At 46.6% G+C, this 71841-nt stretch overlaps 1 long non-coding RNA gene across 1 annotated transcript; it reads left to right on the top strand.

The window, feature by feature from the left end:
- The first annotated feature begins 28829 nt into the window (after positions 1 to 28829).
- Positions 28830 to 65332, top strand: LOC148775554 (uncharacterized). Its single transcript, XR_016039036.1, has 3 exons — positions 28830 to 28935; positions 59559 to 59800; positions 65312 to 65332. It is a non-coding gene; the product is annotated as an uncharacterized LOC148775554 (long non-coding RNA).
- Positions 65333 to 71841: the final 6509 nt, after the last annotated feature.

Here is a 71841-nt window from a genome sequence, read left to right as displayed (position 1 = left end):
ATATTTCAACATGATCGTTACATCTTAATGCATCTATGTTCCTAAACTAATGGTGATATTATAAAGGGCCCTAAAAACAAGACCTTGCATAAATTTGGACCCCTTCATGTTTTCCCCTTGGCTTCAGCATTTCTGGTCTTTCCTCCCATGTGTCTCTGAACCAGCGGTCCCCAAGCTTTTTGGCACCAGGGACTGGTTTTGTGGCAGACAGTTTTCCCGTGGACCGAGGGGTAGGGTGGGGAGGGGGGTGGTTTCAGGATGATTCAAGTGCATTACATTTATTGTGCCCTTTATTTTTATTATTATTACATCAACCCCACCTCAGATCATCAGGCATTAGATGCCAGAGGTTGGGGACCCCTGCTGTAAGCTAGAGCCCTGGGACATGAGGCTGAGATGATGGTGCGAGGCGCTCCTGAACACAGGAGCGAGGAGGAAGCTGCTCGCTCAGCCAGGCCCAGCTGCTCAGACCCCATCTAGTACTGTCAACCAGGCTCAGCCAGATCCGGTGAGGCCCAAGCTAGGCTGCCCTGAGGCTTGGTGAGTCCTTCCTGGTTCCAGAGAGGAGCTCTTTCCAACTTCTGTCCCAGATTCCCAGAATGAGCAAAAACATCCCTAGCCCACCTGTGTGTATGGAGGACAGTCCATGCCATTCTCCAGTTTCCTCCTCCCCCATGAGAACTTGGGAGTACACAGTTACTGTGTGCCAGCTCTAGCCATCCTCCACCTCCTGGGATGCTTCCCATCTTCTCTGTTGATCTCCTGCCATTGCCTTTGTCTCCACCTCCTCCTGGAAGCCTTCCCTGATTAACTCCATTCACTCACTCAAAATGGATGCTGGGAATACCTTAGTGAGCAATGCAGGTTAGGTCCCTGTCCCCACAAAGTTTACATGAGAGAAATAGACAGTAAACAGAAAAATGGGTGCTGTGGGGCTAATAGGGGCTCACACCATGACTGGAGGGCTCAGGCAAGCCACAGTCCACTCTCGAAGAGGAATGAGTCTGTCCTGAGAGAGAAGTTCTGGTTTTGACTCTCCACTGACTGGTGGTGTGACCTTGGGCAAGTCACCATCTCTGAGCTCATTTTTCTTATCTCTGAAATAAAGGGGTTTGGAAAAAGGTTGCTTTTTGCTTCAGAACTGTTGTGTCTTTACTTAAAAGCCAATTTACTTTCAGGATTCTCTTTTGACTCAGATGGTAAAGAATCCACCTGCAATGCAGGAGACCAGAATTCAGTCCCTGGGTTGGGAAGATCCCCTGGAGAATGAAATGGCTAACCATGCCAGTATTCTTGCCTGGGAAATCCATGGACAGAGGAACCTGGCAGTCTGCTGTCCATGGGTTTGCAAAGAGTCGGACACCACTGAGTGACTAACACAAGTTTATAAACATATCACATTATTTCCAGAGGCTTACTTGGGCATTGTAGAAAAAGGTGAAATTCCAGTTAAGCATAAAGAAGAAAAAGAAATTAACACAGCCCAACAAATAAATAGGCAAACAAACTAACAAAAACATACTCATTAATTACCTGCAATCCCTTCTCTACAGGTAAGGGCGCCTGGATCTCTGGGCACCTCACAGATGTTGGGGTAAACCTCCCCGGTTCCAGGTCTCCGGAGGTGATCTCTCTCCCTCTCAGCCTTTTCCAGCACAAGCCCAGGCATCGGGTCGGGCAGGGGCAACCTCAGGGAGCCTTGGGGCCTGGGTACCCAGTCCTTCTCCTAGGGCAGAGGGCCCCGTTGTGGCTTCCTGGGCTGGTTTGGAGTCTCGGGCCATGGCTGAGGCTGAGAAGCCATCCTACCAGGGCTCACAGAGGAGGACCCGCCTCCAGACGCGGATCCTGCAAGACAGGCTGATGGCCTGTGCCCTTGGGGGCTGTGGCTCTGGCTGGGTTGACCCCACTGGGCAATCAGGGCTGCAGTGCAGTGTGTGGCCAAAAGATGGCAGCACTACACTGCCTCGGGCCCACGCTACAGTCGGGCTGCTGGAGGGGCCCGTCCAGCAGGGTGTGTGTGCGTGCCAGGGTCTGGGAAGGGGGCTGGTCCTTTGTCCTCCGGGGCTCCCAGTGGGGACTACTGCTTTGGCTGGGCCTCACGGAAGGTGTGGCTCGTGTGGCCTCGACCCAGAGTGACTGGAGGATCATTGCATTCTGGAGGCCTCTGCCGTGGCCCCTATCCCAGAATTGCTCCCGAAACCTCCAGGGTCGTTTACTGTTTCAGTGCAGAACAGTCTGGGGTTAGGACCTCAGGTCCCCGGGTGACTGTAGCCTGGCCCACCTGCCATCCTTTCCCTCTGCCAACCCCACGTCCCAGCAGGTCTTCCCCGTCGACACCAGGACTGGGAGGGGAGAGGGGAGGAGGGCGGGCGAGGATGGCTAAAACCTCAGTTCCGGCCTCACTGCCTGGCCTCCAAGCCCTGCGACTTGCTTGCTGGATTATCTTAATTAACCTCTCAGAATTCTCTCCTCTCTGAAAGGAGGCAGTGAGAAGAATGTTAGGTTTTATTATTGCTAACTGTTTTAATCGCAGCTCTGAAAGACCTCCTCTCCTCAGTATATTAGAAATTCAGAAGCACACATTTTTTAAAAACATTTCTTAGTGGTCTTATTTCTAATTAATCCTTGTGCTTGTCCTTTTCCCCCTGGTTCAGGACACCCAAACTTTACATCTTTCAGCTCAATCATAGTTTGGCAATAGTAGTGAAAGTTGCTCAATCATATCCGACTCTGTGTGACCCCATGGACTGTGGTCCTCCAGGCTTCTCTGTCTATGGATTTCTCCAGGCAAGAATACTGGAGTGGGTTGCCATTCCCTTCTCCAGGGCATCTTCCCAACCCAGGGATCAAACCTGGGTCTTCTGCATTGGAGGCAGATTCTTTACCATCAAAGCCACCTGCCATTTACTGAGTATGGACATCATCCTGGTCACTATGCATACATTTCAATGATGTCTTATAAGAAAGCTTTGAGGCACCGCCGTATACAAATGGGGCAACGGGAGCTCAGAAAGATGCAGTAACTCACTCAAGGCCACACAGCAGAGTCAGGATCCCACCCCAGGAGTCCCAGTCTTGGACACTCTTCCTCTGGACCCCCGGCCCCGGTGTGCCAAGCCTAGCTCCTTCTTTCTGTTCAGATCCTGGTCAGGGCCCAGAGGCCCCTTCTTTGGGGTTCTGGCCTTGCTCAAAACCCTGGGTGCTGTTGGTATAGCTGTTAAGCTTCTGAGCCCTGTGGGTGGAGGAAGAGGTCAGGATGGAGGCTCAGGCTGCCCTTGGGTGAGTGTCCTCTGTGTGCTTGGGCAAAGGGGGCAGAATAACTCCCAGGGGCTGGTGCCCCGCCCGCCTATGTCCCCCACTAGTGCTGACTTGTGAGGCTGAGGGAGCTGACACCCTAACAGCGCCTCTCAGGCTCCAATGAGTTGATGATGTGAAAACTGGTTATTAAGTGTAATAACAGTGGTTTGGTTTTTCCACGGTTCTGCCTATAAGTGCCTAAGTGACAGCTGGCTTGTGCCACAGGGCTGCATCCTAAGTGGCCTGAGGATGGGGCATTGTGAAGAGGGTGGGGGGCCCTCCCGAGATGTAGCGTGGAAGAAGAGCCGGAGGGGCTGCCTCCAGCCCTTGCCCATCTCCTGTAGACAAGGCCTTCCAGGTCAGGTGGGAGACTGGACCTGACTTCTGGGCCAGGAACTGGGCTAGATGGAAATGTGTGGATTCAGGACATCAAACCACATAGTCATGTGTCTCCAAACCCACTGGATTCTCAGAAGTCTGCTCCCTGAGTCCACAGTTTAAGAACTGGATTAGAAATCTGGAGGCGTTGGGTCTAAGCTTTGCCCCTAATTGCTTGTGATCTCAGGGCCATGGTTTAAGGTTTGGAGTTGTCCCCTCCGTACAATGAAGGGTCTGAACAGGGTTGATTTATCCCTTTCACTGCAAGTGTCAGTGGACGGAACTTGCTGTTAGACGTATTTTGTCTGGCCCACACAGTGCCTTACATTTACATGCCAACATTTAAAATTCTAGACTTTTTTTTTTTAATTTTTGGGCTATGTTGTGTGTAAAATTCTTTCTTGTAAAGATCTTTATTTCTGGCATTTCTTAAAAAAAAAAAAAGAATTGGTAACACCGAGCCTGCATGCCTATATAGCAATGATTGGCTATAGGAATACCCACCTCAGACAGGTTCATATTCTCCACCACAGTCCCCAGCATTCCCTATTGGACCCTAACACTGAGACTGAGGGGAGGCGGCTGTTTGACTTGTTAGCCCTGATCTGCCTCACTCGTCTCCCTTCAGGACTCGACCCTGCATCAGATATTCACCGGCCCACTTTGTGCATGGCATCACGTTTTTCATTTCAGAAATGATAAGTCAAAGAGCTTAGAACAGGGAACCGAGCCCTATATCTGATCTTAGTATAAAGAGATAAGGGACATCTCCATCATCCTTTTCGGCTTAAAACTTCTTGGAATCTGTAAGACCATGATTCTCCGATGCTCTCCCCCTGAACTGGAATAATGAAATATTTCATTTGGGCTAATCTTCATCTCTGCGCTGCAGTTTGAAAGGAGATCGTTCCCTTCCCCCATCCCCATCAGGCCTCACCTGACCCTCCAAGTAGCTTAGCCTCCCTGGGTGTGTGTGAGGGTGGTCGTAATCTCACCAGGTACTCTCTGCCTCAGTTTCCTCATCTGGGAAACAGGCTGTTGGGTTGTAGACAATTTTTGAGTTTTGAGTTTGAGTTTTTCAGGGAACCTATTATTCCCTGGGCGACTTTGGACAAGGTAGTTCGTCTCCCTAAGTCTTCTCCTCTGCAAAATGGGAAACGTACTGAATTCTTTTGTAGGAAAAGATCTTCTGGAAATTGAAAAGTGCTTCCCAGGTGGCACTAGTGGTAAAGAACCCACCTGCCAATGCAGGAGATGGAGGAGACATGGGTTCAATCCCTGGGTCAGGAATATCCCCTGGAGGAGGGCATGGCAACCCACACTAGTATTCTTGCCTGGAAAATCCCACGGACAGGGGAGCCTGGTGGGCTACAGTCCATGGGGTCACAGATAGTTGGACAAGACTGAAGTGACTTAGGACATACAAATTGATAACTAGTGTTTTTAATTTTGTCAGTGTTGTAAGCAACAGAAAATAAGAGGATGGCAGGAGAATAATGTGAAGTGAAATGCGTGGTGGTTGATACCTTGAAGAGAAATGTCCATTCCACAGAGGATTCTTATATTGTGATTATGAATATAGTTTCACCAAATGGTCTTGGCTGGAAGCCCAAAGGGGTAGCAGCTGCTGAGACTCGGCACTCTCCACCATCATGGATTGGGTCTGACTTCTGCTGAAGGCAACACCCGTCTTTTCCTTCCCTCCAGGCCGGCTTTGCTCAGCCCCTTAGGACTTATCCCAACCACCCTTCCCCCACCAGCCTTCCTGGCTAACCCATCTCTATCCGTCCCCAGTCTGCCCTTGCTTCCTGGGCCCAGATGTCAAGGGTCACTGAGTGCCCATCTCGGAGGGCACTGAGTGGTCACCTAATGATTCATTCAATGGAGAAATTATTTTCTGAGCCCCTGCCATGTGCCAGACACATGTGCTGTGTACAGAATAGGTACCGTTCGGGAAACTGGTGTTAGAGTGATAAATAAGACTGATGAAGTCCTTGGTTTGTGGTGCTTATAGTGGGGGGAGACAGACATAATATACAAGCAGACAAATGAGTACAAATGGTGAGACACTTAAAAAAAATTATTTGGCTGCGTCAGATCTTAGCTGCAGCGTGCAGGTTTTCAGTCTTCATTGCGGCATGTGGGATCTTTAGCTGTGGCATGTGAACCCTAATGGCATGTGGGATCTAGTTCCTTTACCAGGGATCTAACCTGGGCCCCCTGCACTGGGAGCAAGGCATCTTAGCCACTGGACCGCCAAGGAAGTCCCCTGAGGTAATTTAGATAGTTATACGTCCTATGGGGCATCCCAGGTGGCGCTAGAGGTAAAGAACCACCCCCAACCCCCCATCAATGCAGGAGAGGCAAGAGATACAGGTTCAATCCCTGGATCAGGAAGATCCCTTGGAGGAGGGCATGGCAACCCACTCCAGTATTCTTGCCTGGAGAATCCCATGGACAGAGGAGCTTGGCGGGCGACAGTCCGTGGGGTCACAAAGGGTTGGACACGACTGAAGTGATTGAGCATGCATGTACAGGTCCCATGAAGAAAATAAAACAGAGAACATGCTACAGATTAGTGGGGTGGCTGGGAACAGGTGGTCGGGAGGCTTCTTGGAGAAGCGGATATGTGAGCTGAGCCCTGGATGGTGGAATGAAGCAGTCAGGGAAAAGCAAGAGATATGTTCCAGGCAAAAGGAATGAGCTTGGCTTGTCCAGTCTTCTGAATTAACTGATGCAGAGCAGAGAGGGACAGGGTCTTGTACAAGGTTGCACAGCCAGTCAGCAGCGTTAAAGCAGGACTGAAACCCCATTCTCCAGACTCCCAGGCCAGTGCTGTGCCAATGCAGCCCTTATTTCTTCTTAATGAGATGTCAGCTTCTCCAGGGCAAGGCTGGGCCTCTAGTGAACTCCCCACCTGTCAGCCATCTTTCTGCACCGCAGCCAGGGTCCTGTGCACCCCTCTCCATCCCAGGGCAGCTGTGACTCTGCTGCAGCCCCGCCCTCTGGAGGTAAAAGGGACAGGCAAACGCAGACCAGACCGAAAGCAGAGTGGCCAAGCGGTTCCTGCCATTAATTGCTAAGCGCAATAAACCCAGCGGAATCCCAGCCTTATAATGGCCTCGTTTAATTAATGCTAAATGACTGTGGGACCCGTATGGATTTATACATTAGATCCACATTAACACCAAATCGTTTGATCACGAATAACTGTTAAAATAATGAACACAGGCGCTTTACAACTAGATGAGAAGGATGGGACTCAGCCTCGCCCAGCCTTGGGGGAGCAAAGCTCTCTTTTCAAGGTTCTGCCTCCTTGCTTCCTTTCCCTCCCTCCCTCTTGCTCTAGAAGTTGTTATTTCTGAAAGGCATATATTGAGCCGTCCGTGTGCCAGGCATTGTGTTGGCACTGTGTGTGTGGGGTGTGTCTGTGTGTGTGTGTGTGTATGTTTGTGTTTTATAAAACTGCCGTCCTGGAGCTTGCAGTTTAGATGAGGAGGTGAGGTGTGTGCTTGAAAATGAAGCATATCACAAGAGAAATACATGTATCAAGTATCAAGCACCTACTGAATTCTGGGGCCTTACGAATATCTTCTGTAATCCTCTCAATATTGAGAGAAAGACGTATCGTGGTCACTTGTTATCTGGCAGATGCGGAGGTCGTCCTGGTTCAGGATGAGTATGCTGCCCAAGGGCACCCATCTAGTTGAGGTGAAACTGAAACCCAGATTGAGCCTCCTGAGCCCTTGTTAATCCACTGCAGGGTCCTGCTTCCTAAGATACGTGTCTGGAGGGAGTGGTCCTCAACCTTGGCTGTGCTTGTGGCACTTCTGGCTGGGGTACTCTGGGAAGGCTCCGTGGAGGAGGAGGGCTTTGTGGGGTGCCTGTAGTTGTGTGCTGGGGGTGGGGACCCAGTAGCTAGAACTCTTGGATGGTGGTAAAGGAGTTTTATGCCTCTCCCCTTCCCTCATCCCTCCCCGCTGTCCCTCTTGCCCTCTCTGCTCAGACATTGCTTCTGCACAGTTTCCAAGTTCTCCTCGTTCTAGCTGACTCCACTGAAGTCTCTTCCTGAGAATCAGGTTGTTCACTTCACTCATTGGGAGGGCCGTGGGCCCCTACCCACCAGTTGCATGGCCTCAGGCGGGGATCACTCTTCCTTCCCACTGTTTCCTCCATCACACGTCCCATCCCCTGGTCTCAACCAAGGAGAAGGGAATGGCCTGTGAATGGATGGACAGTGATGAGCTCAGCAGGAAGCAGACAGGACAGGACCACTTGCTGGGCACGGCCAGGGGAAAGGGATGCAGAGATGCTCATTCTCCTCTGGGACCTCCAACCTCTAGAAATCTTATATCCCTACTGTTTCACCCACCGTGCTGTTCCGCATGGGTCTGCCCTGAACAGGGATGTCAGGAATGTCCCTGAGAGGGTCTGACAGTGGACCCTAGGGAGCTCCTAGAACAGTTGGAAATGCTTCCTGATTGGTTAAGGCAGAGCAAAGATTTCTGCCCTTCATGCCTAAGCAGGTGAAATGAGGTCCTGGACTGGAGATCCCTGTCCTGGGGTTTTGAGCTCCAGTAGGTGCTGGGTAATGTGCTGACTTCATTCCTACTTCCATCTTTGGCACAAGCTTTCCCTTCCCTTTCCGCTCTTCCAGGCCAGGTATTACATATCCTGTAAGACCCACCTCAGTCACCTCCTCTGAGAAGCCATCCAGACTTCACTGTGGAGAATTAACCACTTATGTTTTGCATTTTCCTGGTATATGGCCTAAGCAGAGCACAGATCTCTCTGAATTACATGTCTGTGTGTATATCTGCCTTCTGGGTAGCTGCATGTAGGTGTCCACTCAGGAGAGATGAGGGTTTGGAGGGAACTGGGTTCTCTCTGACCAGAGAGTGCTGGGTGTGCCAGCCCAGGCAGAGCCCAGCCATCTCCATTTTGAGTGGAAAGAGTGGGGGAAAAAGAGAAAATTAGGATTAGGGCGATTTCCCCATTCAGTGAGTCATGCGCTTTGGGCAGAGTGCACATGCACTCTGAATTCAGAAAACTCTGTGAGCAAGTCCTGGGCAGGGGGAGCACCTTCAAGAGGCCCTGGGTTGATGTTTCTCTGGGCTTGTAGGCTGGACTTTGTCTTCTGGGCTAAGCTATCAAATCCAGCTACCAGAAGAGCAGAGAGGACCAGGTTGGCCAGCAGGTGAGAGATGACCCTGTTTAACCATCCATGGCTCAAACAAATGGGCACAATATTTTGGGTTCCTCTTCCCTTAACCAGGGCATAAATCAGCTCTCTGGAGGGAGTTCAGAACAATATTTTGGAATTAGGTTCTGGAAATGGAGATGAGCCCAGCAGGAGCCCAAGGATTGACCAGTGGGAGTTCTGCCCGAGTGGACCTGAGAGTGATGTGACCGTGCTGCAACTCAGCACAGTGCAGCTGCCCCGGGCGCTTCTCTTGACTGTATTTTGAAACTAGGCTGAACATTGTAGACTTGATTCTCCAGGAAATAAGGCCATTGTCTGACGAGACTAGATCATGGAGGGTCTAGAATGCCAGCTTTGTTCTTAGTTACTTACGGCAAGCCCCTGATATGTGTATCACATCTATAATCTTCCTTTTTGTTTTTGGCTCTCTGGGTCTTTGTTGCGACCTGCGGGCTTTTTGTTGCTATGCTTGCGGGCTTCTCTTGTTGCAGAGCATGGGCTCTAGAGTGCAGGTTCAGTAGTTGGGATGCACGGACTCTCTAGTTGTGACGTGTAGGCTTAGTTGTCCTGTGGTGTGTGGGATCAGTTCCCCGACCAGGGATGGAACCCACACCCCCTGCATTGGAAGGGGAATTCTTAACCTCTGGACCACCGGAGAAGTCCCCCTAAGACTGTGCTCTTTCTCACTCATGCTGCATGTCAGGACTTGATCCCAGCACCTTTCTTCAGTGAATCTGTACTTGTCCTCAGAATTTTCTGAATCAAATGCTCCAGATGGCTGTTGCAACAATTTGATGTGGTACTCAATAAGGAAATCTATTTGCTATCTTTAGATCCAGGCTCCTCTCTGTATGTATAAAGAAACTGAGGCTAAGGGAGATGGTATGACCTGCCCAGGATCACCCTTAATTTAGTATGAGGATGCGACAATGGCAAATCTTTGGACAGGGGCGGGACATGAAAATAAGATTAATCCAGCATGACAGAGCAGGGACTAGTGGGAGGTGAGCCAGGTGCCTGTGTGGAGAATTTAAAGAAATATCACTTTCTGCTGTCAACTGTGTGCTTGCAGCACCCTGAGAATGATGCCTCCTTAAATATTGCCCCCTGGGTGCTTTGCTGGCCTCACCTAGTCCCTGCTCTGGCTGGGAGACTAGTTAGAAGCTAACTTCTGCTGAACCTTGGCATCCGATGGAGCAGTGACAGCAGGAACATACAAAAAACCAGGTCAGAGTTGACAGACGTTGTGAAGAAATAAGCAGCAGGACTTGGTGGCAGACTAGCCATCAGGAATAAGAGAAAGGGACACTTTTGAGTCTGGAAGTGACCCTAAGAATGGAGGAGCTCTAACAGGAACAAGGAACAGGGTTAGAGGTTATCAGTAGGCTTGTGATTTTGTCTTTCTGGTGAGTGTTATTCAACACTGGCCCTATCTTCTATGTTTCATTAATATTTTAAAAATGCAGTATAATGTACATAGAGAAAAACACACATAATGTAAGTGGGGAATTAAAAAAAAAAAATGAATCAAACCACTTAACTACTATCCAAGTCAAGAAACAAAACATCCCCAGCACCCCAGAAATCCCTGTTACTCTCCCAGTCTTCACCTCATCCAGCCCCCAAATGTAGGCAGTGTCCAGACTTCTAACACTGTGCATTAGTTTTGCTTGGTTTTGTACTTCATATAAATGGAATCTCATGGTTTGCACTCTTTTGCCTTGGCTTCCTTTGCTCAATCTTCTGTTTGTGAGATCCATCCATGTTGTGAGTAATTGTAGATTATACATTCTCCTTGCTGTATAAGGTCGTATTGTGTGAATATACCATGATTTATTTACCCATCTGACTGTTGATAAGCATTTGGGTAGTTTCTAGTTTTGAGCTATTATGAATAGAGCTGCTGTGAACATTATTGTGCATGTCTTTTGGTGACAATATATGTGCATTTCTTTCTTTTTTTTTTGGACCAGGGATATTTTTCTTTTAAAAAAAAAATTATAAATACTGTATCATTGTTGATCAAAGAACCCCCAAATATTGAATCGTCTTCATTTTTCAGGAATTACTCATTTCCAGAGCAGACCTACATTTCATATCTTTTCTTTAAACAAACATATTTACTTGGCTGTATTGAGTCTCAACTGTGGCACAAGGGATCTTTCATTGCTGTGCACAGGCTCTCTGTTGTGGGCTCTAGGACGTGAGGGCTCTCTAGTTGTGGTTCGCAGGCTTGTCATGTGGCATGTGGGATCTTAGTTCCCTGATGAAGGATTGAACTCATGTCCTCTGCATTGGAAGGCAAATTCTGAACCGCTGGACCACCAAGGAAGTCCCAGCATTTCATATCTTAAATCCTAGGGCTCTCATGCACTCCTTGTGGGCCTCAGTTAATTGTCCACAGTGCTCTTCTTTCTCAGTGATGCTCTCATCGTGTGCTTTCTTGGTTTCTGAGCAGGCGCAGTGGATTCTCTTGTGACTCAGATGGGGCAGGTAGGGCTTGTGGTCGCCAGACCTGGCATTTTTCACACTGAAAGTAGCAACTAACACAGACACTCTAAACTCTCCAGCCTCTGCAAATTTATCTGCAGCTACTTCTGGCAGTTGCTCTGAAAAACCTTATGCATTTCTTTTGTATATATATGTATACACACGGGAAAGGAATTGCTGGGTCATTGGGAGAGGGTGTATGTCCAGCTATGGTAGGCACTGTGCTGGCTGACTCCTGATCATCCCCAAGAGTGTGTTAGGTCAGGATCTCCAAGGAGTGAAAGCCAAGGTGGGATCTGGAGTGCAAGAGATTCACTGGGGGATACTTTGTGAAGGACAGAGAGGAGAGAGCAGGAGTAGGTAGTGACTGTGGGAAGGGAGAGGGGAGAGGAAGGAGGACTGGATAGGAAGAATCTAAGACCCAGGACAGCTCTAAAAAGGTGTTGGCTAGGCTGGTGGAGAGTTCCCAGCCAAAGCTACCAAGAGAAGAGCCCATCAGTTGTGCTTGGCTTTGCCTGGGAGCCGTCTGGGGGAGGCAGGCCCTCGGGATGAATGTGATTTTGGATCTAGAGGAATGGCAACTGTGTTTCCTACAGCAGGAGATCTGAGCCATGGACATTCATGGCCACCGTGTGAGAATTATGAACCCTGTGGGTGATTGACAGAAGTACAGTGAAGTGTTTAAGAGCTTGGGTTTTGGAATCAACCAGGCTGAGCTCAAGTCTCAGCCCAATAATTTGCTAGCTCTTTGACCTCTCATAGATTGCCTGAACCCTCTAAACCTCAGTCTCCAAGTCAGCAAAATGGAAGTAATAATGCCTAACTTATATGGCTGTTGAAAGGATTAAATGAAAGCACTTGATAAACAGTAATCACTCAATGAATATTAATTGTTCATTGTTCCTTCAACTCATTTTTTGAGCACCTGTAATATTCCAGGCGCTGTTCTAGACTTGGGATGCAGCAGTGAGCAAAGCAGAATGAACATTTTAGTAAAGTGAGACGGACAACAAACAGACAAACAAGCAAAACGTAAAAAGTGTCAGAGAGTTGGAACTGTGATGGAGAGAAATACATCAGGCAAAGGAGGAGCCTCTGACCTCTGTACCAGAGTGGTCAAGGAAGCCTCCCCCCTCAAAAGGGACATTTGAGCATAAACTTCAAGGAAAAGAGGAGTCATGCCGTGAATGGTTAAGTATATTCTAAGCATATGAAACAAGTGCCAAGACCCTGGGATTGAAGTGTGCTTGCCACACTTGAAACAGCGTGAGGCTGGTGGGCTGCAGCAGAGGGAGGGAGACAGAAGATGGTTGGAGATGAGGCTGAAGAAGTAGTTGGACCAGGAAATGGAAGGCTGTGTGGGTCTTACTCTGAGCAAGATTGAAAGTCAATATAAATTATGTAGCATCCCATTCCTCCACATTCTTGCCAATACTTCGTATTACCAAGCTTGTTTCTTCTACCCAAAATTATGGACATAAAGTAGAATTTACTTGTTTTAATTTCTCATATTATTAATGAGATCTAATAGCTCTTTATAAAAATTTTATTCATTTGAGTTTCTGCTTCTGTGGATTGCCTACTCATATCATTTGCCTCTTTCTATAGGGTTTTCTATTTTGTTGATTCATGTAAGTCTTCTTATGTGTTAGAGATAGTAATCATTAATGATTTTAGACTTTAAAATATTTTCTATCAGTAGTCACTTGCTTATTAATTTTGTCCATAGCATCTGCAGTAGGTTGAATAGTGTCTTCCAAGAAGTCATGTCACCTGGAACCTCAGAATGTGACCTTATTTGGAAATAGGGTCTTCACGCAGATGTAAAGGTCCATCTAGTCAAGGCGATGGTTTTTCCAGTGGTCATGTATGGATGTGAGAGTTGGACTGTGAAGAAAGCTGAGCGTCGAAGAATTGACGCTTTCGAACTGTGGTACAGGAGAAGACTCTTGAGAGTCCCTTGGACTGCAAGGAGATCCAGCCAGTCCATTCTAAAGATCAATCCTGGGTGTTCATTGGAAGGACTGATGCTAAAGCTGAAACTCCAATACTTTGGCCACCTCATGCGAAGAGTTGACTCACTGGAAAAGACTCTGATGCTGGGAGGGATTGGAGGTGGGAGGAGAAGGGGACGGCAGAGAATGAGGTGGCTGGATGGCATCACCGACTCGATGGACATGAGTTTGAGTGAACTCCGGGAGTTGGTGATGGACAGGGAGGCCTGGCATGCTGTGATTCATGGGGTCGCAAAGAGTCGGACACAACTGAGCGACTGAACTGAACTGAACTGAACTAGTTAAGGATCTTAAGATGAAATCTAAGACTGGTGTCCTTATAAGAAGAGAAGAGGACACAGAAAGACATGTAAAAGAAAACCACGTAAAGACAGAGATAGAGATGGGATTTAATGCTGCCATATCCCGGGAATGTCTGGGGCCCTCAGAAATTGAAAGGGACAAAGAAGGGTCATTTTCTATAACCTTCAGAGATAGCATGATCCTGCTGACCTTTTGACTTCAGACTTCTAGTCTCCAGAACTGTGAGAGGATAAACTTATGTTGTTTTAAGTTGCCTAGTTTATTTAATTATTTTATGACAGCCCTAGGGACCTAGTCCAGATTTTGGGACGGGGTAGTGAGGCATTTGCTATAACAAAAGCCTAAAAATGTGGAAGTGGCTTTTGAATTAGGTAATGGGCAGAGGCTGGAAGAAGTTGGGGTTCATTATAGAAAAATCCTATGTTGAAGAGATTGTTGGCGGAAATATGAATGTTAAAGGCTATTCTAGTGAAGACTCAGATAGAAGAGCGCAGTTGAGAAAGCTTCTATCATTTTAGAGAACACAATCATCATCATGAATAGAATGGTGCAAGAAATAGGAACATTAAAGGTGTTTCTGGTGAGGCCTGAGAGGAAAAAGAGGACCATGTTATTGGAAATTGGAAAAAGAGCAATTCTTATTATAAAGTAGTAAAAAATCTGGCTGATTTATGTTCTGTTGTTGGGTAAAAATCAGGACTCAGGTATTTAGATTTCCAAGGAAAGTGTGGAGGGTGTGGCCTGGTTTCTCTTTTACGGCTGATAGCAAGTTCCAAGAGGAAAGAGATAAACTGAGAAAGAAATTGTTTAGAATAAAGGAACCAGAACTTGATGGTGTGGGAGTTTCTTGCCTCCTCCTGATTGTCAAAATTACAAAATTCAGTGTTGAGTAAGCACACTCTGCAGAGAGAACCAAGGCTCTGCCTTGGACAGCATTTTGCTGAAAAGAGTTAGGTAGATGACGAATGGGTCAAAGCAGAGCTCAGCAGAAGCCAGAAATAGAGGCAGGCTTATGCGGAGAGGATCTGTGGGGAACAGTTGTGTCTAATGGCATAGATGTCTTTGACATGCACAGGAGACACACACGGTTTGTGAAAATTTGTACCATTGGAAATGCTGTCAACTCGCCCTGGAAGGGACGAAGACTAAAGCAAAGAAAGCTGTCAGACTTCTGGGATTCTGTTAACATAGAAAGTGAAGTAGGTGGTAGAGCTACTCAACCACAGATGTGCTACTCCTGAAGAAAAACTGAGTGACTGAGATCACAGATCCACAGATACAAAGGCAGCTATCATTATAGGCCCAGAAGACAGAGCATCAAGCCACAGAGATTAATTTCAGACCTTGAGTTTGTTCTTCTGGGATTCAGACTTGTTTGAGAATGGTGACCTTTTTATTTCTTTGTATGTGTGCACTTAGTTGTATCCAACTCTTTGAGACCCACAAGGACTGTAGCCGACCAGGCTCCTTTGTCCATGGGCTTTTCCAGGCAAGAATACTAGAAGGGTTGTCATTTCCTACTCCATTCTATTCTTGTAAATTCCTCCCTTTTAGAATGGGAATGTTTATTCTATGTCTGTTCCATTATTGTATTTTGGAAGCAGATAACTTGTTTTCTAGTTTCACAGGTCCACAGATGGAGAGGAATTTTGTCCCCAGATGGATCATACCCAGAATCTCATCTATACCTGATTTAGATGATGAGATTTGGAACTTGGTGAGTTGATAATGTTTAGATAAGGTTTTAGACTTAGAAGTGTTGCTGAAATGAGTTGAGACTTGTGAGTGTTCAGATGGGGTGAATGTATTTTGCACGTGGGTAGGATGTAAATTTGGGGTGGAGGGTAGAGGTAGACTGTAGTGGGTTGAATAGTATTCCCCAGAAAGACATGATGAAGTCATAACCCCTAGTATCTGTGAATGTGACCTTATTTGGAAATCAGGTCTTGTGATTATAAATCCTGTATGACTTCTGTCTTATAAGAAGAGGAAAACACCATACAAAAACAGAGACACACAGGGAGAAGATGGCCTTGTGGTGATAAAGGCAGAGATTAGAGTGCTCACCTACAAATCAAAGAATGCCAAGGAATGCTGGCAAAAACCAGAAGCAAGAAGAAGCATGGGGAGATTCTGCCCTAAAGGTTTCAGAGGGAAAAAGCCTGGATGACACCTTGCCTTCAGACTTCTTGCCTCTAGAATGATGAGACAATCATTTTCTGTTTTAAGCTGCTTAGTTGTGGTATTCTGTTATGGCAGCCCTTTGAAATGAATGTAGCATCCTTTCAATTAATATAAATCTTAGTTATAGTCAAGTCAATCAGTTTTTGCCTTATGGTTTTTGCTATTTGGGTTTTGATGATGAAGTTTCATCCCTGACAAAGATCACAAGAAGAGTTTTATTTGTTTTTATTCTATTTTACCTATTATTTTGCCTTTCAGTTTTAGGTCTTTAATCTTCCTGGAATTCACCTTTGTATACGGTATGAGATAGAGGCTTTTTTGGGCAAACTATCAACTAAATAAGTCATCCTTTTCCTACTTATTTGTGATGTTATCTTGATCATATATCAAGTTCCTATATATATGTGGGCATTTTCTCTTCTTCTCCATTGGATTTATGTCTGTTCTTGAGTTATAAGCAAACATTTAAAAAATTATATAGCTCTATATTATATATTAATATCTGATACAGCAAATCACCATGCTTTGCTCTTTCAAAAAATTGATTTAGCTATTTGTGGACTTTGAACCTTCATTTTTCTACATATTAATTTTGGAATCAATTTATCAGCTCTCTAAAATATTGCTAGGCTTTTGATCGAACTTTCAATGAATTTAGAGTGATTGAGCTTTCATGAAATTTCCATCAAATTTGCAGTTAGATCTAGAGAGTCGATCAAATTTGACCTATCTGTCTATACATGTATATCTAAATTTATCTATAGCCACATTTAACCTGCCTATCCATATTGATATCTATATATACACACATTGTTTTACATGACTGCCTTATAAGTGGGTTATGCTTTTCCTTTAAGAGGAACATAATGACAGTGTCTGGTTGACTCTCTTTTATTTGTTTTAGGAGCCATTGATGATAAATTGCTAGATCAATTAATTCATTAGGAGTTGCAATAAGGTGACATTTTGACTTAAGTCATTTTTATTGATTTCTATCCCTTTTTTTCTTTTATAGTTTTCTTCTTTGAGTTTACTCTGTAATCTTTTTTTTCTAAATTCCTGAGTTACTTAGCTCATTATTTCCATCTTTGTTGTTTTCTGGTAAATATAGTTAAAGCCATTAATTTTCCTAAAGTCTTTCTTTAGTCTTACAAATTTTGACATGTAGTGTTTTTACTGTCATTCAGTTCTAAGTATTTTGTAATTTCCCCTATTATTTCCTGTTTAATATAAAGTGTTATTAAGTAGCTTGCTTTTTCAGTTTCTATACCTTTGAGATTAATAAAACCCTGTCTTTTGTATTGATTCCTATTTTTATTATGGTCTTTGGAAATAGTTGATGCATCATTCTTTGTAGCCTAGCTCAAGGTATATTTTTTGGAGTGTCCTATGTGAGCTAAGGGCTTCACTGGTGGCTCAGATGGTAAAGAATCTGCCTGCAATGCAGGAGACCTGGGTTCGATCCCTGGGTTAGGAAGATCCCCTGGAGGAGGGCTTGGCAACCCACTCCAGTATTCTTGCCTGGAGAATCCCATGGACAGAGGAGCCTGGTGGGCTCTAGTCCATGGGTTCACAAAGAGTCGGACACGACTGAGTGACTAAGCACAGCACTGCACATGTGAACTAAAAAATAATACTCATTCCTCATGTCTTGAGTGTAAAGCTCTTCATTATATCTCAGTTCAAAATGATTAGTTCTGTTATTCAAGTCTATCTTTTCATTTCTGTCTTCTTGATCTGTTGGTTTCTGAGAGGACTATGTTAAATTCTTTAACTGCAGTTTCTGATGTGTCTCGTTTTCCCATAGTACTTGTCAGCTCTTGCTTTATAGCCTTTGAGACTGTATTATTAAACACATATATTCATGATCTTTATTGTCCTGATCTATTGATGGAATTCCAGTTGAGCTATAGCTATTTCAAATCCTAAAAGATGATGCTGTTAAAGTGCTGCACTCAATATACCAGCAAATTTGGAAAACTCAGCAGTGACCACAGGACTGAAAAAGGTCAGTGTTCATTCCAGTCCCAAAGAAGGGCAATGCCAGCGAATGTTCAAACTACCACACAATTATACTCATCTCACACGCTAGCAAAGTAATGCTCAAAATTCTCCAAGTGAGACTTCAACAGTACGTGAGCTATGAACTTCCAGATGTTCAAGCTGGATTTAGAAAAAGCAGAGGAACCAGAGATCAAATTGCCTGCATCTGTTGGATCATAGAAAAAGCAAGAGAATTCCAGAAAAACATCTACTTCTGTTTTATTGACTATACAAAGCCTTTCACTGTGTGGATCACAGCAAACTGGGGAAAATTCTGAAAGAGATGGGAATACCAGACCACCTTACCATCAGTGAAATCTGTATGCAGGTCAAGAAGCAACAGTTAGAACTGGACATGGAACAACAGACTGGTTCCAAATCAGGAAAGGAGTACGTCAAGGCTGCATATTGTCACCCTGCTTATTTAACTTATATGCAGAGTACATCATGAGAAACACTGGGGTGGATGAAGCACAAGCTGGAATCAAGATTGCCGGGAGAAATATCAACAACCTCAGATATGCAGATGACACCACCCTTATGGCAGAAAATGAAGAGGAGCTGGAGAGCCTCTTGATGAAAGTGAAAGAGGAGAGTGAAAGAGTAGGTTTAAAACTCAACATTCAGAAAATTAAGATCATGGCATCTGGTCCCATCAGTTCATGGCAAATAGATGGGGAAACAATGGAAACACTGAGAGACTTTATTTTGGGTGGCTCCAAAATCACTGCATATGGTGACTGCAGCCATGAAATTAAAAGATGCTTGCTCCTTGGAAGAAAAACTATGGCCAACCTAGACACCATATTAAAAAGCAGAGACATTACTCTGCCAACAAATATCCATCTTGTCAAAGGTATGATTTTTCTGTTAGTCATGTATGGATGTGAGAGTGGGACCATAAAGAAAGCTGAGCGCTTAAGAATTGATGCTTTTGAACTGTGGTGTTGGAGAAAACTCTTGAGAGTCCCTTGGACTGCAAGGAGATCCAGCCAGTCCATCCTAAAGGAAATCAGTCCTGAATATTCATTGGAAGGACTGAAGCTGAAGCTGAAACTCCAATACTTTGGCCACCTGATGCGAAGAACTGACTCACTAGAAAAGACCCTGATGCTGGGAAAGATTGAAGGTGGGAGGAGAAGGGGACGACAGAGGATGAGATGATTGGATGGAATCACCAACTCGATGGAAATGAGTTTGAGCAAGTTCCGGGAGCTGGTGATGGACAGGGAAGCCTGGTGTGCTGCAGTCCATGAGGTCGCAGAGTCGTTGGACACGACTGGGCGACTGAACTGAACTGATTGTTCTTTTATAGTTTATAACTTCCTTCTTTGTCTCTTGTAGTTTTCTTTTTGGCCTGGAATTCTAGCTGGTCTTAAAATAAACCTGTGATTTATTTCTCCATGGAATATCTTTTATTTTGTATTAATTAGGTTCAGATTCAACTGTAGTCAGAGAAAGCCTAAAATACCAGTGTCCCAAAAAGGTAGAAATTTATTTCATAAAAGCCAGAAGAAGCCTAGGCTGGTACTGCTTAAACATGATAGAAGTTTATTTCTTTTTAATTAAACATAGGCAGATGAGACCAGTTATGGCAACTATGTAAAGTCCTTAGGGACCCAGAGTCTTTCTGCAAGGACATCGTCCTTCCTAGGTTCTGTCCTTTGTTCTCATGATTTAGTAAGAAGGGGAAGGAGAAGGGCATGCTTGCTTTCTTTTTGTTTTTTTCTTTTAATTTCTGTTTTTTTTTTTTTTTTTGGCTGTGCTGGGTCTTACTTATGGCACACAAGATCTTTGATCTTTGTTGCAGTGTGTGGGATCTAGTTCCTGACTAGGGATTGAACCTGGGTCCCCTGCATTGGGAGCATGGAATCTTAGCCACTGGACTACCAGGGAAGTGCCACCCTTTCTTTAAGACTATTTCCTGGAAAAAAGAAGAAGAATACTTTCTGGAAGTTGAATACATTATTGCTGCTTACATCCCAAGATTGGAATTTAGTTACAGGCCACTCTTAGTTTCAAAAGAAGTTGGGAAATGTAGTCTATTCCTGAAAGCCCATGTGTCCAGTTGAAATTGTACTATATAGAAGAGGGGAAGAATGAATATAATTGACAGTCTTCTATTTCTGCCATATCTTTATTTTTCAACTTTTCTATAGATTTTGTTTTTTTAACTAAAATTTTTGAGATAACTGTCGATTCACACACATTATATGAGCTGTGGGGAGATCCATTCAGCGTATACTTTAACTAGTTTCCCCTGATGGTAACGTTGTATAAAACTGTAGGATAATTTCACAAGCGAGATATTGACACTGACACAATCCACCAGTCTTATTCCTTATTCAGATGTTCTCACTTTTCCTCATGCTCACTTGTGTGGGTGTGGGTGGTTAAATCTGTGTGTGTGCACAATTAGTTCTTTACAGTGTCATCACAACTGTTGGTTTGTGTATCCACCACCGCAGTCGAGATGCTGAACAGCTCTGTTACCACAAGGATCCTTATTGTCCTTTCGTAGTCACATCCACCTCTATCTTCCCTCCCCAACTATTCCTAATCCCTGGCAACCACTAATTTGTTGTTGAAAGAGATGTAACTTAAATGGAATCATGTAATATGTAAAATTTTGAGACTGACTTTTCTCACTTGGCATCATTCTCAGGAGATTTATCCAAGTTGTGTGTGTCAATAATTCATTCTTTTTTTTAAATGATATATTGATATTCTAATTTGTTTTTTGGCCAGACCATGTGGCATGTGAGATCTTAGTTCCCCAACCAGGGATCGAACCTGTGTCCCCTGCAGTGGAAGTGAGGAGTCTTAACCACTGGACCCCTAGGGAAGTCCCAACAGTTCATAGTTTTTAATTGCTAAGTATAGTGTTCCATGGTATGTCTGCATTGCAATTTGTCCTTCATCTATTGAAGGACATCTGAAATGTCCATTGTTTGGCTATTACATACTAAGCTGTTATTTGTGCACAATTTTTTTTTTTTGGTAAACATACATTTATTTCCCCCCTCTGAGATCAAGAGTGGAATTGCTGGGCTATATGGTAATTGCTTGTTTAGTTTTACAAGAAACTGTTTTCCAGAGTGGCGGTACCATTTTACATTCTCATCAGCAATGTATGAGTGACCCAGTTTTCCCACATCTTTTCCAGCATTTGGTGTTGTTCCTGTTTTTCACTTTAGTCATGATGAGAGGCATACAGCGAGGCATACAGAGGCATTACTTTGCATTTATTTGATGGGTAATGATGTTAAACATCTTTTCCTGTGCCTAGTTACCATCTGTTTGTCCGCTTTGGTGAAGTGTTTGTTCATGTAGTTTGCTCATTTTCTAATTATATATTTGCTTATGGGCATCCAATTTCTCCAACACTAGTTGTTTCTAATTGTATATGTGTATTTTCTTTATATTGTCTAGATGCTATTCTTTTATTGGGCTGTGGTTTGCAAATGTTCTTTCCATTGTGTAACTTGTCATATAGACTTTCATGGAACAAAAGTTTTTAACATCTATTAAATTTAATATATCAGGGTTTTCCTTTACAAATCTTGCTTTGGTATGAAATCTAAGAACACATTACCCAGCTCTAGAACCAGGAGATTTTTCTCATACTTTTTTTTTTAATAAAAGTTTCATAGTTTTACAACTATACACTTAAATTTGTGATCCATTTTGAGTTAATTTTGTATAAGCTGTCAGATTTAGGTCAGAGTTCATTTTTTTGCTTATGGACATCCAATTGTTCCAGCATCATTTGTTGAGAACATTATTCTTCCACTGAATTGCTTTTGTATTTTTGTCAAAAATCGGTTAAGTGTATTTGTATAGATCTATTTCTGGTTCTCTCTTGTGTTCCATTGATCTATGTGTTTATCTCTCTGTCAATACCACATTGTCCTGATTGCTATGGCTATGAAGTAATTTTTAATATCAGGAAGAGTGATTTCTCTCACTTTATTCTTCTTTGTCAAAATTGTTTTAGCAATTCACGAGCCTGTGCCCTTTCGCATACAGTCATCCCTCATTATCTACAGGACATTGGTTCTGTCCCCCCCACACCCCACCCCTGCAGGAGATACCAAATCCTCAGCTGCTCCTCTCTTATATCGACTGGTGCCGTACAGTCAGCCCCCCATATCTGTGGGTTCCACATCTACGCATACAGAGGGCCAACTACAAATTTTAGAATAAGCTTGTCTACTGTGATGGCTAATTTTTAAATTTTATTTTTGTCTTTTTAAAAAAAGATGTCACCTTGCCCAGATATTTGATTAACCATTATTCTGGATGTGTCTTTGAGGGTGTGTGGATATTCCAGATGAGATTAACATTTGAATCCCTAGAATGAGTAAAGCAGATTGCCCTCCCTTAAAGCGGGTTGGCCTCGTCCAAAACACTGAAGTCTTGAATAGAACTGAGACTGAGTAAGGGAGAATTTGTTCTCTCTCTGCCTGACAGTGTTCAAGCTGAAACATCAATCTTCCCCTGTCTTCAGGCTTGGACTCAGACAGGAAGTGTAGAAGAAACATCATAATTAAACATCTGAAAACCAAAGTTGGGAAAAAACATGGGTGATCTAGGTCCCTGACCAGTGATTGAACCTGGGTCGCCCTGCATTGGGAGCATGGAGTCTTAGCCACTGCACTACCAAGGAAGTCTCCCTTTTAGCTTCCCTCTCAGCTGTGGATCTTGGGACTTATCAGCCTCCATAATCATGTTAGCCAATTCCTTATAATAAATCTCTCTCTCATCTTACTGTTTCTTTGTTTACAAAAAAACATGTTGATAAGAATTGCATTCAACCTATAGTTCAATTTCAGGAGCATTAACATCTTTACTATGTTGAGTCTTCCCAATCTGTGAACCTGGTAGTATGTCTCTTCAGTTATTTAGATCTTCTTTAATGCATTTCATCAGAATTTTGTATATTTCAGGATACAGATTCTGCATATATTTTGTTAAACTTACGCCTGGATATTTCATTCTATGGAATAAATGGTATTGTGCTTTTAAATTTCTGCTTCTGTGTGCTCATTGATGGTGGACTACATTGGTTTTTGAATACTGAGCTAGTTTTGCAAACTTAGAATAAATCCCACTCAGTCATGTGTATAATTCTTTTTATATGTTGTTGGATTCAGTTTGCTGTTTTGTTGACGATTTTTCCTAGTTGTGAGAGATACAGGTCCATAGTTTTCCTTTTTTTTTTTTTTGTACTTTCTTTGTCTAGTTTTGTTACCAAAACTGGCCTTGTAGAATTGGGGAAATTTTCCTCCTTTTCTGCTTTTAGTAGAGCTGTGTAAAACTGGTGTTAATTATATTTGAAGTGTTTGCATGAATTCTCCAAATTTCAGGAGCTTAAGTATCAGGTGATGTTACAATTTTTGTTTCAGTCATCAAGTATGAGGAATAAGATAGTATTTTGTATGCACCGTTATTTTTTGTTCTTCCTTCCTGATGCTCCAAGATTCTTTTTTAAAAATAATTTCCTGTTTGAAAAAAATTTCTTTCGTCAGTATCTAAGTGTAGGTCTCAGCTCTGGTAGCAAAGCATTCTTTTGTTTTTCTTTGTCTGAGAATATCTTTATTTTCTCTTCATTCCTAAAGAAGTATTTTCACTGGACATGGAATTTGTAGTTGGTAGTTCATTTCTTTGAGAACTTGAAAAATGTTGTGCCACATCCTTCTGACCTCCATGATTTCAGATGAAAAATCCACTGTCATTTGGTGGATTTGAATTGGTGTTCTCCTATAGGTCATGTGTCATTTCTCTCTGACTGCTTTCAAAAATTTGATTTGTCTTTGGTTTTCAGAAGTTTAATTATGATGCTTCTTGGCCTGAATTTCTTTGAGCTTATTCTGTTTGATCAACTTCTTGAATCTGTAGATTTGTTTCCTTTGCCATGTTTGAAGAGTTTTCAGCCATATTTCTTTAAATAATCTTTCAGCCACACTCTCTTCTTTTATATCGGGACTCTGATTATTTGAATGTTGGATCTTTTTTTATTATTCCCCACATTCTGCAGGTTCTGCTCATTATTTTGTTTTTTGTTTTGTATTTTCTCTCCATTGTTTCAATTGTGTGAAATCGGTTTATCTGTGCTCAATTCACTGACTTTATCCTCTATCATCTTTACCCTTTCACTGAGCTCATCCACTGAGGTTTTCTTTAAAATATTTCTGTTATTTTAAAACTCTATAATGTCCTTTGGTTCTCTCAAAAAATAACTTTAATCTTTGCTAAGATTTTCTATTGTTTTCATTTGTTTCAGGAGAATTTCTAATTGATTATTGAAGCATTTTATGATAGTTCTTTAGAAATATGTTGTCAGACAATTCCAACATCTGATTCATCTCAGTGTTGGCATAGTTGATTACCTTTTAAAATTCAAACTGTGATTTTTCTTGATTCTTTGTATGACGGTTGACTTTTAACTTGTTTCCTGGACATTTTATATATTATGTTATGAGTCTCAGGGTCCTATGTAAACTCAGCCTTTCAGCACCTTTGCTTCTGGCATGATTTCCAGGTTTTATAGCACTGAGTTGGGGAAGAGCAGGAAAATGGATCAACACTATCTTATCCAGACTGGAGAACTAAATTTTGTTTTTAAACGTATCTCTTATAGAAAATATATTACTGGCTTTGCTTTTTTCAAGAAAATTCATCACATATGTGATTCCATATCTTTGTTATTTTTTTTTTAAAAGTTGAATGTTACCACTTACTTCTTTTTTTAAAAAAGTATTTATTTTTGGCTGCACTGGGTCTTTGTTGCTGCATGTGGGTGGTGAGGAGGGGCAGTGCTACTCTTTGTTGGTGTGCATGGGCATCTCTTTGCAGTGGCTTCTCTTGTTGAGGAGCAGGGGCTCTTGGGTGCATGGGCTTCAGTAGTTGTGTCTCATGGGCTGTAGCTGCTGCTGCTCAGTCACTTCAGTCGTGTCCGACTCTGTGCGACCCCACAGACGGCAGCCCACCAGGCTCCCCTGTCCCTGGGATTCTCCAGGCAAGAACACTGGAGTGGGTTGCCATTTCCTTCTCCAATGCGTGCATGCATGCTCAGTCGCTTCAGTCATGTCCGACTCTGTGCAACCCTATGGACAGCAGCCCACCAGGCTCCTCTGTCCATGGGATTCTCTAGGCAGGAGTACTGGAGTGGGTTGCCATTTCCTTCTCCACATGGGCTGCAGAGGACAGGCTTAACAGTTGTGGCACACTGGCTAAGTTGCTCCACAACATGTGGGATCTTCCCAAACCAGGGATCGTTGAACCTGTGTCTCCTGCACTGGCAGGTAGATTCTTTACCACTGAGCCACCAGGGAAGCCCCTTATCTTTGTTATAATTTTTATTTATGTTAGTACTCCTTTCTGCTGTCTTATGTCATGTCTTATATTATTTTCTAGACCCTCTCCCATTTTATGCCTTGTATGAATTAGAGTGAATTTTCTTTTCCTGGTTTCAAATTTGTGACCATCCTCCCCTCAGGAAGATTATAGATTCCTGCCTTTTGTGCTGTGACTTGCTGCCTTTCTCTGTGAGTTGATTATACTTTCCTATTCTGTGAACATCAAGCATAGCTTGAGATTTACTTGACAAATGGAATATGAGTCAGAAAGATCTGACCATAATTTCTGAGCAGAAGCATTAAGTACCATCGTGTGGTTCCCTTACTGCATGTTTTTCTCTGCCTTGAGGCTGAGATAAGGCTTGTTCCTTCAGCCAGGTTCTGGAATGGGGAGATATATCAAACACACCTGCAGTAGCTGGCCTGCAGCCAACACCTGAATGAGAAATAAACCTTTTTTGTTGCCAGCCACTGAGATGGAGTTGCTTGTTACTGTAGCGTAACCTTGTAAAAGCTGAGTGGTCAAAAGTAATTCATTCTATTTTTAATTTTTCTGTTGGTTGCCCTTTTAAGACTTCTTTATTTATTTTTAAAATTTGCATTGGGTCTTAGTTGCAGCATGAGGGCTTAGTTGCTCCATGGCACGTGAAATCTTCTCAGACCCCATGGAATCTTCCTGGACCAGGGATCAAACCTGCATCCCCTGCACTGAAGGCTGATTCTTTACCACTGTGCTACCTGGGAAATCCCCTTTTAAGACTTCTGATGACCTTTCCCCCCTTAAGTTCTGAAGTGTATTCATATTTTTTTATTCCCCTGAATATAGTCCTTAACAGGTATCTCTCACTTTAGTGATGAGTCTCACCTGGTCTCACAATGTTGCATGCATGCGTGCTAAGTCGCTTCAGTCGTGTTCGATTCTTTGCAGCCCTTTGCACTGTAGCCCACCAGTCTCCTCTGTCCATGGGATTCTCCGAGCAAGAATACTGAAGTGGGTTGCCATGTCCTCCTCCAGGGGATCTTCCCGATCCAGGGATTGAACCTGTGTCTCTTATGTCTCCTGCATTGGCAGGTGGGTTCTTTACCATTAGTGCCATCTGGAAAGCTTGTCTTACCATGTTAGGTTTGCTTAAAACTTTACTTCTAGATTGTGATAGTTGCACTCTGGTTTCCCAGGCAGCACAGTGGTAAAGAATCTACCTGCGAAAAGGCCCTGATACTGGGAAAGATTAAAGGCAGGAGGAGAGGAGAAGGGGATGACAGAGGATGAGATGGTAGGATGGCATCACCAACTCGATGGACATGAGTTTGAGCAAGCTCCAGGAGTTGATGGACAGGGAGGCCTAGCTTGCTGCAGTCCATGGCATCACTAAGAGTTGGATATGACTGAGCGACTGAACCTCTCCAAGAGTTTCTAAAGAGAATAGTCTGAGATCTCACCTGCCTGTTACTATCCTTAATTTTGATCTTATTTTTAAATAGGAGTTACTTGGATATGAAATTATAGGTTTAAAGGTTTTTTTTTCTGCACACTGAAAATATTATTATATTGCTCTTTTTTCTTTTGTATTTAGGATCACTATCGAAAAGTCTGACATTGATTTGATTCTTGTTCATATATAGTTTATCAGCTCTTTTCTCTTGGAAGGTTTAAAACTGTTACCTATTACTTTTGATCTTAAGTTACACAATAGAATGCCTAGAGTTCTCCCCGACCCCAGATTCATCCTGTATGAGGCGCTATATAAGCCTTTTCAATCTGAGGTGTTTCAACTTCCTTTAATTATGAGTTCTCAATCATTATTGCTTGGAAATATTTCTCCCCTCTGTTCATTTTTCTCTCTTTGGAGGATTCCTATTAAATATATATTGACATTTTTACTTCTGTGTTTCATATATCTTTACTTTGCTTTTACACTTTACAACTCTTTATCCCTTTATGGTGCTGTTTAGCATTGATCTAATCTTCTAGTTCTTTAGCTGAATCTGTTCTGCTGTTCAGCTCATCTCCTGACTTCTTTATTTCGACCATGATGTTTATCCTACTGGAATTTTCAGTTGCCTCTTTTTAGAAGCTGCGTGTTCCTGCTTCATTCACCAGTGCCTTCCTGTATCTCTTGGAGAATCATTATTATACAGTTATTTTAAATTCTTGTTCTGTTTATTTTTTTAATTCGATTTTTGTCTGCTGTACTTTCTTATCTTTTTCTATTTTTTTAAATAAAAAAGGATTGCCTTTCTCAGGTACTTTGTCATTTTCCTTTATGAACTGATATTCTTCAGAGGTGTCCGTCATCTTGGCTGTTACACATACTGAGCAGGGAGCAGATGAATCTCGCCCTCATCTGGTGCCACTGCAGGTAACTTTAGGGTATATTGGGGTGGTGGGAGGATGGATAAATGAAGATCAGTGTGCAGAACCCTGGTAGTATAGCCAGTGTCCGATCACTGTTTCTGGAACTACCACCAGCCCCTTCTCTGTTAGGTGACCCTGACCCCCAGGGAACTGCCTTAAGTTTTAATCCTAGTCTTTATGGTGTGTGTGTATGGTGTGTGTGTATGGGTGTGTGTAGGTGTGTGTGTGTATGGTGTGTGTGTGTATGGGTGTGTGTGTATGGGTGTGTGTGTATGGTGTGTGTGGAGGTGTGTGTGTGTATGGTGTGTGTGTATGGTGTGTGTAGGGGTGTGTGTGTATGGGTGTGTGTGTATGGGTGTGTGTGTATGGTGTGTGTGTATGGTGTGTGTGTATGGGTGTGTGTGTATGGTGTGTGTGTATGGGTGTGTGTAGGTGTGTGTGTGTATGGTGTGTGTGTGTATGGGTGTGTGTGTATGGGTGTGTGTGTATGGTGTGTGTGTAGGGGTGTGTGTGTATGGGTGTGTGTGTATGGTGTGTGTAGGGGTGTGTGTGTAGGGGTGTGTGTGTAGGGGTGTGTGTAGGGGTGTGTGTGTATGGTGTGTGTGTATGGGTGTGTGTGTATGGTGTGTGTGTATGGTGTGTGTGTATGGTGTGTGTGTATGGGTGTGTGTGTATGGTGTGTGTGTAGGGGTGTGTGTGTATGGGTGTGTGTGTATGGGTGTGTGTAGGGGTGTGTGTGTATGGGTGTGTGTGTATGGTGTGTGTAGGGGTGTGTATATATGGGTGTATTAGTGTGTGTGTGTGTGTGTGTGTGTGTGTGTGTGGTTGGGGGGGACTCTCAATGTCCACCTGGATGTAACTCCATTGGTGGCCCACCCTGGGCTTGCTCTGAGGTTTTCTGCCCCATGGTGGTGACAGGGTGAGCTGGCATCTCCTTCCCAAGGCACCGTGGGGCACTCTCCATCTGTCTCATGGTCACTATTTCATTCTTGCCTCCGTTTCACCCTCTTGCTTCTCTGATGTCCCCAGGGCTGGGGAAGGACCAGGGAGCCATTGGTCCCTGGTCCTTCCCTGCATTTCTGCAAGTGGGAAGTTGGCACTCTGGCTTTCCTTTCTATTCTGTCTCAGTTGTGACTTTCAAGGGACTCTTTGTCTCAAGTGGTACTTTCTTTCACAGATGTGGGCAAAATGTGGCGGTAGGCACACTGTTTCTGAGCCCAGAGCGTCTGTGCTGAAGAGGGAGCGGAAACAGAGCTGTGCAGTGTCAGCCAGGCCAGGGCGACTCTGGGGACCAGAGCAAACACTGTGAGTAGGGTCATCTTCCTTTCACACTCCTGGTGACTCTACCTTGAGCGAGGGGGACCTGGGGAGCACTGGTGGGTGAGGCATGGGAGAAAGTGGTCCAGGGACAGGCTGGGCTCAGGAGAAGGATGCAGCTTCAGGGCTGGACCCCCAAGATCCAGCCCTTCCCAGCTCAATACTGAGAGGGTTATGGGAGCAGCCTTAGCGAGACCAAGGAGCTGAGAGAGGAGGAAGGAGCCTCTAAGACCCCAGAGGCAGATGGCATGCACAGTGAGGCCGTTCCGGGCCTTCATTTCGTCCATCTATTTGGCCATCTGCTTTTTTTAACTTAGCAGTGGGAGCCTGGTGGGCTGCCATCTATGGGATCGCACAGAGTCGGACATAACTGAAGTGACTTAGCTTGGCTTAGTTTAGTGTAGTTTTGGCTGTTCTGGTCTCATTGCTGTGTGGACTCTTCATTAGTTGTGGCTGTCAGCTCACTCTTAACCACTGAGCCACCAGGGAAGCCCTTCTGCTTCCTCAATAAATATTTTTATTTTTATTGGAGGCTAATTATTTTACAATATTATATTGGTTGGTTTTGCCATACATTGACATGAATCCGCCCCGTGAGGGTGGGATGGTTTGGGAGGATGGCATTGAAACATGTATATTATCATATGTGAAACAAATCGCCAGTTCAGGGTCGATGCGTGTTACAGGATGCTCAATAAATATTTATTTGGGCACCTGGCAGGTACTGTTTGGGATGCTGAGGGTAATGCATGAACAGGACACTTCACGACTCTGCCTGATGGAGCTGGCATCTAGTGGTGGTGATGGTGGTGGTGGTGGGGTACGGCGTGCAGAGCCACGCAGTGTTGGCGGGCCCCAGGAGCAGAATCCTGTTTGTCAGGGAGAGGATGACCAGGGTCCTGGCGGAGAACTCAAGTACTGGATGGGAAGCCCCTTGAACTGCAAGCCCAAAGCCCCTTGAGCTTCGGGCAGACTGTATATCTGTCCTATCTGTCAGTAGCTCGTGGCATGGTAGGTGTTCATACTTGTGCCCACATCCACTGACTGACCAAACTCTAAGGCAGGAGCTTCGTGGCCCAGACCGAGAGGGTGGGGCAGCGATTGACTCCGTGGGTGCATGAGACCCAGGCTTCTTAGACACCTGGGCCAGTAAGGCCAAGACTGCTTCTAGATCCCAATACTTCTCTGTCCTGCTCAGTGAATATCCAGAAACTGGGACAGAGCCTTCAGGAAGAGGGTATTAGAGCTTCTGATATTGAAGGAAAGGGTCCCCAAGAAGGCAGAGTCTGACTCCTACGCCTCACTCCCCATGTGAGAGAAGGTCAGCCCTGGGATCCAACCCTCCCCAAATGGTCCACATGCTGACTGCCACTGTGTCCCCACTATAGACTGACTCTTTGGGTCACTCCCCGATTCTAAATGCCCAGCACGTTAAATACTAATGCCCAATGTGATGGAGACTGCAAAGAGATCAAACAGTCAATCTTAAAAGAAATCAACCCTGAATATTCATTGGAAGGACTGAGGCTGAAGCTGAAGCTCTAATAATTTGGCCACCTGATTCAAAGAGCTGACTCATTTTAAACAACCCTGTTGCCAGGAAAGACTGAAGGAAGAAGGAGAAGAGGGTGGCAGAGAATGAGATAGTTAGATAGCATTGCTGACTCAATGGACATGAATTTGAGCAAATTCTGGGAGATAGTGGAGGACAAAGAAGCCTGACATGCTGCTGACAAAGAGTCAGTTCCATTCAGTCGCTCAGTCGTGTCCGACTCTTTGCGACCCCATGAATCACAGCACGCCAGGCCTCCCTGTCCATCACCAACTCCCGGAGTTCACTCAAACTCATGTCCATTAAGCTGGTGATGCCATCCAGCCATCTCATTCTCTGTCGTCTCCTTCTCCTCCTGCCCCCAATCCTTCCCAGCATCAGAGTCTTTTCCAGTGAGTCAACTCTTCGCATGAGGTCGCCAAAGTATTGGAGCTTCAGCTTTAGCATCAGTCCTTCCAATGAACACCCAGGATTGATCTCCTTTAGAATGGACTGGTTGGATCTCCTTGCAGTCCAAGGGACTCTCAAGAGTCTTCTCCAACACCACAGTTCAAAAACATCAATTCTTCGGCGATCAGCTTTCTTCACAGTCCACACCCACACACGACCACTGGAAAAACCATAGCCTTGACTAGATGGACCTTGGTTGGCAAAGTAATGTCTCTGCTTTTTAACATGCTGTCTAGGTTGGTCATAACTTTCCTTCCAAGGAGTAAGCGTCTTTTAATTTCATGGCTGCAATCACCATCTGCAATGATTTTGGAGCCCAAAAAATAAAGTCTGACACTGTTTCCACTGTTTCCCCATCTATTTGCCATAAACTGATGGGATCAGATGCCGTAATCTTAGTATTTTTGAATGTTGAGTTTTAACTCAGCTTTTTCACTCTCCTCTTTCACTTTCGTCAAGAGGCTCTTTAGTTCCTCTTCACTTTCTGCCATAAGGGTGGTGTCATCTGCATACCTGAGGTGATTGATATTTCTCCCGGCAATCTTGATTCCAGCCTGTGCTTCTTCCAGCCCAGCGTTCCTCATGATGTACTCTGCATATAAGTTAAATAAGCAGGGTGACAATATACAGCCTTGACGTACTCCTTTTCCTGTTTGGAACCAGTCTGTTGTTCCATGTCCAGTTCTAACTATTGCTTCCTGACCTCTGGTTTCTAAAGAGGCAGGTCAGGTGGTCTGGTATTCCCATCTCTTTCAGAATGTTCCACAGTTTATTGTGATCCACACAGTCAAAGGCTTTGGCATAGTCAACGAAGCAGAAATAGATGTTTTTCTGGAGCTCTCTTGCTTTCTCCATGATCCAGCGGATGTTGGCAATTTGATCTCTGGTTCCTCTGCCTTTTCTAAAACCAGCTTGAACATTTGGAAGTTCACAGTTCACGTATTGCTGAAGCCTGGGTTGGAGAATTTTGAGCATGACTTTACTAGCGTGTGAGATGAGTGCAATTGTGTGGTAGTTTGAGCATTCTTTGGCATTGCCTTTCTTTGGGATTGGAATGAAAACTGATCTTTTCCAGTCTTGTGGCCACTGCTGAGTTTTCCAAATTTGCTGGCATATTGAGTGCAGCACTTTCACAGCATCATCTTTCAAGATTTGAAATAGCTCCACTGGAATTCCATCACCTCCACTAGCTTTGTTCGTTGTGATGCTCTCTAAGGCCCACTTAACTTCACATTGTCTGGCTCCAGGTGAGTGATCACGCCATCGTGATTATCTGGGTCAGACATGACTGAACAACAGCAACAAATGTGATGGTTTTGCAGGATGATGGTATTAGAGTCTTTGGCGGGGTGACTGGGTCATGAAGGGAATAGAGCCCTTATGAATGAGGCCCCAGAGAGCTCCCTTGCTCCTTCAGCCACTCAGGGGCATGGGGGAAAATTGGCCATCTATGAACCAGAAAGTGGGCCCTCACCAGACACCAGGTCTGCTGGAACCTTGATTTTGGACTTCCAACCCTTAGAGCTGTGAGAAACAAATGTCTGTTGTTTCTCAGACACCTGTTTTTGGTATTTTTTTAGAGCTACCCCCGGGGACTGAGGCAGTGACCTTGGGCAAGTTCCTTCACCTTTTTGTGTGTTAAGTTGCTTCAGTTGTGTCCAGTTCTTTGCGACCCCAGGGACTGGAGCCCACCAGGCTTCTCTGCCTATGGGATACTCCAGGCAAGAACACTGGAGTGGGTTGCAATGCCCTCCTCCAGGGAAATCCTCCATACCCAGGTATTGAACTCGCGTCTCTTATGTCTCCGGCATTGGCAGGCGGGTTCTTTACCACTAATGGCACCTGGGAAGCACCTCTTTAGCCCTCAGTTTTCTTCTTGAACCTCAAACTAGATGACTCCGGTGGTGACTTCTCCAGCCCTGAGATTCCCAAGTAGAGCAGGGACACCCATCTTTATGCTCCCGGTCCACCCTTCCCCATCCTAGGAGCCCCTGGATGGAGCACTCATTACGCCTCTGACACGTGATTGAAAAGTGCAATTTGCAGCCTAAGCTTCCCCATGCGCCCTTCCTGCTGTTGATTCACAGCTCAGAGTGGGTCGACTGCCAAGTCAGGTAATCAGGAGGTAATAGCCTGGTATCGGATGAATCCCCAGAGCTGGCAGCCCCGTCTGGAAAACTCCATCCCATGCCTCCTACGCCATTCACGACCAGGAAAATAATTGTGTAAAGCAGGCTGGCTCGGATCAAACCCAGCCTGACAGGGTGTGGTGTAAGAATTGCCAGTGCCCTGGCCTGATGTGGTTATTAGAGCCTTGCTTGGGGGCAAGGCTGCCCAGAGCACCAGGCGTGCTATGATTCATTTGCCCATGCAGATTGGACGCTGTTTCCGAACCCGCGGGGATATCTCTATCGCCGCCTCCTTTCCCTCCCTCTCCCCCATTGCCTGTTGCTGGTTGCCTCCTGCCTTTCCCTGTCCGTCCATCGTTGCTGAAATTCTCGCAAAGTGCTGATTTTATTGAGTGCGACAAGTGGCAGTTCATTAAAAAGTGGGAGCAGATGGGGAACGGATTGCGGAAGAAGATTAATGATGCACACAGACCACTAAATAGGGCCAGGTTTGGGAGTAAACACAATCAGTCGGCTCCCTCCGAGTGGGTAATCCTGCTCTGTCAGATCCGTTCTCGTTAGCCGGCTAACGTCGGAGGGCTCAGGAGAGTTGAGGCAGAGCGCTGCCAGCCTGCCCGGTGGAGCGTGAGGCTGTGCACTGCCTGGACAGGGGAATGGAGGGCAGGGTGATTGGAACCAGGGGTGCTGAGAAGCTCTGTGAGGCTGCGGAACAGAACCCTGCCAGCAGGGAGGTCCGTCTGGGTGTCTGCTAGGGGAGGATTGGGGGAAAACCTGATGACCTCTTCTAATAGTCCTGCTGGCTGGATCTGGGCATGAGAATTGGGCCACCTTAGTTGAAGTTTCCTCTTGAACCTTCAAGATTTGGGCTTCTGAGAATTGCCTGTCTCCACTTAGAGTCTCAGGGAACAGAGGCCTGGCTGTCCCTTCCTGTAACAACCATTTCTGGCCTCAGAACGCCCCTAGACTGACATGAATTTCTGGGCCAAGGTATTGAGCCCTGGATGCAGGAAGAAAGTCTCTCAGAGAGACAAAGTTGAGCTGCCTATCAAGAACACTGCACTTAATAGTCTAAAAAATTCCTTCTAGAGTCACTCTGCCTGGATACCTGACTGTGGTTTGGGACGAAACGGTATGAGGTCACTCCAGACCCAGGTTGGGGGAGGCAGTTACAGAAAGAAAGGATGACCCTTCCTTTGACCCTCTGGAGCTCATGCGTTAATTGACTAAACACTTATTAAGTACCTGTTATGCGCTACAGCAGGGATGATAGTTAGTTGGAGTCTGCACTATCTCCTCTTGCTTTCCCATGGCAGACATCAAACTAGATTACAGCACATTTCCCCACTGAGTTAAGAAGAGTCCTCAGAAGCCTTCTCAACACAGCATCTCAGATAGTGAATAAGGAGCTATTTGCCCTGGAAGGTGACATGAAATCTGTTTCCCGTCCCTATGTTAGACATTTGGGGAAACCCAGAGATTTCTGTTGTAAGACATAAGTTTATGTTGGGGTGAACAGAAATATTTCAAGGTGAGAGTGTTTGGAAAGAGAAATAGCTGATCCTAACGGGAATGGAAGAAAGGGTGATACTCGCATTCATTTGTGCATAAAGGGCATACCCATGCTCGAAGGCATGCAGCCTGTGGCCCCTCGTCCTCTGCCTGAGTGAGGGAGGGAGAGCAAACTGAAGACAGATATCCAGGCCTTCCCTTCCCCATGTGCCAGCTCTCCCCCAGGGATGTCACATGGGGTGTGACTCAGTCTAGAAGTCAAGCCCTGGAAGGCTGACCTGGTGTCCTGGGACAGGGGACTTTGTCTGTCCCCAGATCATTGGGACCAATCTGCTAGGCAGGGGATCACCCTGAGTGGCAGTTCCCTGCAGGACGGGCTTCCTGGGTGTAGCCTCCCATCCTGTGCCCGGTATTTATCTCCTTCTGTGGCTTAGTTCTGAGTCCCTTTGACCTGGTTTCCTCCTGCAGTTGGGTAGCTCTTGACATGTGCTATCAGCCTGTCCACATTGCCAACCCCCATATGATGATGCAGAGCCTACGCTTTTCCCCTGTCAGGTCTGGACAAGGGATTCTGGTCCTCTCAAGCCCTCATTTCCACCCATTCTTCTCCAATCATCCTCTGTAGCTGAGGGTTATCTCCAAGGCTTGACCCCAAGAACAGTGTGGAGCCCTGTAGGAGACCCTGGCTGCTAGGGTAGAGCAGAGTCTCTGAAGCAACTATCTTTTCTCTAGCATCAAAACCAGGTTCTAGCTTCACTCCAAAACTTCTTCTTTCCCCTGTTTTGCTCCTTGGCTCATCATTCTCCCAGGTCCCTGCTCTGACAGTCTCAGAGGTATCGCTGATTCCTGTGCTAGAGGCTACTGCTTGGCCTCCAATAGCCATCTGTCCTTTTGCCCTAGTGACAGATCATGAATGTATTCAAGGCACAGTGGCTCCATCCAGAAGACTCCCTTTCCACCTTTCTTTCCAGCTGGTATTGGCCATGTGCCTAAATTCTGGTCAATGAGAGTAAGAGGAAGTGATGTGAGAGAAAGTGTGAGGGTTCTTTAAAGGGAACTGGCTCAGAGGAAGAGTTTTGCTTTCTCTGTTTCCTTCTTCCTGTTGCCTAAAATGTAGAAACAATGGGAGAAGATTCAGCAGCTATTCAGGTTCATGAAGTCATCTTAGAAATGAACACTGTATGCTAGGATGTTAGAACAGGAAGAGAAGAAGCCTGGGTCCATAGTTATCTAGAGCTGCATGTCAGCCCTGGACTGGCTTCCTCTAGACTTCTTTTAGGGACACGCACTTTATCTTGGGTTTCCGTTATATTCGGCCATACCTAATCCTAGGGGATACACTGCTCTTTCTGTTTTCTGCTCCCTTACTTGGCAGTAGTAAAATCCAGTGGCTCTTTCTCCAATAAACCTCTCTCTTGCAACCTCCTGGTTGCATCTGGTCCTTCCCCCCAGTTCTCACCAAGTCATTACCCAAATCAAATACTTTTATCTTGTAAAAATAAACATTACTTCCCCCGGCATATAAGACCTTCCATCACTGGATTCCTACTTACCTTTCTAGTTATACCTTCTGCGTCCTATGGTTTAACCAAGTTGATTTCCTAGGATCCCCAGACATCCCGTGCTCTCCTGCTTCTCTTCCTTGGTTCTGGTGCTTTTCCGCCTATCAAAATCCTACCCATTATTCAAGCTCATCTCAGAGTCGCTTCCTCCATGAAGCCTTCCCCATGTCTCTGAACTTGGAGTGGTGGCTCTCTCTTGTACTCCCATGGTAGATTGTAGCTCTGAGAGTCCGCCTTTTGACTGTATTGGAGCCCTAATAGGACTGGACTGAGTCTTGTTCATTCTCAAATCCCTGAAACAGACTGGCCCAGGGCCTGCACATAGTAGGTCCTTGGTAAGTGTTGGCTTATCAAAGGGACCCCCACCCCCCATCTCTGGCCTCTGCCCTGCCAAGGGCCCATGCAACTGTGCAGAAGTGCCCTTCTGAGGTGGGGCACTGGCTCAGCCCCCGATTTGGCTCTCCGTCTCACTGTCACTTGGCTGCTTCTTTGGCACTGGCATCCAGGGAGGAGGATGAGTAGGGGCAGGGCCCAGCCTGACAGACAGGTGCTGCTGCCTGCAGAAACAGAGGTGTCAGGGTTGATGGGGGGTAGCTGGGCTGCTCATTAGATCTGCTAAACTACTGTCACAGGCTCGCTCCCCTGCAGTGACAAGGTTCACCCCTCCCTACCTGGGGCCCCCACTTACTCGCCACCCCACACTCTCTCCTGACAGCACTGACCTATTTGTGTGCTGTGCTCACTCACTAAGCCAAAGGCCATTGAGCGTCAGGGCCATCTCTACAGAATACAAGGCCATTTGTCTTCCTGGAAGGACACTTCTCCCCCGCCTGCCGCCCCCCACCCTGGGACTGCTTACAGCTTCTGTCACCCCATGACTGTAGTCAGAAAAGCCAGGGAGAGAGGGCTGGCTTGGGCCAACTTGGCCTTGGATGTGGGTGTGGGGGGGCCTTGGCATCCCTCATGCTTGCGGCAATGAGTTCTACCTAAGTGAAATCTCAATTAAAGCAATAAATCGTTACCAGGATAAAGGGGCTGCAGAGGGCTGAGGTGAACCTGATAGGCTTAGAAATTATAATGATGATATGATGATGTTCATTAGGCCCCTGGGGACCAATGACCAGGAATATCGACAGCCTAGGGGCCACGTGGTTTGCACGGCTGTGTTTGGGAGGATATACATTCCTTGGAGCTTTTGCACACTAATAAAACACAGTAGTAAAGCAAGTAAAAGTATAGTCACTGAAGATAAACTGTCAGGCTTCAAATCCCAGGTTAAGTTCACTAGTAACTGCGCTCCAGCATGTTTCTTCAGTTTTCTGGATCTCAAATTTCATTATCTGTAAAATGAGCATTGACAGATCTCTTGTGCAGATTATATAAGATGCTGTAGGTAAAGCACTCAGCAGAGTTTCAGCGTGTAGTAAATGCTTATTAAGCTACGATTGTTCTTGCTCAGTTGCTTAGTTGTGTCCAACTCTTTGCAGCCCCATGGACTGTAGCCCGCCAGACTCCTCTCTCCATCGATTCTCCAGGCAAGAATACCGGAGTGGGTAGCCATTTCCTTCTCCAGGGGATCTCTCTGACCCAGAGATTGAACCTGCATCTCCTGCATTGACAGGTGGATTCTTTACTGCTGAGCCACCAGGGAAGGGAAGCCCCAGTAAGCTATGATTATCCACCAGAATATAAACACCCAGAAGACAGGGATCCTATCCATATTGATCTTCTTAACATCCCTAGTGGGGTGTTAGTGAATGCTTATGGAATGACTAAGTGTGCATCTATAGCGTATACTTGGTGAGGACTGGACAATGTCGTCTTCTTTTTCCTATCTCCCATAATATCTGTTAAAAAGCATCCTGCATGCGACAGTTGTTGTTGTCCATCACTAAGTCATGTCTGACTCTTTGCGACCCCATGAACTGTAGCATTCCAGGCTTCCCTGTCCTTCACTATCTCCCAGAGTTTGCTCAAGCTCATGTCCATTGATTCGATGATGCCATGCAGCTATCTCATTCTCTGTCACCCCCTTCTCCTCCTGCCTTCAATCTTTCACAGCATTTGGGTCTTTTCCAATGAATCAACTCTTTGCATCAGGTGGCCAAAGTATTGGAACTTCAGCTTTAGCATCACTCCATCCAATGAATGTTCAGGTTTGATTTCCTTAGGATTGACTTGTTTGATCTCTTTGCAGTCCAAGGGATTCTCAAGAGTCTTCTCCAGCACTGCAGTTGGAAAGCATCAATTCTTTGCCGCTCAGCCTTCTTTATGATTCAACTCTCATATCTGTACGTGACTACTGGAAACACCATAGCTTTGACAATATGGGCCTTTGTTGGCAAAGTGATATCTCTGCTTTTTAATATGCTGTCTAGGTTTGTCACTTTGGCCACCTGATGGGAACAGTTAACTCAATGGAAAAGACTCTGATGCTGGGAAAGATTGAAGGCAGAAGGAGAAGAGGGTGACAGAAGATGAGATTGTTGGGTGGCATCACCATTTCAATGGAAATGAATTTGGGCAAACTCTGGGATATAGTGAAAGACAGGGAGGCCTGGAGTGCTGCAGTCCATGGGGTCACAAAGAGTTGTACACGACTATCGACTGACAACAAAGATTTGTCATAGCTTTTCTTCCAAAGAGGAAGCATCTTTAATCTCATGGTCAAGATTGCTGGGAGAAATATCAATAACCTCAGATATGCAGATGACACTACCCTTATGGCAGAAAGTGAAGAGGAACTCAAAAGCCTCTTGATGAAAGTGAAAGAGGAGAGTGAAAAGGCTGGCTTGAAGCTCAACATTCAGAAAACGAAGATCATGGCATCTGGTCCCATCACTTCATGGGAAATAGATGGAAAAACAGTGGAAACAGTGTCAGACTTTGTTTTTTTGGGCTCCAAAATCACTGCAGATGCTGATTGCAGCCATGAAATTAAAAGACGCTTGCTCCTTGGAAGGAAAGTTATGACCAACCTTGATAGTATATTAAAAAGCAGAGATATTACTTTGCCAACCAAGGTCCGTCTAGTCAAGGCTATGGTTTTTCCCGTGGTCATGTATGGATGTGAGAGTTGGACTGTGAAGAAGGCTGACCGCCGAAGAATCGATGCTTTTGAACTGTGGTGTTGGAGAAGACTCTTAAGAGTCCCTTATACTGCAAGGAGATCCAACCAGTCCATTCTAGAGGAGATCAATCCTGGATGTTCATTGGAAGGACTGATGCTAAAGCTGAAACTGCAATACTTTGGCCACCTCATGCGACGAGCTGACTCACTGGAAAAGACTCTGATGCTGGGAAAGGTTGGGGGCGGGAGGAGAAGGGGACGACAGAGAATGAGATGGCTGGATGGCATCACCGACTCTGTGGACATGAGTTTGAGTGAACTCCGGGAGTTGGTGATGGACAGGGAGGCCTGGCGTGCTGTGATTCATGGGGTCGCGGAGAGTTGGACACGACTGAGCGACTGAACTGAACTGACAGTCACCATCAACAGTGATTTTGGAGCCCAAGAAAATAAAGTCTGCCGCTGTTTCCATTTTTCCTCCATCTATTTGCCATGAAGTGATGGGACTAGATGTCATGATATTAGTTTTTTGAATGTTGAGTTTTAAGCCAACTTTTTCACTCTCCTCTTTCACCTTCATCAGGAGGTTCTTTAGTTCCCCTTTGCTCTCTGCTATTAGAGTGGTATCACCTTCTTATCTGAGGTTTTTGATATTGATCCTGGCAATCTTGATTCCAGCTTGCGATTCATCGAGCCTGGCTTTTCGCATGATGTACTCTGCATATAAGTTAATTAAGTGCAAACTACCCCTGCACTTTTGGAAGGTATTTCATTTCATATAATAAAGAATACTTAAAAGATCTTAACTAAATAATATCTACATTTCTAAGATTTCTCAATCTTCCAGAGTTTCTCCTAAGTCCTGGCTAAGTCACTCCCCCCAGAGCTCATCAGTTTGACCCAATATAAGATGCTGTGGGAAGGATTCAGGACTGGATGCTGGGAGACCTAGATCCTGTTCCAAGAGCTTTGATAGTTCTGTTGTTTGATCCTGGGTAAGTCACTTCCCAGTTACTTCGCTCCACCTAGGTAATGACTTGTTTTCTCATCTGTGCCAACCATCTGCCTCCAAGCGATCATTTTCCATGCAGAAGTCTCATCAGAAAAGACCTAGGTGAAGCTCATGGAAAAACCCTCCTCCATTGCAACATCACCTACTTCATCTTTACCCCGTGTATCATCCTTCAGCCAGCTATAGCCTCACCCTAGTGTTGGAGCCTGGAAACCAAGGATGCTTTCTCTGTGGTGTCTAGGGTTTTGTTGCCTTTGAATTCTACAGAAAAGACTTTTTTGTTGCCTTTAAATTCTACTTGTTTTCTCAAATCTCATGGAGTCACCTGCCCAAACTTTCAGGTATGCATGTCCAAGGATGCCTCTGCTCTAAGCTCTCTGCACTCCCAGCTCCCTGGGGACTTCATGGCCCGTGTGATGGGGTGGCTATGAGCCTGGACAAGGCAGGGAGCAATGGGGAGCACCCTGACTTCCCAGGATTAAGCTCTGTAGTGTGACTTCTGGTCAACTACTTTCTAAGTCTGCTTTATTATTGATAAAATAGGGATTATGATAGATACTTCAGAGTGTCCTGTTAAGAGCAAATGAGGTAATGAGAATGAAAAAGAGGTTGCAGGCTGTAATTGCTGGGTGGCAATAAGAGGTGGTAATGAGAGGTGCACGAGATGCTGACACTGAAGGAAGTTGTCCGGCCTCCTGGGGGCGGGGCAGCCCCCTTGGAGCCATCCGCTCGCTCTGATAGAACTTACAGCCTCCTCTAGGCAGCTCCTCCCCATCCCCCAGAGCTCTCTGTTACAGTTTAATCCACCTAATTGAAAGACTGCTGGATCAGGCAGGGAATTTATCAAAGGGAAGGAGAGGAAAGCCTGCTGCCATTTGGCTCTCTATACCTTTGTCCTTTTAAATTCTGGTAGATAATTCCGTTTCTGCATTAAGAGCAAGACTGGGATTTTGCATAAGAAGGAGGGACATGTGGAGGGAAGGCGGAGAGAAAGAGTCGGGGGAGGAGGGCATGAGGCCAGAGACTGGGAGAGAGCTGAGGCTGCTGGGACCCAGGGCAGGCCTGTTAGAGGCTTTCTCGGGCAGGAGAGGCCGTGGCAGTGGCAGAAAGCAGCCGAGGCAGAGTGGGTGAGGCTGGAAGGCGGCACTGCTTGGCTGAGAATGCAGCTTGCTGAGAAAGTCAGGGGATGTGATGCTAGGCAGTTTCAGCTCCTCTGCCTCCCAGAGACCAGGAGGCTCAGGCTGCCCCGGAGCTAGCTTCGACATGCCGCTCTCTGCACAGAAGTCAGCATACGTCTAGGCACTTCTCAAGAGATTCTGCCCCATTTTTAGGGAAAGTGGAGGGGACGGTGGCAGAGGCCTGATCAAGAATTTTTCCAGGAGGATCCAGCCCATCCTGACATAGGGAAAGCATAATGTCCAGGGAGTGGGGGTTCCAGGCATTAGGAGATGAACAGGATGAAGGGGAAACGCAGACAGTGAAAGGGTGGGGTGACACCTAGTGTTTATATAGTGTGTGCGTGCTCAGTTGTGTCTGACTCTTTGCGACCCCATGGACTATAACCCGCCAGGCTCCTCTGTCCATGGAATTCTCCAGGCAAGAATACTGCAGTGGGTTGCCATTTCCTACTCCAGGGGATCTTCCCAACTCAGGGATTGAACCCACATCTCTTGCCTCTCCTGCATCAGCAGGCAGCTTCTTTACCACTGTGCCATGCCGGATACCATTTATGAACTGAAAATTACATCCCAGGAACTCTAAGAGGTTTTATCCAAGGTTATTATCAGTTGCACCTAATGACAGAAGAAACGGCTTTGGAGAAATTCAGTGTGAGCGAGTGGGGTAGGCTGAGGCTCCAAGGGTGGGAGATGAGTGGGCTCAGCACAGAGAAGCTAGGGCAGGCAGGGTCAGTGCAGGCTGAGTGGGACAGATGGGGGCATGGATGAGAAATTCTCTGCAAATAAAGAGCACTGTCCTCTGTATGGCTGGACTCACGTGTTCATGTACCTAGCAGCTTGCCAAGTAGTAAGGCATGGTCCCCACCCTTGAGGACCTTGCAGTTCAGAAGGGAAGGCAGATTAGCACAAGAGCACATGGATAAATATATTGCAATGTAGTGAGTCAGCACTGGGGGTGGGGGGAGGCATGAGCCCGGCACTGTGGGAATCCCGGGGGAAAGCTATTGATTAGTTTCCTGATGATGGGACAGGTGCCAGGAAAAGCTTCACAGAAGAGGTGGAATTGCTCCCATAGAGAGTTGAGAGATTGATTTCTAGGGGGTTGATATAGGTCAGTTTTCTTCCAAAAGAAAGGAAAGTCTGCTGTGTGCTTCAATATGTTATCAGATACAGTTCTCATAGTGGCTCTTGTGAGTCATCATTCTTGCCCCCATTTCAAGAGGGAAATACAGAACCAACAAGGAAATGTGGATTGTGGCTTTTCCACCTCAATCCACTGTCTGAAACTGCTTCATGATAATAGGTCTTCTTGTCCAAAGGGGCATTTGTTTCCTACAAAGGGTCTGTATCAACCAAGAAAAATACCAGCACCTTGGATAAGGCCAAGGGCCCAGTTAGGGTCCAGAACTCAGATATCTGCTGATGTAATCCAGGGCCATGGGCAGGACCTTTCCAAAACCCAGGAACCGTGGCGTGGACACTATCATTTCTAAGATGATATAATTTGGGGTACCAGCGAATCAGCTCACAGACCACAGGGCTGGTCTGTGACTATGGTGTTTGGGTGCAGATCCGCTGAAGCAGAGGGGATTAAGAAATGTGTTTCTGGGAATTCCCTGGTGGTCCAGTGGTTAAGATTTGGTACTTTCACTGTTGTGGCTTGGATTCAATCCCTGGTCAGGGAACTAAGATCCCACATGCCATGTAGCGAGCCAAGAAAAAAAAAATGTGTTTCTGAGGGACTCCAGGCCATTTTGTCCCCATTTTCCCAAAGATATATTGCCTTTTAGAGTCTGGGAGAAGCTTAAAAGACCTTGTAACTTGCAAATATATTAGGAGAATACCATAGGTTAAGTGCATCTTAGAAGGGAATTATGAAAGTTCTGAAGACCCACTGCCCAGGGAGGGTGGGCTGGGGGTCTGCTGGAGTAAGGGGACCTGTGGCAACTGAGGAGCAGCATGGGAGGTCAGGAGTGGGCTGGGAGGAATTTTTGCCTCTGGCTGGAAGCTGTGCTGGAGCCAGGGTGGGATGGAAATCTTGGTCAGTGAATTCCCCATTCCTGGGAATTCCGCAAAAGGCAAGGGCTGTACACATATGCTAGGAGACAGTAGAACTGAAGAACACACCTGTACATACATGCACAGAAATGTATGGAGGACGGGCCTATTTGCACTTTTACTCACATACGTGTTATTGTCTGGTCCTTACAGGATGGTGTCTGAAGGCCAAGAGTGGTGATGATTTTCAGCTTTCTAGGTCTTATGTACTATCTCTTTTCACCATTATTGCCTTATCCCACTCTTTAGACCCCATGGACTGCAGCATGCCAGCCTCCTCTTTTGATCCCGCCTAAAAATCCTATGAGGCAGAAGATATTCTTTCCATTTCTCAGATGAGAAAACTGAGGCACGAGTAGGGTTAAACAACTTGCCCAAGGTTGTAGTGTTAATAGGAGCACAACTGGAACTCAGGGGACCCAGTTCTTTTAATTCCATGTCAAGAGTCTCTTCCACTGCACCTCAGATGAAGCCAATAAATAGTTCCAGCACCCTCACCCCTGTGGCCCAGAAGTACCTCTCAAGGCGCATAAAGAGTCAGCCCAATGGGAGTCTGGCCAATGCATTTGGGAGAATTTCTCTAAAGAGGAAAGACCTTGGAGAAGTTACACTTTGATTTGAATGTTTGTACCTCCTCCGTAGCTGTGTGACCTTGAGCAAATTCATCAGCTTCCCCGAGCCAACATTTTCTCAGTTGCAGGATAGGATGGGAAGAACAAAATCTACCCCACGAATTGTATGAAATAAGAGGAAACATATGAGAACCTAACACAGTGCTCAGAGTTACAGGGGATTGTGTATCTGAATGTCCAGGAGGCCCTGTCCTGTTCCACGAGGGATGAGGTCTGCAAGGCAGATGGTTGTGAGGGTCGGTGGAGTGGAGGCAGTCGGGGAGAGGTGGTGGCAAGGGGACTTTGGAGGGCCTTTGCTGACCTGGGGGCTTGACTTTCTTTCAGACCTCAGAGGACCATGTGGAGATGTCCCATCCAAGCTGAGGCCAGCTCTCGCAGGCAGCGCTCAGGGCTTGTAGGGGGTGGTCTCATGGGTTTTTTTTTCCTAGAACCCAAGGGTAGGTGAAGAGATAACCCCCATACCATGTTATGCTTGGGCCTCTGCCTGCCGTTTCTGCCGTCAGCAAGCAAGACACAGGACCGCTGCATAGGCACCGGTGTGTGTGAGGTTATTATTCCTTTAATGTTTAATGTGCTGAAAAACCATTAGACCCCGAAATGGACAAGTTCTCAGTTGGTAACTTTAATTATTGTTAAGACTCGGTCACGCCTGCTTATTAGCAATTATGCATGGCATCTCCCAGGGTGCTGTGGGCCTTCCCGTTTTTCTTCCTTCTCCTGGGGACGGCAGGTTTGCTGACTGCTGCCTTCAGGTGCCTGCAAAAGCAGCAGTAACGGGTGGTTCCTGTTGCTCCCTCTGTAGCCTGAACTTTTCCCTGCCTGCATGTTCAGTTGTGTCAGACTCTTTGCAACTCCGTGGACTGTAGCCCACCAGGCTCCTCTGTCCGTGGGATTTCCCAGGCAAGAATACTGGAGTGAGTAGCCATTTCCTTCTTCAGGGATCTTCCTGACCCAGAGATCGAACCCACGTCTCCTACATCTGCTGTATTGGCAGGCAGATTCTTTACGTCTGCACCACCTGGGAAGCCCAGCCTGGACTTGCTTAGGAGAAAGGACGGTCATCTGTTTCTTCTCAGAGGGCAGAAAGGGAAGGGCCTTCTAGCACATACTGGGAAAACCTGAGTGGGGCAAACTGCACAGCACAATTCCCCTTACAATATTCTTTTCCTTCTATCACCAACTCCATTTTATAGGTAAGAAAAGTGAGCCTTAGACAGATTAAGTAATAGCTGTCACCTCTTGGTATGCCCAGCTGGTGTGCATCTCCTTCTCACAGAACTGCTCACTGAAACCTTGGACCTGACTACCGTGAAACTACCATATTCCCATCTCCCCACCCCTCTCCTCTCTCTGCCTCCATAGCTGCCTGTGCCAGGCTGGATTCCGGACCCAAGCTGGGCCACCCAGAGGCTGTTTCCTGGAAATGGGAGCCAGGACCCGGTTAGTTGAATGGAGATGGGGAAGGATGGTTGGATGGACACAGAGATGATGGAGAACCAGGAACCTGGGTGGACCAGTTAAAATCGTATACAAAGAAAGCCGGTTTCTAGAGAGCAACACTAGAAATAGATTCATAGAGGCAGAGAGAGAGAGAATATGAGTGTGAAGCCACAGCAAAGAGAATGGGGAACGACAGAAGGTCCACATCCCTGGTTCTTTACCCTGGTTAATTTCCTTACAAGGCCTGGCTCTGCTCCCTCCCCTCTGGCTCCGCTTCCTCCCCTCTGGCTCCCTCTGTATCTTTCTGATAAGATTCCCTCACTTGCTTGAGGTAGCTTCCTATCCCTTAGTAAGCTGAGACAGAACCATCCCAGGCCAGCCCTGGTGGTCAGCTGGAGATTAGAGGGCTTTAGTGTCCATTCAGACTGCTGGGGTCAGCTGGGCTCGTGGAGAACTGTGGGTGCAGCTCTGATTCCAGGCTAGGAGAAGGGGGCAAAGATGAAGCAGCATGTCACCACAGACCACCAGTGATGTCCTTCTTCCCCTGGAGAATCTTCCGGAAGGTCGCCCCAGCTTTCTCCTACCACCCTTTGCCCAACCCAGGAATCCCTGTTGGGATGCTCAGGCGAACGGCTGAGTGATGCCATGTGCTGACAGCCGTGCCTCTGGCCCCAATTTTCAAGGAAGGGAGGGGAGGAAAAACAGAAGGGAAAAAGTGAACATGAGTAATGGGCCTGGAATGAGGCATATGAGATAACACTGAATAATAACGCGTCAAAAACTACAAGATGTATTTTTTTTATTTCCCAGTGGAGTTTCCATTGCACTAATCCATCACTGTAGAGCAGGCAAGATTATGCTTCTCCCAAAAAACTCTGGGAGATAAATGTGAGTAAATTAGGGTTTATTATATTATTTGGGGTGATATAATTTCCAAGCGGGCCCTTATTAAATTACTTCCTTTGGTGCTGACACCTCCAGCCTGGGTCTGTGTACTTTTGCTCCACTTCCCTGTCTGAGGCTGCTTTGTATTTTAATGTCTCTCGTCATTTTTTAGTGGGGGCGGGGTGGCAATGGAGAGAGCTGGAAGGGAGTGCTGAGTCACTGCCGCTGGTCTGAGTTTCATCCTTGCTGGCCTTCCTATGACCACAGAACCACAGCCTCATATAACATCGATGCTAGAAAAATTGTAGGAATACCCAGCCTACAGCCTCATTTCACAGAAGGGGAAACTGAGGTCCAAGGAAGAAAAGTGAGTCGCATTAGGTCACACAAATGGATGGGGACAGAGCTCAGACTGGCACCTCATGTGCTCACTCCCAGGTCACTTCTCGTTCTCTGAATGGGGTCCTTTTGGCTTATCAGTCTTTTTGGCTAAGGACAGTTTCAAGTCCAGTGGCAGAACCCCATGGGATTTAGGAAAATTGGTTGTCTACTGCAAGGTCTTCCTGGTGGCTCAAAAGGTGATGTGAGAGAAGACTTGTGGTCTAGCCTTGGCTTGATCACACAAAGGCTTAGACAAGAGACTTCACCAATCTGAACCTTGGTATTAAGTGTAACATCTTCATAGTAAAAGGATTTGAAGCAGTTTAGTGGTTTTCAGACTACGTTTTTAGCAGTGGAAACTGTTTTGGAACCTTATTTGGAACGCTAACATTTGGCTGACATTGTGCTTACTCAGTCATGTTCGACTCTTCACGACCCCATGGACTGGAGCCCGCCAGGCTCCTCTGTCCATGGGATTCTCCAGGCAAGAATACTGGAGTGGGTTGCCATTTCCTACTCCAGGGGATCTTCCTGACCCAGGGATCGAACCCAAGTCTCTTCTGTCTTCTGCATTGGCAGGCGGATTCTTTACGGCTAGTGCTACCTGGGATAGTTTAAAAAGGAATTACTCTGATTGAAGAAGAGGACTGGTGGTTGAATGGCCCTCCTCTCAGTGTCCCTCCGTCTTCTTCCACCTGGTTTGAAACTACCGGTCTTGTTATTGAACTTGGGTCCATCCGCTCACCACTTGAAAGGCAACGTTAGAGAGACAAATGTTGGTACAAAGGAAAGTTTGCTTTACTTTGGAAGCTGGCAACTGGGGGAGAAGGCGGACTTGTGTCCAAAGGCCAACCACCCTTCTATTGATCAGGGGGCAAGAGCTTTTAAAGGGGAGTTTCAGGGGTGTATATATGGGGGAGGGTGCTATATGCAGAGTGGCAAATCAGGTCCAACAATCATTTTGAAGTTAGTCATGCAGTGGTATGATCAGCATCACTGTGATTGTTTTAAGTACAGTTCATCTTCATTTCGGGGCTTCCAAGGTGGTGCTAGTGGTAAAGAACCTGCCTGCCAATGCAGGAGATGCAAGAGAAATGGGTTTGATCCCTGGGTCAAGAAGATCCCCTGGAAGAGGGCATGGCAACCCACTCTAGTATTCTTGCTTGGAGAATCCAGTGGACAGAGTAGCCTGGAGGGCTGCAGTCCTTGGGGTTGTAAAGAGTTGGACACGACTGAAGCGACTTATCACATGTACACAATCTTCAGTTCAAGGTCAGTTTGTTCCCATTGTTTGAGGCCAGTTCTTGGAATTGTGGCAGTGTATGTCATGGCTACAGTCTGGTCATCTTGTAGTTAACTTCTTTCACCCAGTAGGGGTTTCAATATCTACAAAACAGCTCAAAGGCTATGACTCAGAATGTTTCTATAGTCCTTGAGGAGGAACTAAAGGTCCTTGACTTCGCTTAATGACTAAAATATTATTATTTGGTCTTGTTTGACTGCTTTCATTTGCTTCTGCCTTTTCCTACTTCTCTGATTAAACTTATTCTTTGGCTAAAATTTTTCTGCAGACTACGGGCAGGCAGAGGATGGGGAAACTTGTGGTTCTGTCCTGGGAAGGCCCCATAGGTCCTGCCCGTTGCAGGCCAAGCTTCAGCATCCGACCCTGATTTCGCCCTGCTGTGCCCTCTGGCATTCTCACTGGGTATTGCCCAGTCTCCAGAGATTAATTCCAAGGTCTCTTCCAGCCCTGAGCATCTCTGATCACACTCCACAAGACCCATCCACACAGCCTTATTCTCTTGGTCCCAACAGGTATAATTCCATGAAGCGCAACCTGCTGGTTACTACTTGGTTTTGCTATGTGTCATCTTGGGCAAGTTATTACTGTTATTTTTAATCTCTCTGAGTCTTTCTCATCATCTCTAAAATGGGATAATAATAAATTTGATGTTATAAGGCAGTAGAGTTAAATGAGAATATATGTATAAAACATTTTACCTAGCATGTTGTAAATTACAGTGATTATTATTTTCATTATGAATATTACCACCTGGGTGTTTTTTTAGTGAGGTTTATATAAGAGCTTATTACCACACACAATAGATGGCTAACAAATGGGAAAATGGTAGATGTCTTTTTTATTAGCTATTATGGTAATGGGCACCATGATGGGTGCAGTGGTAAAGAATCCGCCTGCCAATGCAAGAGATGTGGGTTTGATCTCTGGGTCGGAAAGATCCCCTGGAGAAGGAAGTGACAACCTGCTCCAATATTCTTGCCTGGGAAATCCCATGGACAGAGGTGCCTGGTGGGCTACCATCCAAAGAGCTGGACACAACTGAGTGACTCAGCACACATGTGGAAATGGCACCACGGGGAACCAATGATGAAGACATTCTCGGCCCCACTCTCAAGGGGACTCCCAAGTTCTCTTGCCCCACCCAGACATGGGCACGGATGCTGCCCCTACTAGTGTCTGCATAGCTGGGGAGCCTGGGGGAGAAAGTCACGAGCATCATCAAAGAGATCAGCGTGGCTTCAGAGAGGAGGTGGACTGCTCTTCTCTGGCTGCAAGATAAATCACACACGCTGAGTCCTCTAAAACAGCACAAATAAATTCATAGGGACAGAAAGGAGAGATGTGGTTACCAGGGATTGCCGGGAGGGGGAACCAGGAATTACTGTTTAATGGGTGCAGAGCTTCTGTTTGCAAGATGGCAGGCGCTCTGGAAATTGGCAGCGCAGCAATGTAAATGTGCTTAACACCACTGAACTGTATGTCAAAAAGTGGCTAAGATGGTGTGTTTTATGTTATGTGTATTTTACCACAGTTAAAAGAAATGATGAAAAGCTCACACCTCCCCCACCTACCTATTCATGATTCCCCAGATCTGGAGGTCAGAAGCCCAGCTTGGCTCAGAGTATCCACAAGGCTGAATTCACAGTGCTGGCCGGGCTGAGTTCTCATCTGAGACTTTAGAAAAAAATCCATTTCTCAGCTCATTCAGGTTGTTGGCAGCTGTAGGGCTAAGGCCCCCACCTCCTTGCTGGCAACTGGCTGGTGGTCACTTTCAGCTCCCAGGGACTGCTCTCCGGTTCAGTCCATGAGACCTCTTCTGCTGTCAAGCCAACCGTTCATGCCTCTGATCTCTCTGACTTCCCTCCTGGGACGAGTGGGAAGAAGCTATGCTTTTACAGGGCTTAATGATTAGATTAGGCCACCTGAATAATCTCTGTATTTTAAGGTCACTGATTAGGGACTTGAACTACCTCTGCAAAATTCCTTATAGCAACACCTAGGTTGGAGTGCCATTGAAATATCAAAGGGGCACATTTTAGAACTCTGCATACCATGGGAGGTATCCTTAGATTGAGGATTGAAGGATAAACAGAATTTCTCAGGGTGAAGAAGGGCATTGCAGGTAGGGAACCCAGAATGAAAAGTGTGAATGTTTGTGGAGTGGAGTTGCTGTGGTGAGAGGTGAGGTGGGGCTGCGGGGGACCAGGGGAAATGATGAAGCTCCCTGCTGAGCTGAGGGGAGGGGGAGGGCTCTGAGAGTGTTCAAGGGTTGGGGGGAGACCACCTGGGATGGTTTAGGAAGAGGGAGTGACTGAGTGCAACCCACGGGCCCCACTGGACCAGAGCAGTCTGGGAAAAAGCGGACGTGTTCGCCCTGGCCCTGCGTAAGAGGAGCGTGGTTCCTTTGTGCCTTCATTCCGTTATTCTTCACCCATTTAGTAAATATCATGGAGCACCCATGATGTATGCCAGACCTGGGCTTGGTTCTGAGGACACGGTGGTGAACAAGACGGGAAGCAGCCCTCTTCTCTAAGTGCGGCTTAGAGTCTGGAGAGGAAGCAGAGAGGAGGTTCTGTCCAGAGGGGGGTGTGGTGTCAGGAGAGGAGGGGGCACTCTGAGAGCCCTAAGGAGAGCCCCTCATCCTGGGTCCTGGTCGAAGCAGATGGAGCCGGAGCCCCTTGTCCCTGCCTAGGGATCTGAAGGTGGGGGAGTGACAGAGGGCCCATGACGGGCCATCCAGGGGGCATCCTTCTGCCTTCTCTGGGTGGAGGCCTGGGCTGGTGCTGGGAGGAGCCAGGATTGGCTGGAGACACGCACAGTTCTGGGGACAGGGGAGGCAGAGGGAAGTACAAAACTGTTTGATCAGAGCCTGGCCCTTGGGAAAGAGCTGAGTGTCTTTCTGCTGGCAGCCGCAGCAAGAGGTGCAATCATTAGAAGGTGGCATTTTGCATTAAAATTGTTCCCATCAGCCAGTGACATTTTCTTGTTCTTTCTGGTCAGGAGACCTTTCATTGCCACAGATTCAAATGACTCAGGCAACAGGATTTCTTTCCCTCTGGAGGAGAAACCCAGTCCAATCACCCTGGGGTGGACATTCACATTAACTGAGGTTAAAAAAGCAGATGAACTGGTGAACGTGGCGAGGACCAAGGGGTGAGCAAAAGGACACCCAGGAGGACAGGCACGCATGTCTGTGTTCTCTGAATCTGAGCCACCTGGCTTCTGTGATGATGGCCAGCCCTGGGCTGCACACATGCCCGGCTAGTGTGTTCCTTACTGTAGAGACAGAGACCCACACTTAGGTCTGTGTGTGAGTGTGGGCATAGAGCAAAGAAGTGAGCAGGTGTGCACGGGAGCGTATGCACGTGTGTGTGCAGGCAGGCACCCGTCAGCGCCCAGGTGTGTGTGGATGGGTTGACAGGTGGTCTGTCTGAGGTGTGGGTGGTAACTGACTCACCCTTCTGCTCGTCCCTACCTGCCCACTGTCTTCCCATCTCTGTACTGGGTACCACCCCGCGCCCAGCTGACAAGCCCCCAAACCCAGAAGCCCTTTCACTCACATTCAGATTTCTCCTCTTCACAGGGACCTTTTATGACCAGAAAAGCCAAAATCGCTCCCTTGTCCCCTCGACAAGCATTCTCCACTGCGGCACACGCTTCCTTACTTTTCCAGCCTTCTCTCTGATGGAAATTTTCCTGCTGTGTGTCTGTTCGTGATGGCCTCCTTTTGTCCCCTGCAGAATGCAGCTCCCTGAGAGCAGGGCTGGTCTTTCTTCTTCACCTCTCTGTACCCAGCAGCAGTATGCAGCAGGCGCTCAGTCGCTGCTCTGTAGAACGAATGAGGACTTGCTTCCTTGCACTGCCCAGGGGCTGATTTGGGTCTCGGTGGGGGTGGGTATTGCTTCAGTGCAAACACACTGACTCGGAGCAAACTGGCGGGTGAGAGGATGAGTTCCTTGTCATGGAAAGCATTCAAATCAGGCCCGAGTGAATGCTTTTAGCTTCGCACGCCTATGAGTGACCACCGAAGTGGGACCACTGAGGACTGGCCCCGTTTTACTTCCCCAGCCTCACAGCTGTCTGTGTCATGCTCTTTTGTGCTCTCATCAGCACTGCTGCTGTTGTGACCAGGTTGGTGGGTGGGGGGGAAGGTGTTATTCTCTCCTTGCCTGGAAACTCATTCTCATCCTTCGAGCTCTAGGAAGTCGTCTTCAATTCCCTAGGCAGAACCAAGTCTCCGCTTTGTCCCGGCCCCCTGAGCCCTTCCTATGGGCCTCATAGCTCTGAGCACTCAGCATGTTTGCTTGCATACGCCCAGAACAAACCCAAACATCGCAGACAGGGGTAAGACCTAGCATGGGGGTGCCCTGGTGCCCAAGAGATGCTTGGCAGATGTGTGAGCAGGCACGTGATGCATGGTCCAGCGGGAAGGGGGAAAGAGTGCAGCTCCAAGAATAGACTCTCCTGCTCCCTGCCCACTCCCCTCGCCTGCCCTGATTTTGCAGCCATTAGAGGTTAATCCTTTCTGGTGACTCCTGGGTTGAGCTTGAGAGCCTCTGATGCCCCCGGGGAAGACATTAAATGGGTGTCTGTGACCTTAAGCATGTGCTTGGGACACCTCTCCCGAGCTTGGGCCACTGGGCAGAGAGATTTGGGACTCAGGCCACTCAAGACACTTGCAAGGCTCCTCCCTCATAGGAACCAGGTGGACTGTTCTGGGGGAGATTCCAGGAAGAGATAATACTTGCTGAGAGGCCAGGGCTGAGTGGGAACGAAAACTGAGTCCCAGAGACCCTCACTCTCAGTCAACGCTCTAGCAGGGAAACAGAGAATGGGGGCAAGAACAGGGAACAGGACTTTCTGGGAAGATGAGCTTAGATTGATCCACGCTGAGCATTCAGGGCAGCTCAGGCTACCCAAGGTGGGATGAAGTCTTGGGGGTGGGCTCCGGGTGCACGTCGACAGCAGAGATCCTGGGGGAGATGCCTGGGGACAGTTCTCTGAACCTGAGTTCAGAAACTTGTGGTCCCCAGTCTGGTTTTGCTACTTCCTAGGCACACAACACCCCCAAAAGATGTCTTTTTCATTATAGGGGACTGGAATGTAAAAGTAGGAAGTCAAGAAATACCTGGAGTAACAGGCAAATTTGGCCTTGGAGCACGGAATGAAGCAGGGCAAAGGCTAATAGAGTTTTGCCAAGAGAACGCACTGGTTATAGCAAACACCCTTTTCCAACAACACAAGAGAAGACTCTACACATGGATGTCACCAGATAGTCGACACCGAAATCAGATTGATTCTATTCTTTGCAGCCAAAGATGGAGAAGCTGTATACAGTTAGCAAAAACAAGACCAGGAGCTGACTGTGGCTCAGATCATGAACTCCTTATTGCCAAATTCAGACTTAAATTGAAGAAAGTAGGGAAAGCCACTAGACCATTCGGATATGACCTAAATCAAATCCCTTATGATTATACAGTGGAAGTGAGAAATAGATTTAAGGGACTAGATCTGATAGATAGAGTGCCTGATGAACTCTGGACAGAGGTTCGTGACATTGTACAGGAGACAGGGACCAAGACCATCCCCATGGAAAAGAAATGCAAAAAGGCAAAATGGCTGTCTGAGGAGGCCTTACAAATAGCTGTGAAAAGAAGAAAAGTGAAAAGCAAAGGAGAAAAGGAAAGATATAAACATCTGAATGCAGAGTTCCAAAGAATAGCAAGGAGAGATAAGAAAGCCTTCCTCAGTGATCAATGCAAAGAAATACAGGAAAACAATAGAATGGGAAAGACAAGAGATCTCTTCAAGAAAATTAGAGATACCAAGGGAATATTTCATGCAAAGATAGGCTCGATAAAGGACAGAAATGGTATGGACCTAACAGAAGCAGAAGATATTAAGAAGAGGTGGCAAGAATACACAGAAGAACTGTACAAAAAAGATCTTCACGACCAAGATAATCACGATGGCGTGATCACTCACCTACAGTCAGACATCTTGGAATGTGAAGTCAAGTGGGTCTTAGAAAACATCACTGCGAACATAGCTAGTGGAGGTGATCGAATTCCAGTTGAGCTATTTCAAATCCTGAAAGATGATGCTGTGAAAGTGCTGCACTCAATATGCCAGCAAATTTGGAAAACTCAGCAGTGGCCACAAGACTGGAAAAGGTCAGTCTTCATTTCAATCCCAAGGAAAGGGAATGCCAAAGAATGCTCAAACTACCGCACAATTGCACTCATCTCACATGCTAGTAAAGTCATGCTCAAAATTCTCCAAGCCAGGCTTCAGCAATATGTGAACCGTGAACTTCCAGATGTTCAAGCAGGTTTTAGAAAAGGCAGAGGCACCAGAGATCAAATTGCCAACATCCGCTGGATCATGGAGAAAGCAAGAGAGTTCCAGAAAAACATCTATTTCTGCTTCATTGACCATGCCAAAGCCTTTGACTGTGTGGATCACAATAAACTGTGGAACATTCTGAAAGAGATGGGAATCCCAGACCACCTGACCTGCCTCTTGAGAAACCTGTATGCAGGTCAGGAAGCAACAGTTAGAACTGGACATGGAACAACAGACTGATTCCAAACAGGAAATGGAGTATGTCAAGGTTGTATATTGTCACCCTGTTTATTTAACTTATATGCAGAGTACATCATGAGGAATGCTGGGCTGGAAGAAGCACAAGCTGGAATCAAGATTGCCGGGAGAAATATCAGTATCCTCAGATATGCAGATGACACCATCCTTATGGCAGAAAGTGAAGAGGAACTCAAAAGCCTCTTGATGAAAGTGAAAGAGGAGAGTGAAAATGTTGGCTTGAAGCTCAACATTCAGAAAACAAAGATCATGGCATCTGGTCCCATTGCTTCATGGGAAATAGATGGGGAAACAGTGGAAACCGTGTCAGACTTTATTTTTTTGGGCTCCAAAATCACTGCAGATGCTGATTGCAGCCATGAAATTAAAAGACGCTTCCTCCTTGGAAGGAAAGTTATGACCAAGCTAGATAGCATATTAAAAAGCAGAGACATTACTTTGCCAACAAAGGTCCGTCTAGTCAAGGCTGTGGTTTTTCCCGTGGTCATGTATGGATGTGAGAGTTGGACTGTGAAGAAAGCTGAGCGCCGAAGAATTGATGCTTTTGAACTGTGGTGTTGGAGAAGACTCTTGAGAGTCCCTTGGACTGCAAGGAGATCCAGCCAGTCCATTCTAAAAGAGATCAATCCTGGGTGTTCATTGGAAGAACTGATGCTAAAGTTGAAACTCCAATACTTTGGCCACCTCATGTGACAAGTTGACTCACTGGAAAAGACTCTGATGCTGGGAGGGATTGGGGGCGGGAGGAGACGGGGACGTCAGAGAAGGAGATGGCGGGATGGCATCACCGACTCGATAGATGTGAGTTTGAGTGAATTCCGGGAGTTGGTGATGGACAGGGAGGCCTGGTGTGCTGTGATTCATGGGGTCGCAGAGAGTCAGACATGACTGAGCGACTGAACTGAACTGAGGCACACAACCTTGGGCAAGTCTCAAATTCATTCAAGCCTCAGTTTTCTCATCTTCAAAATGGGATGCTGGGGCTTGAGCACTGGGCTAGGCACCATCTCACAATCTTCATGGCGACTCTGGGAGGAAAGCACTGTCACATTTCCCATTTCACAGATGAGGAAACTGAGGCCCAGGAAAATAACTCGCTTCTAGCCATACCCAGGTGGGTCAGTGATTAAGAATCTGCCTGCCAATGCAGGAGCTGCAGGAGACGTGGTTCCATCCCTGGGTCAGGAAGATCCCCTGGAGAAGGAAATGGCAACCTACTCCAGTATTCTTGCCTGGAGAATCCCATGTACAGAGGAGCCTGGTGGGCTGCAGTCCATGGGGTTGCAAAGAGTCAGACACGACTGAGTGACTGAGCACGCACGCACAGCCACACATTAGCCACGCTGTTAGCCAGGGCTGGAATTTGTGCTTTGCTGTCTCTCTGTGAAGCACGTGTCCTGTGCCACTGCTCTGTGGTGCCTTGCAATCCCTGCCAAGTCTGGTTCCCAGGATCAAGGTGACAATCCCAGGAGATCACAACTGACCGAGTGGTGTGAGGGGCTCAGGAGAGTTGGTATGTGGGGCTCAGGAGAGCAAGGCTGTGTGGCTCACACTTCTCCCTGGCCCCGCTCCACTCCCCAAGCCAGCTCCTGTGGGGGCCCCCGGGGGCAGGCGTGGGCTGGTGCCTTCCCTGCTTGCCCCTGCCACTGCTAAACTTTACACTGGGCTCTGTCATTAGCCCAACAACAAGCTCCCTGTTTGACTAGCCCTGTCCAAATTTGCTCGGCGCGAGCAAGAGCCCATGGTAAGTAAACGGTTTTCTGTTGATATTTGAGCACTAATGAAGAGGCAGCGAGCAGGCCCATTAATAACGGAGGAGATGATTGTGTTTGCACAAGGCCTGTATACAGCGCGTCAGCCACCCAGGCGGGGCCCGCCTCCTTATTGATTTCCCCATAAGCCGCTTGGTGCTCTTGTTCTCATCCCAGGCGGGGCATCCTCAGGGTTGGATCCCATGGTTGAACCTCCTTTCCCTGCTGAGGCGCTCAGCCTGGACCTCGGTGAGGGTGGAGGTTTCATTCATTCCTCGTTCATTCATTCAGCACGCAAGGGTCCAGCATCTGTTATACACAGGCCACTCTGGCAATGGCCGAGTCCCTATCTTCACCTAGAAACAGAGCCTGCCCTTGACCTTATGGGGGAGGGGGCAAGAAGGAGGCTCTGGGTAGACATGTATGCAGAAGTTGATTCTTTGTGCACCTCTGACCATGCATGGTACCCCATCATCATAACACTGCCCATCAGGGTCCTCTACCCTCATTTCACCTGAACTGAGCAGTTAACCCAATCTGTGATGGGAGGTGGCCCTCTGGCTGGCCCTGGGGGTGGCACCTTCCTGCCTCGTGTTGTCCTTTAACCCTGAGATCCAACAGGCTCAACTTGGGGATGTCTGCTTTGGATGGGATCGTTAGTGATGGAGAAGGGCTTCAGGGTAGACCTGGGTCACCCTCCCCACTGGGAAATGTCCATATCCTGAGCTTTCCAGGGAGATGGCATGGCAGATCCAGGGTGAGTGTTCGAGAAGAGCCACCAAGACCTCCAATCTGAGCTGGTTTGGGGATATTTCTGGCCTATCTTGCAGTGAACATAATGGTGAGTAAGGCAGTATCCTATCTGATGGGCTCACAGTCTGATAGAGGAGGTCAATCTGTAAAAAAATAACTGGAGAAAAAAAAAATCATAAAATGTTGAGAAGCAGGAATCCAGGGCAGAGGGAACAGAGAGGAAGGTACTTGAAGGCATGGAGGACTTCCCAGAGGAGGTGACACTTGAGCAGCTCCCTTAAGACTGACTAGATGTTTGTAGAAGCCACAGTGACTATTCCTACTGGTGGGGCAGGAAAAGAACAGGGTCTGTCACTGACTGCCTTCTTGCAAAGAGACCCAAGACTTGTGTCTCTTGACCAGGTTTTTTGGTGGAGGACTTTGTGTGGCAGGTCCTTGAGTTAGAATGGGGGTGGGGTTTGGGGTTGGGCATGGGGAGATATGGCCCTGGGAAAACATCCTTCTGGATTGGGTGTTGGTTTCCACCGCTTTAGCCCAATAGAGTATTCCATGGAAAAGATGCAGGAGGGTGTGGGGATGGGAGTCAGGAAGCTCAGATTATCATCCTAGCCCTGCCATTAACTGGGAGAATGACCTTGCCTCCTGGAGTCTCCGTCTGTAGAATGGAGCTGATCACAACTGCCTCCCCACAAGGGGAGAGGCAACTGGGGGAATAGAACAAAAAGTGGTACAGAGAAAAGCAACCCAAGAACGTCAGTACACCAAGGAACACAACCTGGGCATCTGTATTTAACTTTGGTCCCTAGATGGACACATACTCATCTCACACACTGTGGTCCCTCCTGCACCACACTGATCTTCTTGCTGCAGCCCTGGAGCCGAGTCTGTCAGAAAATAACTGAGAAGAAGCTGTATTTGCAGGAGCCTGGGCCAGATTTATGATGCTGAGAACCAGGGAAGTAAATGGGAAGGGCGGAGGAGGATGCCTGAGCTGGTCCCAGGGAAGACACCCTTGCATTCAGTCTTCTCTCCCAGGAAGCAGGGGCCCCAGGCAGGGCTGCTGGCTTGAGAACCTTCTATGGGAGAACCCGGAACTCCCAGGGCCAAGGGGGCAATCCAGAGTTCCCCTGGGGCCTGGAAGAGTTCTCAAGAGTGAGAATCTAGCCTGCTAGGCCTGCCTCCTCAGCCTTTTGTTCAGGCCCTAAACTACTTCCCTTTCCCTCTTCCGACTTCCAGTTCCAGCAGAGGGGCAGCCCTGTTGCTGGGCTGAAACCCCCAGATCAGTGGGTGTCTTTGACCAGATTCTACCAGGCCAAGCAGCAGGAGGAGGTGCCGGCAGTGCTGATCTCTTTTTAACCATCTTATTGTACACTGCCTCATATTACTTTCTGTCACTGAGAGCTGGAAAGAACCAACCCATCAACTCTTGTCCTCTAGCCCCAGGTTAGTATAGCTGCGTGAAATGGAAGGCTGTTTGATGATGATCTGGACCCCTTTCCTGGGATGGAGACCTGTCTCCATCCTGGGCACCTGGACTATATCCAGCAGCAGAAGAGGATTTTTGTTAGAGAGGGGAAAATGACAGAGACTCTGTTAGCGATAATTGTGTATTTCAGTTGCATTATGCAGTTACACCATGAATGATGATCAATATCAGCACAGTGGTTCTCAACCCTGGTTGCCCTTCAAAATTAACTGGAGACAGAAGGTGGCGCCTGGACCTCACCCCAGGCCACCCAAGCATTTTTGTTCTGGAAAAGCTACCCGGGTGGTTTTGATTCATAGTGAAGGTTAAGACCTGTGGAGCTAGAGAAGCTTTCTCTTCTTGGGTATTGTTTGTGGGTGGGCTGGTTTCTTCATCCTACATGTAAGACTTGCAGCACCTGAAGCCCATTTTGATTTCCATCTAGGGGAAAACTGGATGGAAACTATTCCTGAGTTTCTGAGCCAGAGTTCAGAGGAAGAGGCAGCTGGGCTCCGAGAGGGAAGAAGAGAGGCCTGAAGCCTGAGGGGGGAAGGGAAGCAGAAGGACAGAACCCCAAATGTTAGTCAAGTGGGACTTGGCACAGAGCAAAGGAGAAACCGGCCTTATTCTCGCCTCTAGCCTGTGTGCTTGATTGTTTGATGAGAAGTTTTCTTTGTTTTTGCGGGGGAGAGGGCCTTGATCAGAAGGACTTGGGCCCCCCATGAGTGGTGCTGGGGAGTGGGTCTTCCGGGTTTCTTTATTAAAAAATTTATTTTATTGAAGTGTAGTTGTGTTAATTTCTACTGTATAGGAAAATGATTCTATTATACATATTTACACATTCTTTCCGTATTCTTTTCCATTATGGTTTATCACAGGACATTGAACATTCTTTGGCATTGCCCTTCTTTGGGATTGGAATGAAAACTGACCTTTTCCAATCCTGTGGCCCCTGCTGAGTTTTCCAAATTTGCTGGCATATTGAGTGCAGCACTTTCACAGCATCATCTTTTAGGATTTGAAATAGCTCAACTGGAATTCCATCACCTCCACTAGCTTTGTTCATCATGATGCTTCCTAAGGCCCACTTGACTTTGCATTCCAGGATGTCTGGCTCTAGGTGAGTGATCACACCATCATGGTATCTGGGTCATAAAGATCTTTTTTGTATAGCTCTTCTGTGTATTCTTGTCTCCTCTTCTTAATATCTTCTGCTTCTGTTAGGTCCCTACCATTTCTGTCCTTTATTGAACCCATCTTTGCATGAAATATTCCCTTGGTATCTCTAATTTTCTTGAAGAGGTCTCTAGTCTCTCCCATTCTATTGTTTTCCTCTATTTCTTTGCATTGATCACTGAGGAAGGCTTTCTTATCTCTCCTTGCTATTCTTTGGAACTCTGCATTCAAATGGGTATATCTTTCCTTTTCTCCTCATCTCACGCGCTAGCAAAGTAATGCTCAAAATTCTCCAAGCCAAGCTTCAACAGTACCTGAACCGTGCACTTCCAGATGTTCAAGCTGGTTTTAGAAAAGGCAGAGGAACCAGAGATCAAATTGCCAACATCCGTTGGATCATAGAAAAAGCAAGAGAGTTTCAGAAGAACATCTACTTCGGCTCTACTAATTACGCCAAACTCTTTGACTATGTAGATCACAACAAACTGGAAAGTTCTTCAACAGATGGGAATACCAGACCACCTGACCTGCCTCTTGAGAAATCTGTATGGAGGTTAAGAAGCAACAGAACCGGACATGGAACAACAGACTGGTTCTAAATTGGGAAAGGATACGTCAAGGCTGTATATTGGCACCCTGCTTATTTAACTTATATGCAGAGTACATCATGCAAAATACCAGGCTGGATGAAGCACAAGCAGGAATCAAGATCGCCGGGAGAAATATCAATAACCTCAGATAAGCAGATGATACCACCCTTATGGCTGAAAGCAAAGAGGAACTAAAGAGCCTCTTGACGAAAGTGAAAGAGGAGAGTGAAAAAGCTGAGTTAAAACTCAACATTCAAAAATACTAAGATTACAGCATCTGATCCCATTAGTTCATGACAAATAGATGGGGAAACAGTGGAAACAGTGAGAGACTTTATTTTTTTGGTCTCCAAAATCACTGCAGATGGTGATGGTAGCCATGAAATTAAAAGATGCTTGCTCCTTGGAAGAAATGCTATGACCAACCTAGACAGCATATTAAAAAACAGAGAAATTACTTTACTGACAAAGGTCTGTCTAGTCAAAGCTATGGTTTTTCCAGTAGTCATGTGTGGATGTGAGAGTTGGACTATAAAGAAAGCTGAGTGCCGAAGAACTGATGCTTTTGGACTGTGGTGTTGGAGAAGACTCTTGAGAGTCCCTTGGACTGTAAGGAGATGAAACCAGTCAATCCTAAAGGAAATCAGTCCTGAATATTCATTGGAAGGACTGATGCTGAAACTGAAACTCCAATACTTTGGCCACCTGATGTGAAGAACTGACTCCTTGGAAAATATGCTGATGCTGGAAAAGATTGAAGGCAGGAAAAGGGGCTGACAGAAGATGAGATGGTTGGATGGCATTTCTGGCTAGATAGACATGAGGTTGAGCAAGCTCTGGGAGTTGGTGATGGACAAGGAAACCTGGCATGCTGCAGTCCATGTGGTCACAAAGAGTCAGACACAGCTCTGCGACTGAACTGAACTGAACAGGATATTGAATATAGTTCCCTGTGCTATACAGTAGGACCTTTTTGTTTATCCATTCTACATATAATAGTTTGCATCTGCTAATCCCAAACTCCCAGTCCATCCACCTCCCCCACCCTCTCCCCTTGGCAACCACAAGTCTGATCTCTATGTCTGTGAGTCTGTTTCTGTTTCATACATATGTTCATTTGTGTCATATTTTAGATTCTACATCTAAGTGGTATCATATGGTATTTATCTTTCTCTGTCTGACTTACTTCACTTGGTATAATAGTCTCTAGGCCCATCACTGTTGCTACAAATGGCATTGTTTCACTTTCTGTGGCTGAGTAGTATTCCATTGTTTATGTGTACCATATCTTCTTTATCCATTTGGCTGTTGATGGATATTTAGGTTGTTTCTATGTAGAAGATTTTTCTTTTCTTATAAGGGGTTGACCTTCCTCTGCTTCCAGCTGGTAAGATCACAGTTAACAATAACAATTAGAAGCTATCTTTGGGAGGTTTGGCCCTGGTGTGCAGTGCCCCTCCATACTGCAGATTAAATCATTTGGCTGAGCTTCTGGTTCCACCATGACTACCTAAATGCTGGACTTGGTGAAGGGGTGCAGGTAGGGTCAGCATGAGCCACAAAACACCCCAGAAAGTTACAGGGACTCGGACACCCACATTGAGACTGCAGTTGCGATTTGGGAAGGAAGAATGATCCAGGCGAAGAGCCCAACTTCTCAGGTGAGAGCATTAGAAAGAAAAGGCCCAAATTTTTTTAAAAAATGAAATTATTATCTGGAAAATTTAGAAAAAAAGAGTAGCTTCAGAGGACACCTAATTTTTTAGGAAGTTTATTAATTTTTTATTTTGAAGAGGAGACGAGGTCAGGGCAGAGATGTAGAAGTATCTTGGCTCTTGTCCTGCACCACCATCTGAGGACAGACCCTTGGGTCTTTGCTGCTGATTTAGGGCCGGATACTGGAAATCAGCCAGTTCTAGAATCACTGGTACTAGCCATCTTCTTCTGGAAATTTGAATATGGGAGAGAATGAATGGGAAAGATCTGAGTCATAGTTAGAACCTTTACAGAAATAGCACAGGTGGCCAAGCTCGCATGCAGATGAAGCTGTTGTTTATGACACGCAAAGAATGGATGAATGTGCCCCTCACAAAGGAGCTGTTCGTGGACGCAGTTCCATACAGACTGACGTGTCTTGCAGATCTGGCTCACTGCCGTGGAACGAGCATATGGCAGCGTGGGAGGAATCGCGTTCTCCCTCACTCAGCATTTTACCAGCCTGCAGTGTGGGGACTGTGAATTTTTCAGCAGCAGTGATAAGAGTACCTCTGTGCTCACAATCACTCCCTCTCTCCCAGTAAGTTGATGAGATGGGAGGACAGTCTTGGACACCCTCCCTCTCTCTGCTGTCCGTGTTACCCTGTCTGCAGGGAGCCTGCATTCCTTTCTTCCTAAATGGGGCAAAGGGAAAAGACCTAGGTTTGGAGGGCAAAGTTCATCTCCAAGCAAAAGTGTTAAGAGCCCATCCATGGATGCAGATTCAAGCTATGTATCCAATGCAGTCTTTCAGCACTGAAGCTGGTGGCTCTTTGTGTTCCCATTGAGGGAACTGATATTTGAAACAGTCAGCAAAGGATGGACACATTGATTCAGGGGAGAGAAACCACTCAGGAGAAGAAGGTGGCAGGAATAAAGTGGGGGAGGTACCAGAGAAGAGTGCTGGTACACAAAGCTGAAAGGAGAGGCTAGGGAAGACCACAGAGGGCCTTGGATGCCAAGCTGGGGAATTCGAGCTTTATTGACAGATAGATGGGGAACCATTAATATTTATGTCAAGACATGACAAATATCAGAATTGTGAGAGTTTAAAAGCTTGGCTTTATAGGATTTTTTAAATTTAAAATTTTTAAAATTTTAGGATTTTTAGGATTTCAAATTCTAAAAGATGCTGCTGCACCCAATATGCCAGCAAATTTAGAAAACTCAACAGTGGTCACAGGACTGGAAAAGGTCAGTTTTCATTCCAATCCCAAAGAAAGGCAATGCTAAATAATGTTCAAACTACCGCACAATTGTACTCATCTTACACACTGGCAGAGTAATGCTCAAAATTCTCCAAGCAAGGCTTCAATAGTACGTGAACCGTGAACTTCGAGATGTTCAAACTGGATTTAGAAAAGGCAGGGGAACCAGAGATCAAATTGCCAACATCCGTTGGATCATAGCAAAAGTAAGAGAGTTCCAGAAAAACACCTACTTCTGCTTTATTGACAACACCAACACCTTTGACTGTGTGGATCACAACAACCTGGAAAATTCTTCAACAGATTGGAATGCCAGACCACCTGACCTGCCTCCTGACAAACCTGTATGCAGGTCAAGAAGCAGCAGTTAGAACTGGACATGGAACAACAGACTGGTCCCAAATTAGGAAGGAGTCTGTCAAGGCTGTGTATTGTAACCCTGCTTATTTAACTTATACGCAGAGCACATCATGTGAAGTGCCAGGCTGGAAGAAGCACAAGCTGGAATCAAGATTGCCGGGAGAAATATCAATAACCTCAGATATGCAGATGACACCACCCTTATGGCAGAAAGTGAATAGGAATTAAAGAGCCTCTTGATGAAAGTGAAAGAGGAGAGTGAAAAAGCTGGCTTAAAACTCAACATTCAAAAAACGAAGATCATGGCATCTGGTCCCATCACTTCATGGCAAGTAGATGGAGAAACAGTGGAAACAGTGGCAGACTTTATATTCTTGGGCTCCAAAATCACTGCAGATGCTGACTGCAGCCATGAAATTAAAAGACGCTTGCTCCTTGGAAAGAAAGTTATGACCAATGTAGATAGCATATTAAAAAGCAGAGACATTTTTTGCCAACAAGTCCATCTAGTCAAAGCTATGGTTTTTCCAGTGGTCATGTATGGATGTGAGAGTTGGACTCTAAAGAAAGCTGAGCACCAAAGCATTGATGCTTTTGAACTGTGGTGTTGGAGAAGACTTTTGAGAGTCCCTTGGACTGCAAGGAGATCAAACCAGTCAATCCTAAAGCAAATCAGTCCTGCATATTCATTGGAAGGAGTGATGCTGAAACTGAAACTCCAATACTTTGGCCACCTGATGTGAAGACCTGACTCACTGGAAAAGACCTTGATGTTGGGAATGATTGAGGGCAGGAGGAGAAGGGGACAACAGAGGATGAGATGGTTGGATGGCATCACAGACTCGATGGACAAGAGTTTGAGCAAACTCCGGGAGTTGGTGACGGATGGGGAATCCTGGCGTGCTGCAGTCCACAGGGTTGCAAAGAGTTGGACATGACTGAGCAACTGGACTGAACTGAGATGAAAAGCTTGGTTACTGATTAGATGGGAAGAACATGGGAGAGTAAGGTGTCATTAACACCTCTCAAGTTTCAAATTTGACTGCTTGGGAGATGTGGTGGCATTCTGAGATGTCAGATCCTTCACAAGCATGCTGTCCCTGCTCCCTTCTTGGCATGGTTGACACAGGATGGAGAAAATCCAGGCTCTAGGAACTTGCTTGATGCCATGCAGTCGGCAGGTATCTGAGCAGGGCCCACAGATTGGGACTCCTGGCTTCCAGACTGGCATGTGCCATGTGCCAGGACCTGTGCTGAGAATGTAGAGATCAATGACATGCCGTCCCTGTCTTCACAGGCCTTACTCTCCAGTTGGAGAGATATATGAGGAAACATAGGCATGGGGTCTGTACTGTTGCAACTGATGTGAACTACTGCATAAACTTGGGGCACAATTTAAAATCTGGTTGCCCAAGAGTATACTTTCCTGATTAGCAATTAGTCTGAGACCTCTGTCTTGAGGTCCCCGCAAGCCTCTTGAACTGTACAGTAATCCTGGTGATATACTCAGTATAAATAGGATTGTTCTCTTTCCATTGCCAGGTGCAGAGAGCTGCATCCCAAGGGGCCATCACCGCTGTGACTTGCTGTGGCTTCTCACTGACAGTGGCCTGCAGAACCCACAAGCTCCTGTCCTCCACTCCTCAGGCCCCTGCCAGAAAACAGTGTGGCCTCAGACTTAGTCTTCAAACCTTCATACTTAAGGATCAAGCTCATACACTCTGCCATTGTTAGCAGAAGTAGAAACTGCCCAAGGATCTTAAAGAAGTTCTGTACCACTTACATAATTTGCCCAAACTAGCCCTCTCCTGGGCACTTCTGTGTCCTTGATTTGGGCCTAGGTTACTCACGTGGACACCTGTTTATGGTAATCCTAAGATAATTCTATTTTAGGGACCTAGATTTTGCAGGCTATGAGTTCAGCCACAGATCTTTCTGATTGCTGCATCTTGGGGAGTAGACATTTAGCTGTTCACTGATCTCTTTCCTCCCAAGAGGTGCTGCCTGTTATGGAAACTGAGCATCTGCCCCAGAAATGAAGGGGTAAAGCAAATTTTGCTAAACCACTAAAACAAAACAAAACAACTCCCCACCCCAGTACAGGTTTTGTTATATTCTGATCTCTAAAGCAGTGAAATCCTCTGGCTTCATCTTTGCAAATTCCTCCAGTGACCCTGGGCAGGACAAAGATCAATTTTACAAGGATAGAACCTCATAAGGGAAACAAGGTTAGTAATGAGAGTGAGTGATGAGTTCTTTCCAGGGTGGGTGTGTGGAGTGAAGAGAGACAAAGGAGAAAGGCTTTAGAAAAGTGAGGCCACAGCAAGGACTCCTCACCCCCAACACTGTATCATGGAAGATGTTAAGCATACAGAGAAGCTGAAAGAATATTCAGTGAACACTCCAACCAACCCCCTAGATTCTACTCTCACCATGTATTATACTTGTTTCATTCATCTCTGCATCCATCCATCAGTTAGCTTGACTGATGAGCAGCTTTGCTGTTAATTTTATTTATACCATAAAGCCTCCTCCATTGTAAGTGTGAAACTCAGTGATTTTTGTAAGTTTAAGCAGTTGTGAAACTCTCTCTACAAGTCCATTTAGAACACTTCCACCAGCCCCAGGGTTCCTGTACACTGTCTATGACTATCCCTTCCCTCGGGACAAGGCAGGCACCAGTCTGCTCTCTGCCTCTATGGGTTTGCCTTTTCTGGAAATTTCAGGTAAGAGGGCAGACCACAGAAGTAAGAACTACAATCCTGCAGCCTTCAGAATGGAAACCATAATCACAGACAGTTAAACAAAATGAAAAAGCAGAGGATTGTGTCCTAGATGAAGGAACAAAATAAACTCCCAGAAAAACTATGACATGAAATAGAGATAGGCAACCTTCATGAAAAAGAACTCAGACTAATGATAGTGAAGATGATCCAGGATCTTGGAAGTTTCAGGTAAATAGAGCCATACAATCCATGGTCTTGTATGTCTGGTTTCTTTCACTTAGCATAATGTTGTTGAGGCTCATTCTTGTTACATATGACAGTAGTTTGTTTCTTCTGATTGCTGAATTGTATTTCATTGGATTGATATACCACATTTCATTTATACAGTGTCTGGTTGATGAATACTTGGGCTGTTTCCAGTTTGGGGCTATTATGAATCATGCTACTGTGACCCTTCCTGTGCAAGCCTTTGTGTGGATACATGTTTTATTTGCAAGATTTTAAAGGCTAAGTAGCAGCTAACTAGATTGTTACAACTGGAGGAAAATGTTCTTGGTGGGATGCACAATATGTGCAAAGGCTCAGAAAATTAAAGTGCCTGGTATACACAGAGAATGATGGTAGTTCAGTATTGTAGGGAAAGAAAAACAACTCTTTTCCTCTGCCCATCTTGGGTTCATTGCCTGGGACCCTGGAAATTAGACTGACAGAAGACAGATTAAGGAGAAAAAAGACAGCTTATTAATGTTTTCATCATGCCCACATGTAGGAGAACTCAGTGATGAGTAACTCAAAGGGGTGGTTAGAACTTGGACTTATATAGCATCTTGACAGGGGACAATAAATTTGTAGAGAAGTGATAAGACAAAGAAACAAGGGTTTAGCCCTTTGAAGGCAGAAACTGTGGGAAGGTAAATAGATGGAGGAAACTAATAGAAGATGAAAGTTGTGTTAGCAAGATTTTTTATGTAGATTCCTCGAGTGTCATCTCTGGGCTGATAAGAGTCTAGAGTTGTCTCCAGTGATTAAGAATCATCTTGCTTTTCCTGGTAGAGAAGGGGAGGCCAGAGAGTTTACCTTGTGTCTGGTTTTTAATATTTTTTATTTGTTTGCTTGTTTTTGGCTATGCTGGGTCTTCACTGCTGTGTGCAGGTCTTCTCTAGCTGTGGCAAGTAGGGACTACACTCTAGCTGCTGTGTGTGGGCTTCTCATTGCGGTGGCTTCTCTTTTGTGGAGCACAGAGGCTAGGGTACACATGGGCCTAGTGCTTGTGCCTCCTGGGCTCTGGAGCCTGTGGGCTTCAGGGTTTGTGACACATGGGCTTAATTGTTGCGCGGCCCGACCAGGGATTGAACCTGTGTCTCCTGAGTTCACAGGCAGACTCCCAACCAGTGGACCACCAGGGAAGCCTGTGTCTGCTTTTTAAAAATTACCTTCAGTGCAAAATAATCCTTATGGAAGAGTTGCATGTTTTGGGGTGTTATGCTTTGAACCCCTTCTGTATCATGGGGATAGAGAGGTAGGGAGGGGCTAAATCACACAGCCTATGCTGGGGAGGGAGAGGTGCTGTATTGTGTTTTGAAGGCTCCAGAAAATCTTGGAGGAGTTTTGAAGGAATTCCCATGGTCAGGTGTGCTTTGTAGAAAGATCATCGGCTTGGAGCCCAGCGTATATGTCATTTAGAAAGGTATTGTAATTGATAGGGAAGAGATTTAGCCTGGTCTTGATTCAGGGTGGGGGTGATTGGAGGTGAACTGGATTGAGACTCTGTGTATGTGTGTCCTTGGGGGGGCGGACATGGGGTATTATGGGGGCAGCCAAGTGATTCGACCTTGCCTGCAGCCCCATAAATACCCGTTCTTCAGAGAGTGGGCAGGAGCAGCCCCCAGCTCTCCTTACCTACCCGTGTGTGGCTCTCAAGGTTAGCGCCATGGGGGTCAGCACTGTTTAAATGTTGATTACAGAGACGGTGGGAGCTGCTCAGATTTCTAATTAAGATTAAAGAATGTACCCGGCTTATAAATGGTTCTCAGGAATGTATAATTTGATTAGTCTGTTTTCTCCGGGCGCTTTAATTTCTGGATTAGTGAACGTGGCCTCTGACTACAGGTGGGGCCGTTTGCTCACCACACACAAAGTCTGGGGCCTTGTAGCACATCTGAATGGCGGGGAGGTGGGACAAGAGGAGAAGAGCAAGCCTTGGCCAGAGTGGTCCTTCTCCTTTTGTTTCTTCTCTTCACTTCTGGACAAGAATGAAGATTCCCAACTAGGGATCAAAAAGTGCCCTAATACTGGCTATAAAATAAATGCACTCACCTGGATCTCATTTACATTTATTTACTCCTATCCAAAACACAGGAGGTGGGTCCTCTTCCCTTTTCCCATTTTGAGCCCAGCCAGCTAATTCCTGGCAGGGTCCAGCCTGTGGGATTCCATCTCTTCAGGGAGCATTGCCCCAGTGTCAGTCATGATCACCATGGTAACTCTAGGGCTGATTCAGAGGCGTTCTGCTTCCACAGGGCCCTGGGCGCTCCCAGTGAGGAGCCAGGTCCACGCAGGCTCTGGCTGCTCCTGGGGGGGTCATATCTCCCGGCGGAAGCATCCTAGGCTCCGGTCCCTGTCACCACCTTCCCTCCTCACATCCTTTATCCTCCTGCCCAGGCTGCGCTCCAACTTTTGTGACCCCTGGCTTTCTTGCTTTCATGGGTCTCTTCCTTCATTAAAAAGAAATAAAAAAACATTCTATTTTACAACTGTATTGGTATAAAGATGAAAAAAAATGATATTCTGTGTTAGATCATTTTATTCTATCTGAAAGTTCATTTGATCTCTTCTGATTTTAAAAGAAATTAAAACATTTCCTCGGGCCTCTAAAAGTGTAATGGGCTCTGTGCCCCCTGTGACTAATGGATAAGGCAGCCCTGTCACACCGGCCCCCACCCCCCCAGAGCTCTTGATTGGCTGCACACCTCCTCACCCACTGACCCACTGACCTAGTGACAGATCTCCGGGTCAGGGTTGGGCGGTTGGGGGGTGGGGGACGTCCAGTGGACCTAGCGCTGCTCCTCCCTGCAGAAGTTCTCAGAGGAAGCTTGTATTAGCTCTGCGCATCCCTCCCGCCGTGTCCCTAGCCTCGGCCTGGCCCGTCTTCAGCGCAGCTTCTGACACCCACGCCACCCCCATAGAGGGGAGCCGAAGCTTTCCTATCCCCCAACCAGGCCTAATCCCCCCACTCTACACCCTCCCGTCTTTATTCTTGAGTCCAGATCTCTGGAGGGCCTGGGAAAGGGATTAAAGCTCAGAGGGGTGGGGGCTGCGGACGGCGGTGGTTCCCGCGAACCCGGTTCCTGACCAGCCTGCTCCTGCAGAGCAACCTGGCAAAGGGGTCTCTCCCGGCTCCCCGCGCTGCTCAGGAAGCGTGTTGGGAAGAGGCTAACGATAATTAACACTTGGGGCGCGTTTTGTCTTCGAAGTGCTTTACAAACACGACCTAATTAGCCCGCGGGGAGGAGCGGCGCCACCGAAACGCTTGCTTTATTATTCATTTCTATAGTCTGGAGCGCGCAGCCTTGGCGCGCGAGTGTTGTCGGGGAGGATACCCAGGTTGGGATGCCTCCTCCCAGCGTCTCCGGGCTCTCGGTGGGCAGGGCCCTGCAGACGGGCCAAGTCTAATTTGGCACAGGGCAGGCTCTTCGCAAGCATCTCATTTAGCCTCCCTGTCAATCCAGAGAAATGCGCAGGCTCTGGGGCTCAGCGAAGTTAAGTGACATGTCCAAGACCACACAGCCTAACGGAGGCGCTGAAATTCTAAGCAGGCCCCGAACCGCGAGGGGCCAGATCTTCGTCCTCGCTTCCCGGGCACCTAGCGGGCCGGGCGCAGCGAGATTCTGGGAATCCCGCCTGGCTCGCAGCATCACGGCGAAGCGGAGAAAGCCGGCGGAGGCTGGCGACTGCGGGCGGCTGGCGGCGGCGCGCGCGCTCCCCGGCCGGCCGAAACTGTTGCCAGCGCAAAGCTCCCAGCTACACCTGAGCCGGGGACAGATGTGCATCAATATTTATTCGGAACTCCCAGGAAACCTGGATGAAGTGTAATTATCTCAGCTCAATCAGCTCGGATTAGCATAACATCAAGTCACCCATCAGACGGAGGGTTTGATTTCGGGGATCAAAGCGCCGCGCTGTAGCCGCTGATTAATCGGGGAGAGGAGAGCTGAGAGAAGAGAGCTGTGCGGGCTCCGCGAGCCACAGCTGCGCCGCTTTGATGCGCCGATTGTGCCAAGTTCACTTTCCCAGCGCGTTCGGCACCAGCCCTCGCCGCTCCCTGGATCCGCTGCGCCCGCCGCCGAGTCTCTGGGTTTCAGCGCCGTTTCCCGGGTAGCAAGTAGCTACCTTTAACGTAATCCACCGCCACCTTTCTCCGCGACAGCGCCAGGCTGTGCTGTGAAGCGGAGTGCTTGCCTGTCGATTTTCTGCTCTCGAGGCGCAGAGAGCTGTGGGCCTCGCCCGCGCGGGGCCCGGGCTGGACTCTGCCGAGGGGCCGCCCTTCTGATATCTCTGCTCTGAGAGTGGGCCGTGAGCAGGCCTTCCGAGGCTGGCCTGAGGCTGAACGGAGTAAAACGCCGGCTTTCAAGGCCTTCGCCAGGCCAGCTCCAGCCAACCCTTTCCACCTAGCCGGCCCCATCCCCTCCCGCCACACAAAAATCGCTGAGGTTTGCTTAGCTCGCCCGCTTCCTTGATCCTGTACCTTTGTGCAGTCTGTTTCCCCGACTGGGATGCCCTTGCGCCCCCTTTCTTTTCTCTAACCAACTCTGACATCTTTAGCACAGCCCACGTGCCTCTTGCCCTGGCCAAAGCCTGTCCTCATGCTTCCAGTGGGTTCAGTCATCCAGGGGAGGCCCTGTCCTGGCATCCTGGCATTGTGCTGTCATGATCTGATCCGACCCGCCTTCCCCAGCAGACCTGCACACTGTGCCCTGGGATGGCCCAGGCCGCCCTTTTCTGGGGGATGAGGATGGGTGAATTTGATTGCTGATCCACATGGCCGCCCCTCCAACTTCAAGTCTCCTCCTTCCAATTTACACTAGCTCCCCCATCCTCATCGGATGTGCTGAGGGCAGGAACCCTACCTTATCCACTCTTATGTCCCCTTGGATACAGTCCTTGGCCCAAAGCAGATGTGAATTCTAGCTCTTGCCCTTGGCTAACTCTCTGTTTCCTTAAACAAGTCACTTGACCTCCCAGAAACTCAGATCACCAAGGTGCATGGGTTTGTGTGGTTGTAATGTTCTGTGTTCTGTGATCTTCCTTCATCAACCCTGTCCAGTGAAGCCACTCCTAGAGGGCAGC

Source organism: Moschus berezovskii, chromosome 14 (assembly GCF_049115385.1).
Source record: "Moschus berezovskii isolate FMDL1 chromosome 14, NW_MosBer_1.0, whole genome shotgun sequence".
Taxonomy (NCBI): Eukaryota; Metazoa; Chordata; class Mammalia; order Artiodactyla; family Moschidae; genus Moschus; species Moschus berezovskii.
This window is presented reverse-complemented; position numbering and strand designations above follow the sequence as displayed.